This window comes from Bos mutus, chromosome 2, assembly GCF_027580195.1.
Source record: "Bos mutus isolate GX-2022 chromosome 2, NWIPB_WYAK_1.1, whole genome shotgun sequence".
Taxonomy (NCBI): Eukaryota; Metazoa; Chordata; class Mammalia; order Artiodactyla; family Bovidae; genus Bos; species Bos mutus.
The window spans coordinates 3612500-3682392 of record NC_091618.1 but is presented as its reverse complement, the minus strand read 5'-3'; the positions used below and the strand labels follow the sequence as shown (position 1 = coordinate 3682392).

Below are 69893 nucleotides of genomic sequence, written 5' to 3'. Positions count from 1 at the left end.
GCCTAGAGTCCAAGGTTTCCTAAGGTCAAGGAAAGCCATCTTAGAGAACATATGAGCACAGCCCCTGAGCCAAAAGAATTAATTTTTCTTTTTCCCTTTATGCTTGCCTGTGAAACATTTCCCGATTATTTTTCCATGTTGTTCTTAAGCAAGTAGTTCCTCTTGCTTTACTGCCTAGACTTTTTCAATAAAGGGTTGAACCGCTCGCTTCAGAAATAAAATGTTCAGAGGACTCCCCCATATGGGAATCCACTTTAAGAAGAAAGTCTGTGCCACTGACTCAGGTCCAGAAACCCATGTCCATTTCTTGCAAGAGGTCCTGTCCAACTGGCTCTCACCTTCCCTTCCAGTTCTCAGGGGTTCTGATTTGAAAGCACTTAATGAGGGTGCTAATTAGAACCTGATCAGGTTGCTAATGAAGTCGTTGACAGCCCAGATCAACTAAGAAAGGAAAAAGCATCCCAGGCCTTTTCTTTGCAACCTCTTCAGGAGATGACACTCTCTTTTTAATTGCTTTCAAACAGGCTTTGCTGAACCAATCAGCTGCTGTCATCGCTGCTTGGCTCCTGGTCACACTGCCTGTGCCAGCTAGAGACTGCACTGCAGAGGGGGGAAGCGTGTGGACTTGGGGAAGCAAGGCTTCCCTTTCCCCCGTGCCTGAAACTATAAACCTTCTACTTCCAAGGGGTTTGCTCTGCCTACTGATCCCCGCCCCTGACCACTGACCTTCTGAGATAAACGCTGAATCGCCATATAACCAGCACATCCCACATAGTGTGTGTGTGTGTTTGTGTGTGTGTGTGTGTGTGTGTGCAGCATGAGGACTGAAACCGAACTGGTTTAAATAATACTTCTACTTTATTCCCCCCACACCCTGCTAACCTGGATGCCGGACTCCGGACACAGAACTCTTGCATCTGGATGATGATTTTTATGGTGGAAATAACAATAGTGGGTGAATTCTGACATAGTGGGCATGACTCAGGAGAAAATGAAGTTGGTTTCTAGGCTGCAGTCATCTCACACAAGGTGTGAGGAATCCTGTGAAGCCAGGTCTGCAAATAGGCCAGAGGGGCCTGATGATGGGATGGGAGACAGACCACAGCTCAGGCAGAGGGGACTGGAGAGGGGATGGGACTGACACTGAAGAAAAGGGGAGATAGACAAAGGGTTTAAAGAAAAAAATTTTTAAGTATATTTGTTTATTTATTTTTGGCTGTGCTGGGTTTTTGTTGCCATGTGGGCTTTCTCTAGTTCCTACGAGTAGGGGCTCCTCTCTAGTTGCGGTGCACAGGCTTCTGTTTGCGACAGCTTCTCTTGTTGCAGAGCGCAGGCTCCAGGGCGCGTGGGCTTCAGTAGCTGTGGCGCACAGACTCAGTTGCCCCTCGGCATGTGGGATCTTCCCAGACCAGGGATAGAACCCGTGTCCCCTGCACTGGCAGGTGGATTCTTAACCGCTGGTCCACCAGGGACGCCCCAGTGAAATACTTTTTAAAAATATATATTGAGCATCTACTGTGCCAGGTGCCGTGCTGATCACAAGCTGTAGAGCATGGAATGAAACACGACTCTTTGGAAGACAGACCATAAAGAAATGATTGTAAGTAAAGTGTGAAGTACTGCAAAAGGTAGATTCTGAGCGCCCTGTACGGACACTGCAGAGTTGGCTGCAGAAGGAGCTTTAGGCTGAGATGCAAAGGTCATGTAAGGGCTGGAGGGGCAGAGGGGCCAGAGCAGAGTTCCCGTTGCCCAACAGCACACGAAAAGTGGGAGGGAGAGAGAACAGGACCTAAGAAAAGTGCCATATGTTGGAGCAGAGACAGGAATGGCAGGATTTCATGAGTTGAGGCTGGAGCAAAGCCCAATTATCTGTAGCCCTTTAAGTCACACGATGGATTTGCGACTGGAAGGAAGGCATTAAAAGGTTTTAAGCAGGGGATTCTTAGGATCGGATTGTATTCTTGAAATCTCCCAGCAGCTGTGTGGGGGAACTGAACAGAATGAGTCCAGATGGGAAGCGGGCCAATGATCTGGGCTTCTACAGTGGTCCAAATGAAAGTCAGTGGTGGCTTGCACCACGATGCTGATGGTGGGAATGGGGAAGGGGCGGGGTGTACTTGAGAGATCTATATAGAAAATGGGATGAGCAAGAATTGCTGGTTAATTGGGTGTTGGGGGTGAGAAAGGAGTTGTCAAGAGTGGTTCCCAAAGGTATGCTTTAGTGGTGGGTTCAAAGTGGGGCCATTTCCTGAGATTAAGAGTGGTGGGGAGACGGTAGAACCAGGTCTGGGGCTGGGACAGTGGTAACTCACGTCTTGGCCGTATTTAATCTGAGGCATAGGATGGTGACCTTGGGAAGGCCAGTGGGATTGGTAGGTCTGGAACCAGGATGAGTGGAGGGTCCTTAGCTAACAGTAGACTGAAATCTGTGGCGCTCCATAAAACTTCCTTGTGGGGAGGCAAGCCTCTCTTCCCAAAAGAAGTACAAACCTGAAGCCAGGGCCTGAAGAATTCCACCATTTAACAGTCTCTCAAAAAAGGAGGAAATGAGGGACTGCCCTGGTGGTCCCCTTGCAATGCAGGGGATGCAGATTCCTTCCCTGGTTGGGGGAAAGAGCCCACATGCCACGGAGCAGAGAAGCTTGTGAGCCACACTCTGGAGTCCACGAGCCACAACTGCAAGTGCGTGTACCACAGCAAAAGATTGTGCACGATAAAGTGAAGATCCTGCGTGTGCAACTGAGACCACGATGCAGTGAAGATCCTGCGTGTGCAACTGAGCCCTGACAGCCAAATAAATCGATATATATTTTTTAATCCTTTAAAAGGAAAGGAGGAATCTTGGGAATTCACCAAGACAGCTAAGAAGAAGCTGCCAGAGACAGGAGGAGAGACACACCCTGGGGTGATGGGTTTCATGTTCGAGGCTTTCTGCAAGGAGATCACTGTGGACCAATAACCACGCAGACCTGAGCGCACTGGTTTCCAAAAACGTTTAAGCAGCAGAGCCCCTGAAAGTGAGATCTTTCCAGGTGACCCCCTTTCCAGCAGGGCTTGAGACGCTGCTCGCTCAGCCTTCCTCTTGTCAACGCCACCTCTGAACCCCAAGGCTCTGAGGAAGGACATTGGAACCACCCTGGCCTAGAGGACACCCACTTGGTCCCCTGAGTCGAGGGCATCTCCCAGCAGAATCTTTGGACTCTCCCGAGGCTGTGCACCACGCTACCCCATGAACCAGCCAACAGCCCAGCTCCTTTGCGCCATGAGCTTACAGAATCTGACCTCTGCATTACTCCAGGTTAGAAAGGATCCGGGAGCCAATTACCAGACACCTCCCCTTATCCCCCCAGTGATAACTGCCTCATAATCCTTGGAAACCCAGCTTAGATGTCATTAACTTCATGACCCTCCCTAGGCCCCCAGTTCTGAACTGATGCTGCCTCCCCGGGCTGCTTTTTACTGAGTCCAGTTCACAGACTACTTGGATTAGCTGTTTACACTCTCCTGCCAGACTGCGTTTCTCGAGGGCTGGGATTCTTTACACATTAAAGCAGGACAGTGCCTGACACAGTGTGCATGTGGAGCACATGTCTGCCCAGCTCACTTCAGTTCAGTCGCTTAGTCGTGTCCAACTCTTTGCAACCCCATGGACTGCAGAGTGCCAGGCCCCCTGTCCATCACCAACTCCTGGAGCTTGCTCAAACTCACGTCCATGGAGTCGGTGATGCCGTCCAACCATCTCATCCTCTGTCGTCCCCTTCTCCTCCCACCTTCAATCTTTCCCAGCATCAGGGTCTCTTCCAATGAGTCAGTTCTTCACATCAGGTGGCCAAAGTATTAGAGTTTCAGCTTCAACATCAGTCCTTCCGATGAATATTCAGGACTGATCTCCTTTAGGATGGACTGGTTGGATCTCCTTGCAGTCCAAGGGACTCTCAAGAGTCTTCTCCAACACCACAGTTCAAAAGCATCAATTCTTCAGCGCTCAGCTTTCTGTCTAGATGTTTGCCTGATTGGATGAAATTACATTGAATCTGAACTTGGAAGGGCGCTGGGACTTCCCTGGTAGTCCAGTGGTTTAGAGTCCACCTTCCAGGGCAGGGGACGTGGGTGCGGGTTCAATCCCGGGTTGAGGAACTGAGATCCCACATGCTTCAGGGCCAATAAGCCTGAGCTGCGACTACCAAGCCTGTGCGCTCGCGAGCCCATGTTCTGCAACGAGAGAAGCCTGTGTGCCACAACAAGGACCCAGCTCGGCAAAGACAAAACTTGGAAGGGCCCAGGCTAGTCTACAGTCCTTCCTTCTTATATAAAAGGGTAAGGATAAGCTCCAGCTCGCTGCTGGCAGAGCTCGTTCTAGAATCCAGAATCCTGATTTCGAGTCCAGTATTCCTAGGCTCCTTTCTTCGGTGCTCAAGGGTCGACAGCACTGAATAAATAGGAAAATGTTGGAGGAAAAACTCCTTAGTTTGCAAGTCACAGGAGTCTCTAACTTATTTAAGTGGTGCCATCTCAGTTCCACCCACCAGGCCCACAGCGTAAACCGACTTTCTCTGGAGTCATTTTTCCTAAGACGAGTGTGACTGTCTCTCCTACTTGTCTTCACCACCTGTCATGGTTCTGGCTCCTCTACAGATTTCCTGTTTTTTTGAGTGCCTACCTTCAAAAGAAGGGCCACTTCTCACATTTTCTAGTGGAAATGTTTTGTTCGTTTGTTTTTAATCTCCTCTTGCAGGATTTGGCCCAAATATAAAGGCCCTGGCGCTTTCTCTGTGTGGACAAGGGCTAGGAAATTCCTTGGGGGAAAAAGTAAAATTGGACTCTTTTCCTTGGAAACAGAGTAACTGTGCTTTTTTGGAAGACCAGTTGAACGGGGCTCTCAAGAGGCATACTGCTAAGTCACTTCAGTCGTGTCCGACTCTGTGCGACCCCATAGACGGCAGCCCACCAGGCTCCTCCGCCCTTGGGATTTGCCAGGCAAGAACACTGGAGTGGGGTGCCACTGCCTTCTCCGCTCAAGAGGCATCCTTGAGTATAAAAGCTACAAGCAGTTGTTTCTCACTGTTCTTGGTGGAAGTGACCCCCCTTCCACCACAATTTAGAAGGAACTGGCTAAAGGGTCTGAGAACCTGGTGTTCACTTCTCTCTCCCATTTATTTCTTTTTCTTAAAGATTTTTTTTGTTGTGGACCATTTTTAAAGTCTTTATTGAATTTGTTGCAATATTGCCTCTGTTTTATGTTTTGCTTTTTGGCTGCTCCACAGCATGTGGGATTAAACCCTTACCCCCTGCACTGGGAGATGAGGTCTTAACTGCAGGATCACCAGGAAGTCCCTGTTCCCATTAATCATTTACCTGGGTCAGCTGTTTCCCCTTAGAGCACCCCTCCTGATACTCTGCCACCTCCCAGCTTTGGGCTAAGAGTTATTGTCAACCTACTGGTTTTCTTGAGGAAGTAAAAGCAATGGAAAAGAAGAATGAAAGCTCAGGACTTGATCCCATGTTCCAGCCCTGGTGTGCAATCTGTCCCTTCATCTCTGTGGGCCTCAGTTTCCTCATCTGCAAAATGGGACTGATAGCCCCTCCCCAGGAGGGTAGTTGTGAGGACTGATGAAAATGTCTATAAAGCCCCCAGCCAAGTGCTTGGCCCATGGAGTCACCTAAGGAACATTACTTGTTAATAAACCACATTTTTTTTTTCCAGGTAAAATCATTAGTTTGACTTGCCTTGATCTTGCTTGCTTGTCCGAACCAGCTATGATTGATCCATGTACTCACCATTTTCACGGAAGTGAGTGCAATAAAGGATTTGCTGCTCTAATTACTGTTGTCACTAACAGCACCATTGTGATGCTTATTGATGGAAAGTTTCTGTTAAAGATAGATTCTTGCATGATAAGTAGTTACACGTAACCGAAGGCATATGAAGAATGTAGCCCAGATAGCTTTCTGTATTTTCCCTGTTTTGTGCTAGAAAAATATGAATTAATCTGTCAAAATAAAAGGATAAAGTGTTTAACCAGTGAAGGCTACTTGGACTACTTGAGTCTCGCTTCTGCAGCTTTTCAGGGTATCCTTGGCAACTGGTTAGGCACGAGCTGAGCTTCCCGGAGGAAGCTCTCGGATGGAGGACACACAAAGGTCACACTTGCAAAGCTCTTCGTGTCTGTCAGCTGGCGTCTGTGGGCAATGTGTGCTTTTTAGCGAGCCCGTTGAATTACAAGCAAGACGTGGGTGGCCAGATTCTTTCCCTTCAATAGAAATATAGTTTTCTACACTAATGTCTGATTTTCATTTAATAGCTCTCTGGTTAAGAGGTACCATATAACAATATCTTAACCCTGGCTTAAAAGCAACCTGAAGGGCTACTCTTTTCTTTGTATCTTTACACTGGAACCCATTGCTTTTCTATTCATAGGCCCTTCCTGAAAGCCTTGAGTGGGCCATTTGTAGCATCAAATCCAATAACTGGATTCTCTTGACTCTTTTCACAGCATTGAGTATTTGCTGGAAACTGTTTTAGTACAAACTAGTCATAAGGAAATGGCAACCCACTCCAGTGTTCTTGCCTGGAGAATCCCAGGGACGGGGGAGCCTGGTGGGCTGCCGTCTCTGGGGTCGCACAGAGTCGGACACGACTGAGCGACTTCACTTTCACTTTTCACTTTCATGCATTGGAGAAGGCAATGGCAACCCACTCCAGTGTTCTTGCCTGGAGAATCCCAGGGACGAAGGAGCCTGGTGGGCTGCCGTCTGTGGGGTCGCACAGAGTCGGACACAACTGAAGCGACTTTGCAGCAGCAGCAGCAGCTGTCATACCTAAGAGCATATCCCAAGGAAATAATTAGGAACACCCAAAAAGCTGAAGAAATTCATACCAGCTTCACTCATAGCAGGAAAACACTGGACACACCTGAGACATCCAGCAGTGGTGATGTGGTTGAGGGGATTAGAACCCACCATGAGAAAGAGTTGCCTTTATGGGAGGGTTTTAACAGATGGCATGGGGAAATGTTTATGAATTAATGTTAATGTAGGACATAAAATTGTTTTTTGAGCCTAATCTTTACGTAAATCTGGGAAGATAGATGAAGACCAAAAGGAAATGATCCTAGAGGATAATTGTACCAAGGTTGTTCCTTGGAAGAGGGACTTTAAGAGACTTTTATTTTATTCTTTATATTTTCTATTTTTCACAGCACACATTAATAACTGTGATTTAGGTAAAAGTGTCATTTAACAGAAGTAAAGGCAAAATCTCATAGGTCCAAGGAGGTGATTGTGGTAGAACTTTTAGATTATAAAATAGTAGGAAGTGGCAGCTGCTGGATATTAATGTTTAGCGCTGCTGCTGCTGCCGCCGCTGCTGCTAAGTAGCTTCAGTCGTGTCTTGCTCTGTGTGACCCCGTAGATGGTAACCCACCAGGCTGCCCCATCCCTGGGATTCTCCAGGCAGGAACACTGGAGTGGGTCCCATTTCTTTCCCCAATGCATGAAAGTGAAAAGTGAAAGTGAAGTCATTCAGTTGTGTCCGACCCTTAGCGACCCCATGGACTGCAGCCTACCAGGCTCCTCCGTCCATGGGATTTTCCAGGCAAGAGTACTGGAGTGGGGTGCCATCTCCTTCTCCAGTTTAGCACTGAGATAACATTTAATGGGATACCTTTAAGGTGTATTGTAGCGCCTGAGTTCATTTTCATACCATCCCTGTGTGGCAAGCAGTAAGAATTGTAATGATTTTGTGGATGAAAAAAAAAAAAATCCAGGCACAGAATGAACATTGCATTTTGCTTCTACTGATGTTTTTAAGCTGTGAAACTCAGGCCCACATGAGGACGTGTTGCCACCCGTCCTCATTCATTCACACCAGACATTTAGGATTGGCAGGAACCGTAGAAACAGCGTGTCGTCCACTGCCTCGCCAGGAGGAAAGTGAGGGGAACACGAGTCAGCCTCGCATTTGGAAAGATCATTTCCACGCCTACTTGTTTAGTACAGAGGGTCTTCCAAATGAGCTTTTACTTTAACATATATGATGAAATTATTCTTGCTGAGAACCTTCAAAAGAAAAAAGGAGGGGATGCTGAATGATTACAGAGTAGTGGGAGATGGGGCAGGCAGGAGGGCTATTGGCAGCCAGAGAAAGTGGGCCGGACTCCCGGTCTCCCCACCTGCTCGGTGTCCTGGGCTCTCCTCATCCCCATGTAACAGTCAGACTACTCGAGCTCCTCCCTAGTGGCCCTCCAGTCTCCCGCTACTGGTGTCTCCAGCACACCAGCCCATCTAAGGTAACTCATATTTGGGATTCAGGGTATACTCTCCCTGGAATGATAAGAGAATTCTAAGCTTTTCTCCCTCCCAGTTTTCTGATGTAGTTTTAAAAGGTGGTCATGGTCCAGATTCAGAAGAAGCATATATACATATTCCCTGACAGTTACCATCTCTGATGGTTTTTTTTTTTTTTTTAATCAGTGCTTAACTGAAGATAAACTTTTTTTGGAAACTTTTTTTGTAGCATCCGTGAGTTTGTGAGAACTCCCCAAAAGGCAAATGTTCATATGAAGATGCAACATTCTGCGCTTAATAGGTACCTAGGTTCAAATGAATGTTTTCTCTTTGGTTAGTTGACCCTCAGTTTCTTCAAAGTGCAAAAAGAAGGTAATCAGAATAACGTAATAGGGCTAGGTTCCTCAGGATATGGTGTGCTATGCTGCAATAACAAGTAAATCTGGAAATATCAGTAGTTCAGAACAGCGAAATTGACTTTTTGCTCTATTAACATCTGATGTGCATTTCCTGGGCCCTCCTCGATCCGATGACTCTGGGATGCAGGTACCTTCCATCCAGCGTCGCCATCACCTAACATGTCGCTTCTAGGGTCATTGAGCCAGGGAAGTGAGAGTTAAAAGATCGGGCACTGTCTCTTAACTGTTGCATCTGGAAATGACACGTCACTTCCTATCATATTTCATTGACTCAAACTAGTCATATAACTTTGCCTAACTGCAAGGGGATTGGATGTTTAGGAAAATACATAGGTCGCTGTGTCTGCAGCAAATGTCTCTGCCACCTTACTAACATTAACTGAGCCCTTCCTATGTGCCAGGCACTTTCATAACTACTTTACATGCTGATTCCATTTAGCCCTAAACCTTAGGAAGCAGTTACTAATGTCTCCATTGTACAGATGCTACACTGAGCCACAGAGGGTTTAGGCCACTTGCTGTAGGCTCACAGCCAGTAAGAGACAGAGCCAGGATTCTGACTCCAGGACCCGGTACTTCACCTCTATGCCTGTCGCCTCCCTAGTATTAATAACATCTCTCCTTAGGGGTTTTCTGAAAAACGATAGGCAATGTAAATAAAACAGCTGGTATGCAACGTCTGGCATGCAGCAGCTACTCACAAATGACAGCATTTTTTTCTCTTATCATTGTTTTTGTTGGCTACCTCAGATCCTTTCTGAGTCAAGGCAGAGTATAAATAGATGGCTGTGTGATAGAGCTTTATTAAAAGGTACCCCTTTTGTCCTGGCATCTGAGGTTGCATGGAATGCTTTAATATAACCTTGCAGAGAAGTATCAAGTAATTACCATCGTGTGGAAGTATTTTAGCAAGCCGTGCCCATTCTTACCCTGTAATGGCATGAAAGCAAAGTCTACATTTTAATTACTGGCCTGCCATGTCTCATTACTGGTATCTGCAAGGCTGCTCTGAGCAGAATGTAAGGACACAACAGTAGCTTATTTTCTATTTGTTTTAATTAAACATTAGCACTGATCCTGACTTGTTCTTTCGGTAGTTAAAGCAAAAATACCGTGCTGTAAAGTGATTTCTGAATCTCTTTGTAGAGCCAGAAATATATTTGGTGTTGAAGTGACTCCCCTGCCTCTTCCCTACCAGAAGTTAATTGAAATCACTTCTTCCCTTTCTTGGGGAGCCTCAGAGAGCCTAAGGGATGGGCCAGTGATCAAGCAGCAAAGGAATTGTTTCGGATTCTCCAGATTTGCAGCGACCGGTGAAGGATATCACTGAGTCTGTAGAAGGACTAGGGTGATCAGTGGTACAAGTAAAAGAGTGTGCTCTGGTGAGATTCCTCCTTGCCAAGTGGGAGATGGAAGGCAGACTCTGGGTACTTCAGAACTATTTCTAGTTCTCTCCTCCCACTGGGAGTTGGGGGAAGCCTCTTTTTTTATTCCTTACCTCTCTCAGAAGCCCAGTTTCTGCCATAGATTGCTGCCCATTGTCTCTGAAAAAAGGAGATGCCTTCCTAGGAATTTCTCATTAAACTGTGGATGGTGAGGCGCTCGGCTCAGCGATGGGCCAGGATAGAACACACTACCTCAGCATCATCACACACAGATAAATAATAACTCAGGATCGACCCCTGGGTTGGGAAGATCCTCTGGAGAAGGAATTGGCAACTCATTCCAGGATGCTTGCTTGGGAAATCCCATGGACAGAGGAGCCTGGCGGGCAGCAGTCCATGGTGGTCCCAAAAGAATCAGACATGATTTAGTAACTCAACAACAACAACAAAAAGAATTAGAAGTTCAAAACACTACATAGAGATACCCGGGGGAGTGCAGAGGAAGGGGTAGCTAACTCAGCGGATCTGTCTACAAGATCGCTGAACCATATATGTGGACGCTTCAGAGTCCTTTTCTACTGATCAGAACCCGCAGGTGATACGGTTTCTGAGGACTAAAAAGACTATGATAGGTAATGTAATTCCCAGTATCATTTCAGCTTTAAGTGATTATCATTCTGAAGGATCTTTGGGTTAGGTACTGAGACTTTCGGCATTTTGGAAATAATGTCAGCCAGATATTGGATAAATTTTGGCAAGTTTTTAAAAGTAAGTATTCTGCAAAATAGCATGTATTCTGTGATTATAACTATACAAAAATAGACATATACATATCCAGCATCCAGAAGGGAATATGCATGGAAGGGAGTTACTTTAGAGGTGAGACGATGACTTTATTTTTTAGGAAATATTTCAATATTGCATTGCCTTCAGTTTAAAGAGAGAACAAATAATTATTCTGCTATAGCCAAAACATTATATTAAAAAAATATCAATGGGAAAAGCATCTCAGTGAGGCTGAGAAAGGGAATCTTTAAAAATAACTCAGAAACAGTCACACTTGATGGAAATTCTGACCTGTGGACAGAGAACTTGAAAAGGATTTTAAAGCAGAAACGCATTTTTTAGGGATATACAGGAAGATTTTTAGAAGTCAAAAGATCCTGGTCTAATTAGGGAACTGCTACTGGTATTTCTCAACCATCAGAGCAAAACTAAGAACATTCTAAGTGAGAAAGAAAAAGTCCCCCCAAACACAAAAATGCCACAAACCAAAGCATCTTTGGATTTGTTCCTTATACTCTAATATTTGCTCACACATACACACAAAATTTAACATAACTTCAGATACATTTACATAGCTTTTTTCCCACAAAAGCTGTTCGTATTTTTACTTATATTGTACAATACTGTATTGTTTAATGTATTCAGAGAAGGATTCACTGACTATACTTAAAAACATGGTTATTCTGGTACACTTGTTGACTTGAACTATCTGACCTTCTTTTTAAAAAAACCAAAACACCATTGAGATTGTCGCAGAAAGGGAAAATATGTCAGTCTTGTCGTGTTTGGCTTGAACAGACATGAGGAAAGGTGCCAGTCCCAGGTCACCTGGACGCCCTCCACTCGGGAACTCCGTGGCAGGGATTCTGCAGCAGAGAGCACTTGACCTTAAGGTTCTTCCTAAAGCTTCTGAGCCTTTGTTTTGTGTGGCTGACATTCCAGAAAGCTTAGCTGCAAACGGAGCTCCAGCACAGAGCCTGCACCATAATCTTCCGGGGACTTGTCCTGGTGAAAACCCGGTCCATGTAGCAACACAGGTGGTGCTGTGGGTTTCCGAGGGCAGGAGCTGTCTTTAGGAGCCTGCCTGGCCTGTGCAACCTGAGCCTGAGCGTCATTCTTTAAACCACGTTGCCTTTTTGACGTGTAAGCTCATGACCGTTTCCTGTTCTCCCTGATTCAACCTGCCAAGCCAGATCGCACCATCTCCCTCTGGTCTTGGAAGAGCGAACCCTGTCCCCACCCCGCCCTCGCCATCGCTGTGCTGGGCCAAGTGGAACCGCTGAACAAACACCCGCCAGATTGCCGCAGGCCCCGGCCAGCTGCAGTTGGAGACACATCGCCATCTAGTGGAGAAACAAAAGAAATCCGTCCCCCGCTTTTAAAAAAAAAGCAGGGCATCCTTGAAGTAGACCAAAGAAATCAATTGCCCTCATTTGATACCAAAGGAGCTTGAGAATCAGAGAAGGAAATGGGCTTCCCAAATGTCACACAGCCGGCTAGTGGCAGCATCGACCCTACAGAATCTCATCACCGGAGCCTTGGTTCAGCATTCTTTGCACTCCAGTACTCTTGCCTGGAAAATCCCATGGGCGGAGGAGCCTGGTAGGCTGCAGTCCATGGGGTTGAAAAGAGTCGGACACAACTGAGCGACTTCACTTTCACTTTTCACTTTCATGCATTGGAGAAGGAAATGGCAACCCGCTCCGGTATTCTTGCCTGGAGAATCCCAGGGACGGGGGAGCCTGGTAGGCTGCCGTCTATGGGGTCGCACAGAGTCGGACACGACTGAAGTGACTTAGCAGCAGCAGCAGCAGCAGGAAAGAAACCGGAAGATAAAAGAGTTTCTAGTTTCGGTCGAGCATTTCAGACCTCTTCCAGGGTGCAGGTGAACACACGTAGGGGCCAACGTCTGATGAGCAGGCTTGGTTGTTTACTGTCCTAGAGAATGCCTTGGCTGGGCTCCTAGAACAAATGCAGTCTCCCCCGCCCCTTCTGCCGCCCACAGACCTGCCAAGAATTCAGCACAAGATCAGACCACATCCATGGCACTAGATTATGGAGCAGAAGATGCCACAGGTCACCTGTGCCCAGAGGGAAGAGACTGGAAATAGCCTGTGGGTTGGCGGGCCTTCCCCAGAGGCTCAGTGGTAAAGAATCCGCCTGCAATGCAGGAGCCACAGGAGATGCAGGTTCAATCCTTGGTCAGGAAGTTCCACTGGAGGAGGGCATGGCAGCCCACTCCAGTATTCTTGTCTGCAGAATCGTATGGACAGAGGAGCCTGGCGGGCTACAGTCCATGGGGTTGCAAAGAGCTGGACACGACTGAGTAACCTAGCAAGCACGCATGTGGGCTGCCAGTCGCCTTTCCACTGCATTTTTAGAGCTAAGGAAAAATGTGCACCTTCTTTCCAGGTCCCCCAGATCCCAGAAGAGAAGTGGGAGTGGGAATGGGGTGCAGCACCCCCATTTCTTGCACTCCAGAGACTGCTGTGCGGAGCTGCAGTGTGTAGGCTTCACAGCCGGTCTACCGCGAAAAGGCAACCAGATTGGGTAGACGGCGGAGGGGGAGATGCATGTACATTATTCAGTGTCAGCTTGCGGGGTGGAAGGAAAGGTGAAAGCCACTGCCTAGCTTCGTTCCCTCGAAATAAAATCCTAAATGCTGACTTGAAACATATGGCTGTGCTCTGAGGTAAATCTCAAGTCTAGTTCCTCGTGGATACCCAAAACAGCTAACGAATTTCTTGGTTGCATTCTCTTCCTCGGAGCCTGGGCCTCCCCTTGAGTCCTGGGTCATCGCTTCAGCAGGAAGGATGAGCCCATCTTGTCTGAAATTCTAGGGCGCTGGCAGAGCCTTCAGCTTGTCAATGTGACTGTGAAGGCCATGCTGTTAACCTTTGTGCTCACTCTTTTCATTTAATTTCTCTAAAGCTGATTAGGGTAAGAGGAACCTTTTTCATTTGTTTTTCTAACCCAGGGAATCTGACTCAGGGACTTTTGTGGACCGGAATGTCCTGAACTGGCCAAGATTTGATAAGACCTTCGGGGCCCAGGGCCCTGGGTGAGTCACTGTGTGGCCTCACACGGCCTGGCTTACCCAGGCGAGAACACCTAAGTTCCCTGGATGACGGAACAGCCTCTGAGGCCAAGCGCCGAAGCCTGTCCTGCAGCCCGTGAACAGCAAGTCCAGCCCCCAGCGAGGTCCTGCCTTCACCTGCTTCTATCTCCGCCCAGCCTCACTGTCCTGCTGCCCCAAAGTCACCGTCCTCTGAGGTGTGTGGTCACACCTGGGCTGTGTGGCAGTGTCCAGGAGTGAATGCTTCCCTGGTGGTTCAGCTGGTAAAGAATCCGCCTGCAATGCGGGAGACCTGGATTCAATCCCTGGGTTGGGAAGATGCCCTGGAGAAGGGAAAGGCTACCCACTCCAGTATTCTGGCCTGGAGAATTCCATGGACTGTATAGTCCATGGGGCAACAAAGAGTCGGACACAACTTTCACTTTCACCCCTGGGAAAGGGGCTACAAAGAGTACTTATGATGGAGCTCTTTCCTATGGGGACACTGTTTAATTGGGTGTGCTTCTAAGCAGGGATCTGGCACTGCACGAATCACCAAGATATCCAGCTGCAAGGCATAAAAGCCAGTATGTCCCCAAGCCTCTGTAGTCGTCCATCAGAGGACAACCTCTGACAAGTCCTCCGCTCTGGATGCTGGCAGGGCCCCCAGCTCATTACTCGGTGTTCCTGAACTGAGTTGTCCCTCCCAGCACACAGGCCGGGGCCCCTTTATCTCCTCTCCGGGCTTTGATCTCCATCCTTCAGTCGTTTCACACCGTCCGGCTCTCCTTTTCTCACCAAATGCCCTTAACCGAAAAACCTCCAAGCTCAGTTCATAGTCTCCTCTGCCCTCCTTCCCCGCCAGCCCCCACAGTGACACCATTGTCGCTGTGACAAACAGCCCCCTAGGCCACCCTAACAGCCCCCCTCCCCATGTTATTGATCCTGGACCATGATTAGCATGTAAAGAAGCCCCCTATATAATGCACTTCCAGGTCTAAAACAGCCTGAATATACCTCCTCAATCCAGTCAGCTTTAAGAGAAAAGTATAGCTAAATGGGGCATTCATTTACTCTGAAAATATTTATTGATTTCTTTCTATGAGCCAGACACTTTCCAAGGCACTCAGATATAGCTGTGAATAAAGCAGATACAAACCCACAGACAGCTCGAGAAGGGAAGGCATAAAGGCATCTGTCTAATGACTGGAAAGACCATTCATCGGCCTGGGAGCCGGGAAGTCTGAGGAGCCGGTCCAGATGCTTCCACCTACTGGTTAAGTCACTTCTCCGCCTCTGATCCTGGCTCCTCACCGGAGTCCTTCCCAGTGACCCTCTAGGGGCGCTTTGATCTGTGGCCCTCCTTCCATGGTATGTCTTTGGCTTCCCAGTCGAGAGAGCGACCTCTCCTGACTCTCCTTAAGCAGGGGGCATCGTTCCTGCCAAGCTCCCCATTCTGCCCTCATAGCCCTTTCCTGCTTCGACTCTGTTCTGCTCTTCAGAAAGAAAGAAAGGAGAGCGCCCCTCCATCGGGTTACCCCGCCTGCCTTCCCGTCTCATCCCCGCTGCAGCCTCCCTTCTGCATTTCCCTGGGGTCATACATAGCTTTGAGCAACAGTCAAGTGAGCCCTTCTTCAAAGAGGGCTGTTGCAGGAGGATGCCCCTTTGGGGTCATGGCAGTGCCTTTGGGGGCTACCTGGGACTCCCTGGACTCCCTCAGGATAGCCAGTGGACAGACCCCAGAGCGGGATTCTGTATGGTTGCTGCAACAGAACCACTGCAAACCAATTAACAGGCTGGAAACCAGAGAACGGCCGGTGGCCGAAGAACAGGCTCCCCGTGGTAAACAATTACTGGTGTGGGCAGGGGCGGCGATGTAGGTCAGCTCCCAGCCGGGAAGTCGTTTTCCAAGAGCAAAATGCCAGTCCCTTCTGGAAGCAGAATCTAGGTAAAGGGTTGCTTTCTATCTTTGGGCAGATGACCACCTGGTTGCCCTGCAACTGCCCTTGGTTTTGGAGACAGCTGGCATTGACGTCTACCTCCCTGCCAAGAGGAAGTGGCTCAGAAGCCTTCTAACCTTGACCTTCTGGTAGATGGTCATGAAACGGGGGGGTAGGCGGCTCCATCCTGCTCCATGCACCGGGTCCAGGCGGGGGTGCCTGGATCATACTCCCACCTCCTGAGGACACGGGATGTTTTCTGGCACGAGTGTGGGAGATGCTTTCTCACTCGTTTCTGAGTGCTCACCCTTGTAAAGATTTGCCAGTTTCAGATGAATATTTGAGGAACTCAGAAATTAAGATCAACATCCAAGCTCTAAGGACTCTCCTGGCAGGGATTTGGTCAAGCAGGACGGGAGACTCTGGGATTCAGGTTCACTCGGGGTGAAAGTGAGTCCCGTGAGCTCTTTGGCTCAGGTGACCGGCAACCTCTATGACCTTTAACCTCCTCACATGGCATGGGCACAGGCTTTTACAGGATACAACACGCTACCATACTTATTCTCTCCCTTTGGTTCCAGAGAACAGTTCTGGAAAGTGGGCCGGGCAGGTGGTAACATCTTCACTTTGCTGAGAAGCAAATGGCTCAAAAAGGCTCCAGGCAAATGGCATTATTTTGTTCTTTTTTTATGGCTGAGTAATACTCCAGTGTATATTTGTACTGCATCTTTATCCATTCCTCTGCTGATGGACATTTAGGTTGCTTCCATGTCCTGGCTATTGTAAGTAGTGCTGCAATGAACATTGGGGTGAATATATGCTTTCAAATTATGACTTTCTCCAGATATACGCCCAAGAGTGGGATTTCTGGGTCATATGGTATTTCTACTGTTAGTTTTTAAGGAACCTCCACACTATTCTCCGTCAGTTCATTTCAGTCGCTCAGTCGTGTCCAGCTCTTTGCGACCCCATGGACTGCAGCACAGCAGGCCTCGCTGTCCATCACCAATTTCTGGAGTTTACTCAAACTCATGTCCAGTGAGTCAGTGATGCCATCCAACCATCTCATCCTCTGCCGTCCCCTTCTCCTCCCACCTTCAATCTTTCCCAGCATCAGGGTCTTTTTCAACGAGTCAGCTCTTCAGATGAAGAGGTGAAAGTACTGGAGTTTCAGCTTTAGCATCATTCCTTCCAATGAACACCCAGGACTGATCTCCTTTAGGATGGACTGGCTGGATCTCCTTGCAGTCCAAGGGACTGTCAAGAGTCTTCTCCAACACCACAGTTCAAAAGCATCAATTCTTTGGTGCTCAGCTTTCTTCACAGTCCAACTCTCACATTCATACATGACCACAAAAGCCTTGACTAGACAGACCTTTGTTGGCGAAGTAATATCTCTGCTTTTTAATAAGCTGTCTAGGTCGGTCATAACTTTTATTCCAAAGAACAACTGTCTTTTAATTTCATGGCTGCAGTCACCATGTGCAGTGATTTTGGAGCCCCCCAAAAATCTGTATGCAGGTCAAAAAGCAACAGTTAGAACTCTTCTCCATAGTGGCTGTCCTAATTTACACTCCCACCAGCAGTGAAGGAGGGTTCTTTTCCCCACACCCTTTCCAGAATTTAGTTTGTAGATTTTTTTATGATGGCCATTTGCAGCAACATGGATGAATCTGAGATTGTCATACTGAGTGAAGTAAGCCAGACACAGGAAGACAAATATCATGTATCACTTACGTGTGTGTGTGCTTGGTCACTCAGTCGTATCAGACTGTTTGTGATCCCATGGACTGCAACCCGCCAGGCTCTCTGTCCATAGGGATTCTCCTGGCAAGAATCCTGGAGTGGGTTGCCATGCCCTCCTCCAGGGGATCTTCCCAACCCAGGATGGAAGCCAGGCATCCTGCATTGCAGGCAGTTTCTTCACCATCTGAGCCACCAGGGAAGCCCAAGAATACTGGATGGGTAGCTTATTCCTTCTCCAGGGGAACTTCCTGACCCAGGAATTGAACTGGGGTCTCTTGCTTTGCAGGTAGATTCTTTACCAACTGCACTACCTGGGAAGCCCTATATTGCTTATATGTGGAATCTAAAAAAAGGGGATACAAATGAACTTATTTACAAAACAGAAGTAGAGTCACAGCTGTAGAAAACAACCTTATGGTTACCAGGGAACAAGGGAGAGGAAGGAATAAATTGGGATTGGCATATACACAGGACTACATATAAAACAGAGAACTAATAAGAGCCTGCTGTGTAGCTCAGGGAACTCTACTCAGTACTCTCTACTGGCCCATATGGGAAAAGAATCTGTTCCTTAAAAAGTGAACATACGTACATGTGTAACTGATTCAGCTTGCTGCACCCTTGGAACTAACACCACATTGTAAATCAATGATCTGCTGTCGATGTTGTTCTGTCACTCAGGCATGGACTGCAGCCTACCAGGCTCCTCTGTCCATGGAATGGTCCAGGCAAGAATACTGGAGTGGGTGGCTGTTTCCTTCTCCAGAGGATCTTCCTGGATCAGGAATCGAACTTGTGTCTCCTGCATTGGCAGGCAGATTCTTTACCACTGAGCCACCAGAGAAGCCCCCTTTTTTTAAAAAAAAAAAGGCTCTATGTGACAGTCAAACCCAGAGGTGTGGGGTCTCCTGCTGAGGCTGGAGTCTTTGCATCACCCCATAGCGTGTGGGGTATCTCCTGATAGCCCAGGTCAGTTCAGCAGTGGGACTCACGAAAGCGTATGTCTGCGGTCTCTTCCCACCTTATTCGGGGAAATTCTTTAGGTTTATTAGTAACTCAGGGGGGCCGTCCCGGCACATTCCTCGATAGGCCAGGGCCACAGAACCCTGATGGGCATTTTTCCAGGCAGTTCCCGACTCTGCTTCAATAAGACCAGAGCGAAACTGGATCTCCTGAGCATCCCAGGTTTCCCAGGGAAGCGATGGTTGCCATTTGCTAGGAGCTTCGGAGGCTCTGCTCCCTGGTCCCCACTCTGCTGCAGTGACGCCCTGAGGCTGTTTTCCTCTCTGCCACGCTCTGGCTTCTGACTTACGAGGAAGTGTTGCCCAAATCCCAAGACCTTCCCCTTCTCCCCTTCTCAGGCGTGGCTCAAGACAGCTCTCTGGCAAATAGCCCTAGTGAGGCTCGGACTTTCTGCTGGCCTTTTCATAGAAGAACAAAGAACTGTCATCTTCAATTTAGCAACACAAATCTCCACCCCTGAAAAGCACCTGTCAACAGCTAATCCTGCAGCCTTCCTTCAAATGGTGCAGGAGGAAATTTGCCAATATGGTTGTCTGGAATCCTGATCCTGGTTCACTTTGCCAGCTGAGCTGTCTTCCTGAGAGAATCACACTGGAATCCTGCTTGGACTCATCTCTGAGCAGCTGGACCAGCTGTAGCTCACACACTGCTCCACGCAGTAAACTCTCCGATGAGACCGTTCACCCCCTAGCCCCTCTCTAGGGCCTTGTTACAGAGGGGTGAGATTGTTAGGGGCAAAGAAATTCAATGTGTGCCTGTAGGAATCTAATGTCTTTTTAAAACCATGAATTGAGAAGTGTCACTAATGAGCACACTGGAAAAGCCACAGACCACCTCATTAAAGCTCAGAGCCGCGGCCCAGGTCGGGCAGAAATCCTCAGGGAAAGGCTACCCCATCCATTAATGAAGAACTTAAAAGGAAAAGTGTGATAGGTTTTCAGCAGACATTTTGATAGACAGAAAGCATTCACCAGGGGCCTTAAAAATAACCCCAATTTCCGGTGGGATGTGGAGAGGACGAGAGAGGTGAGAAGGATGGAAGAGGCTTCTGATGATGTACCCCGGGCATCGGAGAGCTGCTAGTTTGGGATTTCTGGATTCAGATGATTCCAAACTGTTTCCCGTTTCTCGGCAAGGACCCTCCTGTCATGCTGGCGTTCGCTGACTCTTCTGGAGCCACCCCTCTGGAGTCGTCGTGAGGTTGAAAGAGAGACTCTGCACAAAGCTGGCACCCGAGAGTCTGGCACGCTGCCAGTGACTAGGCTGTTTGTTGCCTGGGAGATTCATGACATCCTCATTTAGGGAGGCGATGTGTCCCTTTCTGTGAATTAGGGAAGGAGCGGAGGGGCCAGGGAAGGGGGCTGCCCATGGCTCCCGCAGAAGGTCCCAGCTGCCTCAGCCTGGTGTGTCGGGGGCCAGGCCGACTGCAGTGACGGTGTGGACAAAGCCCAGCCCGCCGGCAGGTGGGCTGCCCACGGGGTCTGTTTCACGGCAGCCCGGCCCTCCTCCGAGAACCCCGGGGGTCCGGGTTGCGCTCAGGAAGCATTGCTGGCCACCAGCATGGCTAATAGAACAGAGCCCCCGCTATCCTCTGTAAGGGGCCTCGTCAACTGCCGAGTGCCGGGAGCGAGCCTACTCTATGCGGCAACAGCCTTAGCTCAGGCCCTCTAAGCGGGCCTCCCCATCTCACCCTCCTCCACCCTTCACACAGCCACCAAGAGGCCTGTCTAGAATCAGCTTCTGATTTGAGTCATGATACACTCTTCTTTGATGCGAAGAGCTGACTCATTTGAAAAGACCCTGATGCTGGGAAAGATCGAGGGCAGGAGGAGAAGGGGACGACAGAGGATGAGATGGTTGGATGGCATCACCAACGCGATGGACATGAGTTTGAGTGAACTCCGGGAGTTGGTGATGGACAGGGAGGCCTGGCGTGCTGCGGTTCATGGGATCGCAGAGAGTCGGACACGACTGAACGACTGAATTGAACTGAACTGAACACTCCTCTTTGGGGCTTCCTTGGCGGCTCAGCAGTAAAGAATCCGGCTGCAATGCAGAAGACGAGTTTAGATCCCTGAGTCAGGGAGGCCCCCTGGAGGAGAGCACAGCAACCTCCTCTAGAATTCTCGCTTGCAGAATCCCACGGACAGAGGAGCCTGGCGGGCTGCGGTCCATGGGGTCACACAGAGTCAGACACGACTGAAGCGACTAAGCAGGCACACACGCACGCTCCTCTTTGAAAATCTCTGCAGGCTCCCCTTTGACCTCCAAGGGTCAAGTGCACAGTCCTTAGCATGGCTGTCAGGGCCCCTTGACAATCACCCCACATAACACCCCCCCAGAAAGACACAGCCCTGGTCCTCTGCACTCATCATTCACGCAGGGCAGGCCCTTCCTGGCTCCAAAGTCATCCCGCTGCCTGGCAGGCTGTCCCCTACCCACCCTTCTCTGCCTGGAACCTCCTGTTTCATCACTTAAAACTCAGCTACAAGGTGAGCCCCATCTACGTGGCCTCCTCTGACGTTCTCAAGCAGAAGTTCGCGCGCTCCTTGGCCACCAGGAGCCTCCTGCCTGGTGAAGGCCAAGATGTTTCCTGTTATTCAAGGGCCAGCCCCTGCCCCCCAACCCCCAATTTCTGTGCGGGGCTTGGGTATCTCTGAATGGTGCAGCCTGGCCTTGAGAAACGTCACACACTTTCCATTTCAGCCTCCTTAGGAGACTTAGGGTAAACATTTACTCCAGAAATTGTCCTAGGCGTGGGAATTGTGTAACGGAAGATTAGAGGATATTAAATGCCATTAAAAGGTCTCCTCGTTTCTGAGATAACGACGCAGAGAATCACTGGGACCTAGAACCGCAATGTGCTCTGAGCTGTGGTGGCTTCCTGGGTGGTTAAAGAGTGGTTGAAGAACCTGCCTGCCAATGCAGGAAACATAAGAGACGTGGGTTCGATCCCTGGGTTGGGAAGATCCCCGGAGGAGGAAATGGCAACCCACTCCTGTAGTCTTGCCTGGGAAATCCTGTAAACAGAGGGTCTTGGCAGGCTACAGTCCATGGGGTCACACAGAGTTGGCATGACTGAGCACACACACACACACACACACACACACACACCCCACACACTGAACTCTGGCAGGAGTTCTCAACTGGAGGCGGGAGTGGAGGCATCCTGGGCTTTGCTGACACAGACTGGATGCTGAATCCGATCCTCCCCCGCTTTACCTGCTATGACCTGCCCTAGTCACTGAATATCAGTCACCCGAGTGCTGGGCAGTCACACTTCCTTTCTGAATCTCCACTTCCCCATCTGTGAAACGGAGCAGATGATGCTGGCCTCAGAGAAATTCCCTGAAGATCAAATGAGAATCTGCCTAAGAGGTTCTTGTGTTGTGCTTAGTCACTCAGTCGTGTTGGGGTCTCTTGAGACCCCAACTGTAGCCTGCCAGGCTTCTCTGTTCATGGGGATCCTTCAGGCAAGAATACTGGAGTGGGTTGCCATTCCCGGCTCCAGGGGATCTTCCTGACCCAGGGATTGAACCCAGGTCTCCCGAATTGCAGGCAGATTCCCATCTGAGCCACCAGAGAAGCCCAAGAATACTGGAGGGGTAGCCTATCCCTTCTCCAGGGGATCTTCCGGACCCAGGAATCCAACCGGGGTCTCCTGCATTGCAGGCAGATTCTTTACCAGCTGAGCTACCAGGGTTCTTAGCACACACTGAAAACAAGTGAGCCCCACTCTCCTGCCGCTTCCTCGCGTCAGCTAGAAATTCTCCCTGGGTCCCACAGGTGCCCATGGGAGGAGTCCTCAGCTGTGGCACAGAGACTCTGAGGCCCGAGGGTGGGACGCCCTGGGGCAAAACGCAGCCCCTTCTCCTCTTCTTTCTACAGCTTAGGGAGAAGCTCAGACGCTGCATGGCAGGGGGTTCTGTAGCTCTCACTCACGTCTGTGACCGGGGGTTAGGGGCGGAGGTGGCCCTGGTGTGCCCGCTGACTTCATCGTGGGGTGCACACCGGTCTGGGATGGGATGAGGCGCTCTTCCAGGAAGTACACCAGGTGGCGCTGTGGAGTAACCAGAGGGCCGAGAAGGGCCGCGCAAGCCCAAACAGGCCGAGATTCTGGGGAGGGCGGGCGGGGGAGGGGAGGCGGACAGAGAGCCCTTGGAGGCCCACCTGCCATCGGGCACAGGCGCCCCGCTCAGGAACACCCCTCCGACTCATCTGAGCACCAGCCAGAGCACCTCTATCTATGTTCCTTGCAGGGTTGTTGACAAGATGGTTGACAGTGTGCCACGTTCAATTCTAGGTGCTTTGTGTGAATGTGTGTGTTCGTCGTTCAGTCGTGGTCTGACTCTGCGACCCCATGGACTGTAGCCCGCCAGCCTCCTCTGCCCATGGGATTCTCCAGGCAGGAATACTGGAGTGGGTGGCCATGCCCTCCCCCAGGGGATCTTCCCGACCCAGGGATCCAGTCCAGGTCTCCTGCATTACCGGCGGACTCTTTACCATCTGCACCACCAGGGCAGCTTCATGTGTGTTACCTGGTACTTCTCACAACCCTGGAGCTAGGCACACAAACCACCCCAACGAGGAACACTGCAGCTGAAGCGCAGAGAGGTGAGACGTTGCCCCAGGAGGCCTGGCCACAGGTGGGAGGCAGAGAGTGGAGCCCAGGTGGCCTGGCCTCCTTACACAAAGAGCTGACTTTGCTCTGACAGCTTAGATACCTTTCAAGTTACCTCCAGTGGCTTGAGGGTAAAGCAGCAGCCCTGGCCTGGAGAAGATACCTCAGGAGGCTGATGATTCCACTTCCTCGTGGATGACTGACCTTTAGGTTGCCATTTTCAAGAAGCCCAAACCCAGTGTGCCTGGCATGTGCTCTTGGCCTGTGGGGCTTGTGTTCACTTCTTCCCAAAATGTTTACCAGCCAGGCAGTGGGTGCCAGGGGTACAGACAGGCAAGTTCCCAGTCCTTGTGAACTTTATACTGGGGTTGGAAAAACAGCTAACAAGCAAATCCATAAATAAGAAAATTTCAGAAAGTAAAAGGAAAAAAAAAAGAAAAGAAAAGCAGGTTGGGATCTTCCTGGTGGCCCAGATGGTAAAGAATCTGCCTGCAATGCAGGAGACCCAAGTTCAATCATTTTGCCAACAAAGGTCTGTATAGTCAAAGCTATGGTTTTTCCACTAGTCATGTACAGATATGAGAGTTGGACCATAAGGAAGGCTGAGTGCCAAAGAATTGATGCTTTCAGGTTGTGGTGCTGGAGGAGACTTTTGAGAATCCCTTGGACACCAAAGAGATCAAACCTGTCAATCTTAAAGGAAATCAACCCTGAATATTCATTGGAAGGACTGATGCTGAAGCTGAAGCTCCAACACTTTGGCCACCTGATGCGAATAGCTGACTCCTTGGAGAGACTGTGATGCTGGGAAAAATTGAGGGCAGGAGGAGAAGGGGACGACAGAGGATGAGGTGGTTGGATGGCAATGGACATGAAAGTGTGTTAGTTGCTCAGTTGTGTCGAACTCTTTGTGACCCCATGGACTGTAGCCCGCCAGGCTCCTCTGTCCATGGGATTTCCCAGGCAAGAATACTGGAGTGGGTTGCCATTTCCTGCACCAGGGGATCTCCTCAACCCAGGGATCGAACCCAGGTCTCCTGCACTGCAGGCGAATTCTTTACTCTGGGACATGAATTTGAGCACACTCCAGGAGTTGGTGATGGACAGGGAAGCCTGGAGTGCTGCAGTCCATGCGGTCGCAAAGAGTCAGACACAACCGAGCGACTGAACAACAGCAACAACAACACAGCAGGTTAGTGGGATAGAGATTGAACAGTGGCGGAGGAGGGGGAGGGGAAACAGAGTGATCAGGTCAGTGCAGTAAGATCGCTCTGCGTGCAGTCTGCACCGCACATTTCCAAGTTCTGTGATCTCCTTCTGGAGAAGGAAAGGTCATCCGACTTGGACAGCACCCTTGTATAACCACCTCTCCTCTCATAACATCAGTTTAGGCACAGGTTAAACAAGGGAAGGCTTGTTTTCCAAGTGCCAGGGGTTCTGGAGCTCGGGCAGGCCGTCTGTGCACCTCAATTGCTCACCTGGCCCCAGGTGTAAATGGCACAGAAACGCAGCCCCATTTGGGTTGGGGAGTTGGCCGGGTCAGAGGGCTCTGTGGTAGTTGTTGAAGTTGAACCTCAGTTTTGAGCGTTTTGCAGGAAGGAGCCTGTTCATGCTTACAGCTTGGCAGGAGTTCTCACTCTCAGCCAAATTTCCAGCTATGAGCAATAAAGATCCAGCCCCTGTGGGCTGCAGAACCAAAGAACTGAAGGACTATTGAGAGACTGCCCAGCCTCTGCCTTCAGACAGGAAGGGGTAAACCCTCCTGGTCCCAAGGCACTATTTCTCTTCTTGAATGTATCTAAGGGCAGAGGTCATAGAGGGACCCCAGATGCAATCACCCCCTGGCCCCAGTGTCCTTAGGGTTACACTCCATCTCTGGTTACAGTGTTTTCATTCAGAAATGTGCTCTCCAAAAGGAACCTGAGCAAAGGTCATTAAAGTATTGGATTCCTTATCTGATATCCAGCGGCTATCTCGCCTGCAGACTGAGCTTCTGTTCTTGTGAAAATGGGAAGCATTTTGAGAACAGGAACCTCCCTGTCTTCACCGCTAAAAATGTATTATCTTGATTAAGGTAGTGAAGGACGTGCTCTGAAATACGTGGATGCGGACCAGAGCAGATGGACGGAATTAATCTGTGTTTGCCAGCTCTAGCCAGCGCACCGCAGGGACTTTGCAGGCCATGCCAAGCTCCTTGGGAATGGCACAATGGAGATGTGTCACTGGGAACAGGCTGAAGGGCTTGGGTGACCCAAATGACCCGAGCCAGTTCTGTGCCTTTGATGCTGAATACGTGTTTTGTTTTGCTTCGAAGGCAGGATCTTTTAAGGCGGTTTCATTTCCGAGATGTTGACAGCTACCATGGGCAGCTCCATTGCTAAGCACACAGAGGAACACAGGATGAATGAGTGGTGGGCCAGTTTTCTTTTTAACATACTTTTTTGTATCGGGGTATAGCCGATTAACAATGTTGTGATGGTTTCAGCTGAATAGCAAGAGGGCTGAGCCATACATATCCATGTATCCACTCTTCCCCAAACTCCCATCCAGGCTGCCACATAACAGAGTTGCCTGTGCTATAGAGTAGGACCTTGTTGGTTATCCGTTTTAAATACAGCAGTGTGTACACGTCCACCAGTCATGGGCCAGTTTCGAAGTCAGAGAGCCCAGCTGTGCACTGGTTCTGGAACATTGCTCCTCCCTTGGCTGGTTCTCTCCTTACCGGGCCCTCGGAGCCTCCAGAAGCTTCCCCCACCCTCCATCTGTGAATCCATTGTATCCTTCAGTGCATTCACTAACGCCCACAAGTGCTTACCGAGGGCCTACTGTGTTCCAGGCGCTGCTTAGATGCCCATGCTAATCCAGGGATACGACAGTCTTTTGTGCATTGATTGGCTTCCTCAGTGCAGGGCTGGGGGGTTGGGTGGGCGGCTTCCTCAGGACTGTGAGCACATCTTCATTCCTGCGTCCCCTGTCCCTGGAACGAAGCCGCTGCTCCGTAAACATCTGTGGAGCAAATGAGGAGAGAAATGGCAACAGTAAGAGGGGAGGTCCTAAAACAGAAATGAGCATTTATCTCTATTTTTGCGGGTGTCAGAACATTCTTAATAAACGCTGCTTCATCTGAGTCTTCACCACAGCCCCTCGAGATGCACTTGTCTTCAGGAGCAGCGGGAAGGCGGAGGCTCGGGAGGACCGTGAGCGTCTCAGCAGGAGGGGACTTTAGGTGTCAGATCCTGTGCTCTTTCTACCCCTCACGGGAGTGCTGGGGGGAGGGGAATATGGAGAGATCGCTCCCCACGGAGAACTGCAGAGAAGGCTGGGCCCAAGGCTGCAGGGGCAGGGAGGAGGAAGCCCCCTGCCAAGGTTCGGCAGCTAGTCACTGAGTCCTTGGTCTGCCCTGCGGAGATGGCGCTGAAGAGAATCAGAGACCACAGGTTTGGGAGGCACCTTGGAATGACCCAGCCAAGCAGCTCGCAGCCTGGGAACCCTTACCATTCCCTGGGGCTGCTTCTAAAAGTGTCCTTCCCAGGCTCCATCCCCAGAAGATCTGGGGTGAATCTCTGTAAAACCCTTCCAGAGCCTTTGGGATGCTGGGACCCCCTTTAAGAGCCCAGTCTTCAGTTGTTTGCCTACTGGACACAGCCGTTGAGCTCAAAGCTGCTTGGGAGGCGACGTGGCCGTGCCGAGTCAAAGGCTGGTTGGGGGTGGTCTGAACCGTGCCCAGAGCTCGCAGCCTCACCCCTGTCTCCCAGCTGCACGCCCCCCGCCCTTGGACACACTGGTCCCCTCTCCTCTGCCTGGACACCCAGGGGCAGGTTGCCTCTGAGTCTGTATGTTGATTCGGTCTCTCTTGAGTACCAAGTTCACCTCTGAACTTCCTGGAGGCGGAACTGAGGAATCTAGATGGGTTGGTGCCGGATCCGTGGCTGGTGGGGCATTGGCGGGGGAGGATGCTGGCCCATCGTGCCCAGTCAGGACCGCATCCGGGAGCATTTCCAGCTAGTTCCCGGACTGTCCCCTCCACGGCCCCCCTCCAGACGGACGGCATTGGGGGCAAATGGGAGCTGGTTTCCTGCGCTCCCACACTGGCCTTTGCTGCCTCCACCCTCTTTCTAAAACCCCAAATTAAAGGAGTTAGAAGACTATGGCGGGGTGGTCACTCATGGCTTTGACCAGGCTCCTGGGCAGCTGAACAGGGAGACCTCCTTCCAAGACTACTCGTCGCAGATCAATAGGCATGTTTTCTGCCACTCTGGTGCCTAGGTGGTTTCAGACGACAGTCAAAGGAGACAAATGACAGGTATGACACTTACCACACGTGGTTTTTAAAAATCTACATGCCTCTTCCCACTAGGCTGAAAATCTTCTAAGAGCAAAGACCCACCTGATCCACCTTTGCGCTCCGTGTCTGCTGCATCTACATGTCCAGTCTGTTGGCTCAATGAGAAGACACTCATTCAACCAAGATTTGAGTCATAAAAACCCAACACGAAGGTAGTTTAGGTCGCGACTCTCTCTCCATGTAGAGAAAACTACAATGTTTCTGTCACCAAAAATGCACGTATCAACAAATATGAATATTAAGAATAAATTCTCTCTCAGACCTCCGCCATCAGTCCCCAGTTTCCTTGGCTGGAAGGAAGTACTGGAATAGTGGAACAGTGTCCCAGACTATGACAACAAATTAACTGCACCTTGAATTTTAATTTTAATATTAAAAATATTTTGAAAGACATGTAAAAGGTGTTAAGACTAATGAAAGACATGAAACATATGTTTAAAAAACTTTTAGGTTCTATTTTCAACAAAAGTAAATTTGAAAAAACAGCAACTTCCAAACAAAAGAAGCCGCAGTGAAACTGTTAGGTCCTTGTTATATAACCCTTCAAAAAGCAAAGCAGAAAAATGAAGGTTTTTTTTGTGTATATATAACTGCACCAACCTATCCTATTCATATCAGAGTGGCAGAAGTCTATCAGGGCTTCCCTGACAGCTCAGTTGGTAAAGAATCTGCCTGTAATGCCGGAGACCCCAGTTCGATTCCTGGGTCGGGAAGATCTGCTGGAGAAGGGAAAGGCTACCCACTCCAGTATTCTTGCACTTTCCTGGTGGCTCAGCTGGTAAAGAATCAGCAGGTAAAGAATCCGCCTGCAATGCTGGAGACCCGGGTTTGATTCCTGGGTTGGGAAGATCCCCTGGAGAAGGGAATAGCTACCCACTCCAGTATTCTGGCCTGGAGAATTCCATGGGCTGTGTAGTCCATGGGGTCTCAAAGAGTCAGACACAACTGAGCAACTTTCACTTTCACATCCTATTCCTGCAAATCTGTCCTAAATAAATAATTCAAAAGCTGCAAAAAGCTACACAAAAGAAGATTCCAGCCTTGACTTCTGAATCAAAACCAAAAAAATCTGGCAAAGTGCAAATGTTTCCCCAAAAGGAAATACTTAATAATTTACAGTAGATCAACACATTGAAATCTTATTCAATCTTATAATAATTATGAAGACTATAGAAATCTGGAAAAGGAATATAGTTCTGCTGGTTTTACTGGGTTTACAAATGTTAAAAATATGCCTGTGTGCCTATTGGCAAGAACATAATGTGCAAAATAATGTAATCTTTGAGAATCAGATAACATATACCAAAATATTAACAATGGTTATCTCTGACTGAAAGGATTATGGGTGATTTTCAGTTTTTCCCTTCAATCTTCTCTGTATTTTTCAAGTTTCCCATGTGCTTTGTTTTGGAGGGAGAGTATAATGGATTCTGGAGCCATTTCACTTTTCAGCCTGGAAAAGTCATTTATGATGATGATACACACCGAGGGTTAGCATTTACTTTACTACTATCTCTACAATAAAATCAAGTATCACTTCTTTAAAAAGTAAAGGGATTAGATACCCAGAAGCTGATTGCTTCTCACGACATCTGTGGCTACCTCTCTGGTCTCCAACGCGAGCCTGGATTGTGGATGTAACAGCTTCCACTTGATTCCCCGTCTTTCGCTCTCGTCTGGTCTCAGCACAGCAGCCGGAGCGCTGATCTGAGTGTACACGTCAGGTCGACCCTCTCACGGCGCCCTGCAGGGGCTCCCGTTGTACCTGCAGGTACAGCACCTTAAAGGTCCCACGGGCTCTGTCTCCCCACCCCTATCTCTGAAAGCTCTACCCACCCTTCCCTCTGGCCACACCCACTGCCCTTCCCTCCAGCAGGCTAGAAATGTTCCCTCCTTGGGACCTGGGCATCCCCTCTGCCCGGAGCAGGCTCCCGGTCCCTGGAGTCCTCACCCCCCACCCCCCTGCTCCCAGGAGCATGGTTGATTCATTTCAAGTTTTCTGCTGCTCAGGCGTTGCTTTCTCTATGAGGTCTGCCTGGACCAACCACCTCCCTGTGTAAGATCGCATCCTCTACAACCTCCGTGCTCTCCAGATCCCCCTCACCCTGCTCTGCTTTTCCATTCTCCATCACCTGTATCCTTATCTATCATACTACTCGATGTATTATTTATTATATATATTGTTTCTTTTCTGTCTCAGGCATTAGAATGCAACCTCCCTCAAGGAAGGAAACTTGGGTTTGCTCTGTTTCCCTCATAGATTTAATACATGCCTGTCTTATCAGATCAGATCAGATCAGTCGCTCAGTCGTGTCCGACTCTTTGCGACCCCATGAATCGCAGCACGCCAGGCCTCCCTGTCCATCACTAACTCCCGCAGTTCACTGAGACTCACATCCATTGAATCAGTGATGCCATCCAGCCATCTCATCCTCTGTCGTCCCCTTCTCCTCTTGCCCCCAATCCCTCCCAGCATCAGAGCCTTTTCCAATGAGTCAACTCTTCGCATGAGGTGGCCAAAGTACTGCAGTTTCAGCTTTAGCATCATTCCTTCCAAAGAAATCCCAGGGCTGTTCTACTTCAGAATGGACTGGTTGGATCTCCTTGCAGTCCAAGGGACTCTCAAGAGTCTTCTCCAACGCCACAGTTCAAAAGCATCAATTCTTTGGCACTCAGCCTTCCTCACAGTCCAACTCTCACATCCATACATGACCACAGGAAAAACCATAGCCTTGACTAGACGAACCTTTGTAGGTGCCTATAAATATATTTTGAACTACAGCTAATTTAAATGAGTTCCTGTTAGGAACTTCATTAAGAAGGAAAAAAGCAGACTTTCCTAGTGGGACAGCATGTAAGAGTCCGCCTGCCAATGCAGGGGACGCAAGTTTTACACCTGGTCCAGGAAGATTCCACATGCCACAGAGCAGCTAAGCCCCTGGGCTACAACTACCCAAGCCTGCGTGCCTGGGGCCTGTGCTGGCAACAAGAGAAGCCGCTGCAGTGAGGAGCCTGCGCACTGCAGGGGAAGAGTGGCCCCCGCTCGCTGCAACTGGAGAAGGGCCACGCGGTGACAAAGACCCAGGGCAACCGGAAATAAACAATTAAAAAAAAAAAGACGGACAAAATCGAGCTGAGGTCCAGGCCTGAGTTGGAGAGGCTAACAAAGTTCTACAGGGTCTGGATCCAGAGTCTTCGGGACATGGCCCATGGAAGCCGAGTCTGAGTTGACCCTGTGGTATCCCTGGGCTGGAGAAAAACCCTGACCAGAAGCCAACGTGCATAGGAAGGAAATGCATGAAGTTTTTCGGATAAAGTGTATAGAGAACTCAAAGCTATTAATTGTGTTAATTAAGAGATGCAACTAAAATGTTTGCTTCACTTAATGTACAGTTTAACTCAATTACCATCTAACTCTAGGGGTGTGATTACCAGCCAAGGTTAGTCTATAAGAAATCCTTGTTTCAGTAAAATAATACATTGTTTATCTAAACCTCTTCCGTGCCTCCCTCCCCTGCCTCTGTTCATTCCATTCATCCAAATTCAACATCCAATTTGGGGTGCATTTCCTCTCAAGAGGGCAGATAAAACCACTGTCTTTGGTGCAGTTAACAAAGCTCCTTGTTTCATAATTTCCATGCCCACCTGTTCTTCTGTTCTTTGCAATGAGGAGATCTGTGCTGTAGGGCCTTGGGCCAGCTGATAGCTGCCCCTCTCTGACATCCACCCTCTAGCAGAGAGGTGGAACCGTGTATCTGCTCTGGCTGGTGGGTACCACCAACAGACATCCTGGGTCTGCTCTGGCCCCAGCCCACTGTTAACAGGCATGCCCAGCCAGTTGCAGGCAGACCATTAAAAAAATGAGCATCATGGCATCTGGTCCCATCATGTCATGGAACTAGATGGGGAAACAATGGAAACAGTGACAGACTTTGCTTTCTTGGGCTCCAAAATCACTGCAGATGGTGACTGCAGCCATGAAATTAAAAGACACTTGCTCCTTGAAAGAAAAGCTATGACCAACCTAGACAGCATATTAAAAAGCAGAGACATTACTTTGCCAACACTAGTCAAAGCTATGGTTTTTCCAGTAATCATGTATGGATGTGAGACTTGGACCATAAAGAAGGCTGAGTACTGAGGAATTGATGCTTTTGAACCGTGGTGTTGGAGAAGACTCTTGAGAGTTCCTTGGACTGCAAGGAGATCCAACCAGTCCATCCTAAAGGAGATCAGTCCTGAATGTTCATTGGAAGGACTGATACTGAAATTCCAATACTTTGGCCACCTGATGCGAAGAGCCAACTTATTAGAAATGACCCTGATGTTGGGAAAGACTGAGGGCAGGAGGAGATGGGGGTGACAGAGGATGAGATGGTTAGATGGCAACACTGACTCAATGGACATGAGTTTGAGCAAGCTCTGGGAGTTGGTGAAGGACAGGAAACCCTGGTGTGCTGAAGTCCATGGGGTTGCAAAGAATCGGACACAACTGAGCGACTGAACAATAACAAAGTCCACTCAGGTAAATCACAACTTGTCAAACTATCTTGTCCTTTAAGAAAATGGATTATGTATCCAGAATCCATCTATGACTACCACCCTGGCCCAAGCTACCACCATCTTGTCCCTGATTACTAACAACGCCCAGGAGTTGGTCTCTCACCTTCCACCCCGACCCCTACAGTCTGCTCAGCTCCACAGGACCGTGGGACTGAGGCTCGCTTCACTGAACCTATCGGAAGCTGTCATATCAGCTGTTCACCTTCTTGAGATGAGATCTAAGTGTGTCCAAAAATACTTCCAGAGACCCGGGCTTGTGCATCAGCCGATCAGGGTGGTTGCTGTTTCCTTAAGCGTTTGAAGACAGGGGCACACAGAGGGGTGTCAGCCAGGGCTGCTGGAAACTGCCCTCATCAGGAAAGGAAAACGTCGAGTTGCCAGTGTGGACACAAAATAAAACACCCAGCTTCACGTTTGTAATGCGAGTGACTGTCCTGTGTGCTGATGAGTGAGTCACCGAGTCTGCTCCTCTTGGACAGCTAACTCCTCCGCAGCGGCCCCCCGCCCTCTCTGCTTCTCTGGTGGAGTTTGGTCGGTTCCGGTTTCAGGGCGAGGGTAAACATGCTCAAAGTCTTAACTTTATCGTGGGGTGTTGTCTTGATGGGACTGAGAAAACAGATATGCCTGTTGTTATTCTCAGAATGATTTCCAAACTAACGCTGAAGCAAAGTGATCTAGTTTTCTTTGCAATTCTGTTTAAGAGTCCTAAAAGTAGATGCACCGACTACATAAAAGGCTCATCTTAAGTATACCCTGAACCACAAAAGGGAATGTGGTTCCATAAAAGGGAACCGTGCACCCTTTTATCTCAACTTATGATGAAACCTTAGTTAAAAAATGTGTAAAGAGAAACTTTTTTTGCATCTTGGGGCAAGGTGGCTTTCTTTGCCATCAGACAAATGGTTGTAGGGTGTGAACAAAAGCAAAGTCTCGTGTGTGGGAGGCCTTGCTTTTGTCATTCCTGGTAGTGAGAGTGATCTAGTCTCGGAAGTTTTGCACTGGAATCAAGCCTTGTTGTATTTTCTTTTTATGGGGTGCTCAGGGGTGGCTGCTGGTCCATGGTCACGCTTACCTCGCCTCTTCAGCAAGACTGCCCTGGATTTGCGGCTGGGGGCTGGGTCCCTGGGTACTTTCAGGGCAGGGACTGTTGTGTCAGAACCACCTGCCATCTGTTGGCGAAAACTTTTTGGATTCTACGGGCTGAGTCACTTCTTTCTCCTGCTGTTCCTTCTGCTGCCAGGATGAATTTACCTACTGGACTTTATCAGGGGATGCGCTGGAGTGGCTTGGCATGCAATACTTTATCCTGTGCAAACTTCAGGTCCCTGATGAGCGATCATCCCAGGGCCAGTGCTAGAAGAGGTGGGGAGGAGGCTCCCCTGAGTTTCAACAAGACAGAGAGAAGACCAGACGCCATCCAGCCTGGCCCTTACTCCAGGGCCCTCCCAGATACCACAACAGCTGTCGCCTTCACCTGCCTGGAGTCCACTGTCTAAGGTGGTTCCACATTTTCTTGCCAATGCTGTCATGCTAGGGTGCCATCGTTGGCCAGCAAGCACGGCACAGGGCGAGCCTTGGGTGATTGTTGGTTAAATGAGTCACTCAGGTCTACCGCAGAAGGGGCCAACTTCAGACCTACCAGGGCCACCAAGAGTTGGGTCCTGGGCTCAGCTCAGCCCATGGGGCCAGGGCATCTGATGGGCAGTACCACCTACAGAGCCAAGAACTCTAAAATTCTGATACAGTCTGTTCTTGACAACCTCAAGAGGAGAGTGAGTACTGGAATGATCTGGGGGAGAAATTCAGAAGTCTCTTTCCATACAAACAAGCTTAATGCTTTGATAGGCTTCCCTGCTGGCGTAGTTGGTAAAGAATCTGCCTGCAATGCAAGAGACCCCCTGCAATGCAGGAGATCAGATTTGATCCCTGGGTTGGGAAGAGCCCCTGTGGAGAAGGAAATGGCAACCAACTCCATTATTCTTGCCTGGGAAATCCCATGGACAGAGGTGCTGCGGGCTACGGTTCATGGGGTTGCAAAGAGTTGGACACGACTTAGTGACTAAACCACCACAGTGCTCTGCTATGAGCTGAGATCAGCAGCTTTGGGAAGGGGAGACATCTGGAGTGCCTGGGAAAGAAGACGTGGAACTCATAGCAGAGCCAAGTGCTTTGCCAAGGAGAAAACTGCAGACCGGGTCCATGCAGCTGTCTGTCCACGAGCCAAGTGTGGTGGCTGAAGTCTTGGGCTGAACTAAGAAGACGCACTTCTCTGCCAACTCATTTTCATGTACATTGACTTTTATTGTTAGCACTGTCCTGTCTTGTCCCCTCTCACACACACACACAAAAAGCCTATTAAGGAGTTTCAAATCTAGCTTTATTAACAGATCCCCCAAAATACTAAAATATTTCTATGCTTTATGCTTTCCAATTTTTTCCCACCACCCCAAAATTCTAAGCTAGTAGCAGCAGCAAATCCCCAAGTGCACAACATTCTAACTCCTTCAAGCATGCTCCATTTCACTGCAGTTTTCTAAAGATTTCCTGCCTGGAGAAATTACCAAGTCCCAGGTGGGTGGGATTTTATTCTTACCACAGAGTAGGTGTGATCTCGTGGGAGGCTCTTCCTCTAGCCTCCGAAATCAGAGGCAGAGTTCTGTGCTCCAGTCCTGGGTGGGAGGCGAAACTCCTGGACTGTGAGTACCAGGCATGAGTTACCTGGCCCCTGGCCCCTCTGCATGGTCAGTGGCCAGCGGATGTGGCCAGTGGCGGGGGCCTGACCAAGGCACTGCCCGCCCTGGCTGACCTTTGCAATCAGAGGAGTGGCTAACCAAAATGGCATTAAGAAATGTTGCAAAACATTCCAAAATAGCCTATTCTAGAATGATCTGGGTGGTGTGGGATGCAGTTTGGGACAAGGCAAGCCTTATTCAGAGAAATGATGCTGGTGTTAATCTCCAGGGCTGCGTTATCGCTTTGCTGGAAGTAACATTTCCAACTGCAGGCCTTATCTATGCATAAGATGCACCTGGTTTTGGTTTGTTTTGCTTTTTTGGCAGCACGTGGGATCTCAGTCCCCTGACCAGGGATTGAACCCACGCTCCCTGCATTGGAAGCCTGGAGTCTTATCTGCTGGACCACCAGAGAAGTCCCGACATGCACTTGCTGCTGTGCTTCTGGAAGTCCTGCCTTCTCTGTGTACCTAGCAAGTGGGGGTGCTTATCAGTACTCAGGGCTTCCTGACAGCAGGGCTCTGGGAGGACAAGTGTTCCCCGCTCTGAATGGTGATTTGGCCATAAAGGGGATCCAGATGCGACATGGGAGCCTTGCTGAGCTCACCACACGAGGAAGCTTTGGCAGATTTCCACGTCAGCACTTCAGAGCTGGAAAAACAAGGCTCGGGGGCCTGCCACACAGCTGCAGGCGTCATGCTGATCGACCAGACACTTACTTGGGCACGTGGTCTCAGCACAGGTGCGGCAAAGCGACGCCAAACCCAGGCGCCCTCTCCCTCCAGGGGATTCTAATTCGGAGAATGTGGCACCTGTGTTATCTCCAGGGCGTTTCTGTGCTTGAAGTTGGGAGACCCTGAAACTGGGGGATAAAACAGAATATCCACACCCAGATCAGCCAAGGGGCCTTTCCTACAAACTTGTGCAGACTTGTGGGTTTTTGTGTCGTTTAAAAACAAACAATACCACCACTGACAAATGCCAAGGATGTCAGATGCTGCTGGCTTTTCTCAGTTTTGGGGAAATTTTGTGCACAGAGAGCAGCTACCCAAAATTGTAAACCTGGTCAGACTCTGTTAAAAATATTAAGTGGCTCCTGGCTACTCGCTGCTTATGGAAGGGATTTATTTTCCAGCTCTTGGGCTCTCTCGGAAATGTTGATGTGCTGGGGGATCTGTATTAGCAAAAGACCTATTCTTTCCCCTGAAACCACCTCATACGAACGGTAATCCCCGAGAACTCAAGCCACCCAAGCCTGGCAGAGGGGCTGCTCCCCAAACAAGGTCAACTGCCTGTTTCTTAAAGATGCCTGCAAGAAACGCAAATGCCAGTGCAGTACTTCCTCAACCCTGGTTATTTAACAGGCCAGAATCCTCTCTGGGAAGTGTTTAATCCTGCATCAAATACAGAAAGGCGAACCACTGGCTTCAAGCGAATGCAAGTTCATTGTAAAGGCAACCAGGTGCTCCAGGAAGGACCTGAGCAGCAAAGGAGGCCTGGGCACAGCTCTTCAGGGAACAGCCTTGGTCACTTGCCAGTTCACTCCAGCGATGGAGAGAACTGAACAACAGGAAGAGAATCTTCTTAACGCATTTGGTGCGTGTGTAGATTTCATGGCTCCGAAGAAGATGCTTGGAGGGCGGGCATCCCAGGAGCTGCAGGTGCACCAGGTCCATATGGCACTTGGAAGCAAGCTGCTGGGGAGGCTATGGCACCCATGCACGCGCCTCGCTGAGACACCCAGGACCCCGGTTCGATGGCTGTGGACTCAGGACCAACCTTCCCCCTCTTCCTGGGAGATGCCCAGCACCGACTTGTTGGGGATTCCACAGTCCTGCAGAGACTTGCTGAGGTCAGAGAAACGTCTCCTGGGCACGCCCATCGTTTCAATGCTGCAGTGTCGGTAGGCAGCCTTGTTCTCGTGTTCGGCCACGGCCACGACGGTCTGCAAGGCATCAGCTGGCCGGAAGTGGCGGACGAACCTTCGGCCTGAGGGTGAGCGGATGGCGAGCAGCAGTCTTGGCTCTTGATCTGATGGCTCTTCCAGGTCTCCGGCCCTGGAGGAGGTCTGTCTCTCGGTCCGCACGAGGACTCTCCTCTCTGGGGAACAGGTTTGAGCCTGGGGATCTTTTTCACCCATCTTCATGGTGCAGGCCTCCTCCTGGGAAAGAACCTGGGCGCTGCTGAGCTGCAGGGAGCCGGCCTTCTTAGCGACAGTCTCCAGGGCGCCCTCCTCCAGGGTCCTCCTGTTGATGGAAGGGAGGACTGGGTATTTATTGAGGGAAGAGGATGCCCCAAAGGGCGCCTGCTGCAGCAGCTCCGGGATCTCGCCGGGGGCTCCCTGATCTGGGGATCCGGGGGTGCAGGCTCCGGGTTTCTGGCTGCTCGGCGACTCGCAGGGAATTGCTGGAGGTAGAGAAGCTGGGGCACGGCCAGAACACCCCTCCGTGCCCAGGCGCTTGTGCAGTCTTGGCCGAGTACGTCCCTTGGCGGACTTGGGCCTCGTGACATGCATGTTTAGTGAGTCTGGCTGCCAAGGGAAGCTGTCGGTCGCCGTGCTGCCAACAGGGCTACATTCAGGGGGGGCTATATTCACAGGGGCTTCGGTGGCCATGGCTTCTCAACAGCCCTAAGGAAGCAGGAGAAAAGAGAAGGCCATGGGTTAAATGTTCTGGGACTCTGGACCTGAGCCGTCCCACTCCCCAGGGGCCAGAATAATGACCAGCCACAGTGGGGGCAGGGGGAGGGGTGGTACAGAGCAGCTTCTCTCTAGAAGCTGCAATTCATTCATTCATTCATTCACTCCAGGCATTGGAAGGTATCAGCGAACCCAAGTCCCTGCAACTCAAAATATTATAGTGAGAAGAGACTGGTGTTAAACCCACAGCAAATAGATCTTTTGAAAGAGCAACAACTGCTATGACAAAAATAAAAGTACTGCACCAGAGAGAGCCTGGGCTTCCCTGGTAGCTCAGTGGTGAAGAAACCGCTCGGGATGCAGGAGACTGCCTACGACGCAGGAGCGCTTAGCTGCTCAGTCATGTCTGACTCTCCCAACCCCATGGACTGTAGCTGGCCAGGCTCCTCTGTCCATGGGATTCTCCAGGCAAGAATACTGGAGTGGGTTGCCATGCCCTCCTCCAGGGGATCTTTCCAACCCAGGGATAGAACCCAGGTCTCCCACATTGCAGGTGGATTCTTGACTAGAAGTCTGAGCCACCAGGGGTTCCCTTTGTTCCAAAGAGGGCAAGGAATCCTGTTCGGTTGCCCAGCCAGGAAACCACGCTCAGCTTCACTTAAGACTTGAAAGCTAGACCCACAAGCGGTGTGCACTCCTTACAGAGGAGGGGCCCAGTCCTCACTGGGGAAGAGCCCCTCTCTGCCACCCCGGTTTTCCCTCCATCCTTTCCTCCCTCTTTTCCCATCTCCTCAGAGCTTCTTTTCATTCAACCTTGTGTGGCTCGGTGCACGTCACTTCATGCAATGACCCTCTGCTGCCCCCAGTCACCAGGCTAGGGGAGGAGAGGAGACCCCATTGCTGGTCCACTCACTGGCCAGAACTCAGGGAGGATTCGGCTTCCAGACCGGGGTCGGCAGTCCCTTTCCATAAATGGCTGGAGAGTAAATATTTTTGGCTCTGTGGGCCACAGTCTGTCGCAGCTACTCATCTCTGCCTGTGTAGTGTGAAAGCCACCATCGACAGTGTGGAAATGAACGGGTGTGGCTTTGCTCCAAGAGAACTGCCTTTATGGACACTGGCATTTGAATTTCGTATCGTTTTCATGTGGCACGGAAGAATCTTCTCTTTTTCTCAACCATTAAACACGGTTGTTAGCTCGTGCTTAGCTGCTCAGTCGTGTCCGACTCTGTGCAACCCCACGGACTGCAGGCTCGTCGTGCTCCTCTGTCCATGGGGATTCTCCAGGTGAGAGTACTGGAGTGGGCTGCCATGCCCTCCTCCAGGGGATCTTCTCGACCCAGAATAAACTCAGGTCTCCCGTGTTGCAAGCAGATTTTTTACTGTCTGAGCCACCAGGGAAGCCCTGTTAGCTCATGAGCCACACAAAGTGTGGGGACTCTCTCTGGTGGTCCAGTGATTACGAATCCACCTTGCAACGCAGGGGACGTGGGTTTCATCCCTGCTTGGGGAACTAAGATTCCACATGCCATGGAGCAACTAAGCCTGCATGCTGCAACCAGAGTCTGTGCACCGCATCAAAGATCCCACGTGATGCAACCGAGACCAGACACAGCTAGATAAGTAAACAAACAAACAAAACAGAAAGGAAGAGTGAAGCCCCAAGGCCATCAAGCCAGCCTGAGAAACAGAACCCAGGTCCGTAATACCCAGTTCTCAAGGACCAAGCTTGGCCTCTCCCCCACCACCGATCACGTTCTGTTTCTTTGGTAGCTGTTGACATTTCTGGTACATTGCTTTCTTCATCTATAGGAGTAGCTGCGTGACCTTGAAAACATTATGTAACTAGCTCTAAACCTTAGTCTCTTTGTCTGCAACAGGAGGACAGTAATATGAGGCAGAGTAGGTAAGGCCGTAAAAACCAGACTTGTAAAGGCTTCGGCTTTCCTGCTTTTGGTTTCCTGTTTGTTTAGTGCTTTCAATTATTTAAGGTCCCAAAGTCTTACCAGCTGCCTCAGAGTTCTTCTCCAGGGGGTCCTGCGGTGGGTCCCCTCCCAGTCACCTCTCACTAGCTGGGTGACTCACGGGACGCATGTCTACCCCCTCACTGCTCAGAAATGCCAGAAGGTGGACTCCAACGAGCTACTGCATATGCAACTGTCTCCAAAAAAGTGTTCTCATGTGTCCCTTCTTCTCCCACATTTTATTTATTTATTTGTGGCCACACCACAAGGTGTGTGGGATCCTAGTTCTCTGAGCACAGATCGAACCTGGGCCCTAAGCAGTGAAAGCACATGTCCTAACCGCTGGGCCACCAGGGAGTCCTCCCAGTCCCACACTTTAATCATATACTTACTTCTCACTGACTTACTCCAAGCTGCCTTCATCACACAACCCTGAGTGATTCAACTCAAGCCTCTTAGTTCTGCACCCCAGTATTCCCATTCTGTGCATATTACTATCACTGCCTAATTTGAGGGTGTCTGGCCTTCCTCGCTACTAAAACCACAGCTAAAACAAACACGCAACATTCCTATGTATTCCTGAAGTCCTACTCAGCTCAAAGTCTGCTCTGTCTTAACTGCAAGGCCCTTGTGTGTACTCCACTCTGCTCACAGCCTGAGCCTTTCCACACTCCCAAGTTCCCACTTCGTCTTTCACACTCAATCTGGCTGCTGGGGAGTTTGGGAGCCTTCTCGGCATTAAAAAAAAAAAAAAATGCCTGCCCAACTCCTTGTTAATTTAATCTATTTTCTGATCAACTGTGAAGAATGTGGGGTTATTTCCCCTTCAATTTTAAAGCCTTTCACTTGTAATTAAGCAGCTCTGCAGCTGAACTCAGGGCGGCACGGGAAGGTCAGAACTGCCCAACTGTTCTGCCAAAGAGAAGCTCAACTGGGAAGCCGACTCCCCCTCTCTGCCCACCCTCCCCCACTCAAGGAAGGGCTATTAATTCGCCACAGCTTCTACAGAATTATCACAGACTTGGCTTCTAACTCCCACACATGCCTGGGGAAGGTTTAACTGTCAGTAAGTTTGGTAACTTAGAAACCTCTTCCTTAACAACTTTGATGGGGAAAGTCATGTGTTCTCGCAGGCTCTCTGCTGGATTATTTTTAACAGTAAAACTTGACTGTGTGCATGCACTTTCTATACCTTTTGGTGCTATATAATTATCCATGTTCAGGGGGTGTCATAGTCAAGACACCCTGGTCATAAGATAACATGACTTTGAGCTATCTCAGAGGGAAAAAAATCCTCAATTATGACTAATTCCTCTAAGCCCACTCATGGTTATTTAGAGATTAACACCTCCTTCAGGTAAAAGCGTTCCATCGAACCTGCTTTCATAACCCTCTGCCTCCTCGCGAGTGCAGGGACCATCTGCTACGTGGAGGGAACACCAGCTCTCCCCAGCTTCCCCGCAGGGAGAGGGGAGGTGGGGGAGACAGGTGTCTGGGGACCTGGGCCAGCGGTGCCTTTAGAGTCTCACCTTGGGTCTCACACTCTACCTGGGAGGCTTCTGCCACAGCCGTCGTCAACCCTGCTCAGCTCAGCTCACCACCTCTGGGCCTGGCACACTTTCAACCACAAAGTGATTTTTGACAGGATCTAGGCGTAGGCTTCCGTCAAGCTGCCAGCTGAATAGGCAAGTGGCCTGTTTACTTAAAACATAATAGCTGTACCCAGAGGCCTGCTAGGAGTCAGAAAACAAACATTGATAACTGTTCCCAAGGAACCGCCAAAGGACAGGTGCCCATTTCTTAGGATTAATTACCAAATCAGCTGGAAAGAAGGAGAATTTGTACTGGAGAAGCTAAAGTCATATTCCTGCTTCCCAAAGGTTCCGACCTCCCCCTAGCAGGTCAAACCACCCTATATCACTCACAACCCAAATCTAAGCCTACGATAAATGCAATAAAATAATAAGCACCCACATACCATCTGCTGGTATATACCAAGAATACATACATTTGTTTTGAATTGGTCTTCTAAAAATGTTTATCAGTTAATACTCTCCCCTGCCAATTCCCACCCCTCCTTGTGAAGATTTCAGGATGAAAACACTCAGAAGAATCAGGAGAGGACAGTTGGCCTGAAAATGAGAACACTTTGGTATCATTCCCAGTTCTGCCCGGGACTAATGATTAGAATACACTGTCCTGTGCAGAGAGCCACGTTCAAAAGCGGGGAGTGGAGAAACCGGACCACAGGGCCACCAAGTGATCAAAGGTTTGGAAAAGGAATTGGGGATGATTCCAACAGCAGTGAGGAGCAGGGATCAGGGGTTGGTGGAGCGGAAGAGCTCAACTCTTTCCCAAGTACAGGCAGCTCCAGAAGGAAGCTAGCTTGGGCAGCAGGAGCAATGTGGGAGGAGGGGCAAGAAAGAGCCTCTAGAAAGTGCCAGTTGACTTGGGTGAAAGAGCACTGGTCTGGGGGAGGCTCAGAGCGGGTTCCGGCCTCTGCCCGTGTCACAGGACGTCCGCCTGTCCCTCAGTCTGCGTCCGGTCTGTACTGCCCAGCCAGGAGGACATGGCCCAACGGTTTCCAAGGCCCCTCGGCTTCAGCAGAGCCCGGGAACCGTCCCATTCTGGCAACGGTGAGCTCTGGCCAGCTGGGCTGGCTTTGCCCCTGGGGAGTAGCCCCTTCCCTCCTGGAACCCCAGCCTGTCTCCCGGGGTTCGCCCCTGGGCCCTGCTCTGGGGAGGCCTTCCCCGGGGTCGGGGGATGGACGAGCCCTCCGGGGCTCGAGTCTGGCCCCTCCAGGCCCCCGGGGAGGCAGAAGACAGCCCCTGGGGCCCGCCCAGCGGCCCAGCCGGCCGCGCTCACCTCCCCGCGCGGCTCCATCTGCTGTAGGCGGCAGGGCCCAGCCCGCGGGTAAACAGCCTGGGTCTCCCGGGCAACCACGCGGGTGGGCGGCCACGTGCTTCCGGTCTGACCGGCCAGAGGGGGTGGGGAGGGGCTGGGTGCGGTAGCGGTGAGGGGTTGGGACCCGTGCCTGGCCTCCCCTGTCTCCTCTCCTCACGTGGCTTGCCGGGCTGCTCATCTCCTAGGGGGAGAGGGCACCAGGGGAGAGGAGCCCTGGCCTGGGGCTGGGAGCGGCCTCCTGCCTGCCTCAAACCCTTTTTGTGAGAAGTGGCTCAGGCCTTGACCCACCTCAGTGTCCCGGGTTTTCAGATGAAGCTGCTGAACTGGCTGATTCTTGGGAACCCGCAATCCCAGCCGCTGTTGTAAGGGCATCTGTTTGGGTCTGGTACCCCTTGTCCGCCTGATGTATGTGCCTTATCTCAGTGCCGCCCTGCCAACACCTGCCTCTTGACCTCCTTTCCCCATCAGCCTGCCACTCCCAGGCCACATCCAAAACCCTCCTGTAACTACATCTGCAGCCGGCTGACCCTCCTGACCACTCCTTCAGCTTTGGTTAACTCCAGCCACTTCTACCACGCTTGTCTTCCAAGACCTCCCAGAGGCCTGTTGATGGCCTTTTCTGCTTTCTCCCCATCACCCTGCGTCTTCCCTACCCTGTCGAATCCCAGCTCCGTTGCTTCAGCTGTTCCCTCGCCAGAGTCCGTGCCCCGTCCTGTGGTCTTTCCATCACTCCCACCAGATGAAATCCCAGCCAGTCCACCCACACCAAGGTCCTGAAGAAATCCTGACAGGCGGTGATGTCATGGACATATGCAGTCTCCAACCTCAACTGGACCCTCAGCCTTAACACAGAAATCCTTCCAGCTCGGTTTTGACTCCTTTCTTCCCACTGGCTGTTTCAAACCTTGCCCTCCTGGAATCTCTCACCTCTCCCCATTCCTCCGCCTGCTCAGAAGGTAACCTTTCTCCCTCTTCAGAGAGAAAATAGAAGCCGTCAGATGGAAGCTTCCTCAGCTCTCTGCCCTCAGAGCCGCAGACTCGCCTACTTCTGTCTCCTTGCTTTTCTCTCTCCCTCTGGTTCCAGTGAGAGGGGACCCGTCCTCTGATTCTAAGACCAACGGCTGCTCCAGGGCTGCCCTGAAGCCTGCCCCCTGTCCGCGGGTCCCCACCGGTCCGCAGCTTCACCACACTCCAGTCCTTCGCTTCTGCTGTATCCTTTGCCTGGAACGTTCTTCGCCACTCTCCACAACCCTTCATCCCCTTCCTTTGCCTCATGCCCACCTAGCCTTCAAATCCCAACTTAATAGATGAAAGTGTTCTTCCAAGATGGAACTAAGGGAGCCTCAGAAGGCATCCTCCCTGGACTCTTTAGTCTGCCAGGCCCTGTTCTAGACTCTTGAAATTCCAAAGGAATGACTAGCGACTGTATCATCCGAGGACTTGGTAGCTCAGACAGTAAAGAATCTGTTCGCAATGCAGGTGACCTGGGTTCGATCCCAGAGTTGGGAAGATCCCCTGGAGGAGGGCGTGGCAACCCACTCCAGTATTCTTGCCTGGGGAATTCCATGGACAGAGGAATGTGGTGGGTTACAAGCCACAGGGGCACAAGGAGTCGGATACAACTGAGCAACTAACACTTTCACACAGATTATTAGAAGATATTATTAGGAGACATTCAAGAGCCGTATATCATCAGAAGAAGGAGTTCAGATTCACTGTGCAGTCTGATGGCGATACATTTGCTGCTGTGGCTAGCTCGGATATGTGGACCCAGGACTCTAATGGAGCACGGCCCCGACCCTCCAGCAAGGTGTTCACACTTGGCTGAGAAGACAAGTCGCACAGCCATAAGGAGTTACAAATCAGATCCTTCTCAGCACAGTCTGAGTCAAGGCTGGAAGAGCAGCGCAGGCCGGACGTGATTATGAGCCAAGTGACTGGCAGGGACCGGAAGTTCTCTGGGAGCCTGGGGAAGGTGGGGGGTTGTTTCAGTAGAGGTGTCTCGTCCCATCTCAGAAAAGAAGCACCTGATCTGTGGGAGCAGCTGGAGAGGGGCCTGGGCTGGGTAGGCTTCCTGCGCGGGTCACCCCTTCACCCGCCCTGCACACGCAGGGAGGCATCTAAGGACCCACGAGGGTGCAGAAGGTGGAGGTTTCTGGAGCCGATGGTTCTGCAGCTCTGTGCTGCTGGCTTGCTTCTTGTAAATGATTCTGTCAGAAAATATCTAAGCCAGGCTCTTCAGCCCTTCAACGCCCACCCCAAAAAAGATGAAAGTGGATTCTTCATCAGCTATTTTAATATCACCTAAGGATTATGCAATCCTTTGGAAAATCAAATTGGCTTCTCACCCTGTTTGTGTGTGTGTGAGTGAGTGTGTTTGTGGGTGTGGATGTGTCCCCGTGTGGGCGCACAGGGAAACCGTGCTTATGCCCGGGGTCTGTTTCATCTTTAGCGGCCTGTGCCTTTTGCTCGCAGGGGCCGTGGAATGCACAGCTCTGGTGGGGGAGGCTGCAGGGAAGGGAAGCAGGGGAGGCCGGCCAACCAGTTGCTGTGTCTGCCTGCTTTTTAAAGAGAAGGCTGACTCTGTGCTTTTGTCTCACCTCCTTCTTTGAAGAGGATGTCTTTAAAGGATGAACCCTGCAATGCCGGGTCTCTGGCACACATAACAAAGTGGATTCTCAGTAAACATGGCCACGGATCACTGCCCGGTGGGTTTGCATGTGGACTCACCTCCTTTCCAGCCCTGGGTCTCTCTGCTCCCCAGCCCTCTTCCTGGGCTCCAGCCAGCTTGTTCCCCAAATGCACCCTCAGCTTTTTCATCTTCAGGGTCTTCATGCTTGCCTGCCCTGACACTGGTCCCTTCCTTGAAGTTAATCCAAATTCACTGACCCTTCGAGACTCTTCTTAAAAATCACCACTTTCTTAAAGCCTTTCCTGACCATACCTGCCCCCCCCACGCCATCCTGTGCTTTCTCTAATCCCTTTCAGTCCAGTGGAACATGCCAAAGATGGCACCGTGGACTTTACTAGGTCAGCTCCTCTGATCTTCATCACTCTCCTCCTTACCAATGTAGTTGCAAAAAACAATTGAGCCTCAGAGCCCCCCAAGTTAACGATTGGCAGAGCAGTGTTAGAACCCCAGTTTGGCTGATTCTGAAGCCCATTGTGTACCCTGCAGCCTCATCTCCCCCCCTGGCATTCCCACCTGGCACTTGCCCTGTACCCGCCTCTTGTGCTGGAAGAGAGGTGGCAGGCGTGACCTCTGGGATCAAGGCTTGAGTCTGAATTCCAGCCACCAGCTAGGTGGCTAGCTGGCCACCTTGGGTAAATGCTTTAACTTCTCTGGACCTCAGTTTCACATCCTAGAGTGGAGATGATAAGAATAGGATTGCTGTGAGGCTGAAATGAGATAATGCGTGTAAAGGTCTTAGCACAGTGCACAGTGTATGGCAAGCAGTAAATGCTCGGTGAGGGTTAAGTCCATTGCCCTGTGGTTCTCGTCTCACAGGGCACCTCCCCTTCAGTCGGTTATGAGCTCCCTGTGGGCAGGAAGTTGCCTGTGTCTGTGTCCCCTGCTTTGTGGTAGGCGTGTAGCAAATGGGAATTAGAGTAACGGCAGTGGTCATGTTGATTGCACAAGCTGACTTTTCTATGAGAGATCCTGCAAGTTGCCCATTGGTACCCCCACTGAGGGTATGTGGCTTGAAGTGGAAATAGCCTCTCCCAGGGCTGGGCTGAAGGCAGGAGCTTCGGTTCCTTAGCAGCTTGTTCCCAGAGACCAATTGGCCTTTTCATTTGTTTGTTTTTCAAGTAGAGACTTGTGGATTTTGGTGTCTGTGCCCCCGTGTCCCACTCTGTCTGTCCTCAATCTCATTAGACATGTCTGTTGAGATCACAGATAGCCTTGAAGCAGAAGGTCCACTGGGTGGGTCTTCTGGTAAAGAGGCCAAGAGACTGGCACAGTCAGTCGTGCCTCCCGATGAATCAGCTTCCTGAGGGCACTGCAAGAGAAGTTTCTAGAGAATGAAATTTGCCCCTTGAAGCACTGCTGCTGTTTTTTTTTTTAATATTATTTCTGCCATATGGTTGGAAAATATCCAAAAATATATCGCCTGCTTCTCAGTGTCCTTCAGCAAAGCATACCAGACATGGTAACTCACCTTGGCTACTGTTGACCAAGTGCTTTTACCATCGGGAGCTTGCTGAGTCTTGCCGGCAGTCCGTGGGGGGCCAGATTATTGTCTCCGCCCCACAGATGAAGACGCCGAGGCTCGGGGAGCTTCAGTGGCTCTGCCAAGAAGTGGCCGACTCTGCACAATGCAATGTCTTCCTGGGGCTTGGAAGACATTAACTACACCCCAGGTGAGACACTGTTGACGTGACTGCAGCCATCTGCCCCGCGCTCACAGCCCCAGGTTCACGGGCTCGGTCAGTTATCCTTTTAATCACTCCTCTCTCTCCCTTGCCTCCTGCTAAGAGCAGCCACTGCTTGTCATGCCTGTCCTACTTCTGAGTCTGAGAAAAAGAGGCTGATTCTCTTGCTTGAATTTTGTCTGCCGTAAGAGCCTTGTGCCGTGTGCTTGGATGCTCAGGGTTGTCAGTTTTGTTTTCTCAGCTGTGTTTTGGATACTTAGAGGGCTTGGCTCAGTGACCCACGGGTGAGCAAGAGAACTGCTAAGGGGGTTCTAGGTGCTGAGATTGGAGTCAGACACACCTGGGGACTTCCCTGATGGTCAGATGCAGGGGCCATGGGGTCGATCCCTGGCTGGGGAACTAAGAGCCCATGAGCCTCGTGATGTGGCAAACAAAACCAAAACAAAGTAGACTCAGACACACCTGGATTAAGCCCTGGCTCTGTCAGTTTGCAGGGCAACACACCTAACCTCTGCCAGTCTCTATCCCATTGTCCGTGAACTGCAGTTGATCATGTGTGCCAGGCTTGGCCTCATTCTGGTCCTCCATGGTTGTAGCTTTGCTTTTATTTATGAGACTTGAAGCATGGTAGGACTCGGACCATTCATTCATTCGATCCAGTATTGATTACTGCACATCTCTCCACGTCTAGTTTTCTTTATCAGAAAAACAAAGAGAATGACAGTACTTATCTAGCTGAGGACTAGATACGAGTACTTAATGTTTAAATACATGTGAAGTGCTCAGAATTGTGCCACGTAGAAAGTCAACGTGATACACGTGAGCCGTATTTTTTAGTGCTAGTCAGTGCCCGGCACAGGGCTAGCTGGACTCCAGGTGAACAGCATAATGGTGACCCTTACGGACCTTGCAGTCTCCTTCCTCCTTCTGTTCTCCATGGGGAGAAAAAACCGAGCAATGTTTTATCACTGCCCACGGAAGATGAATTGATGGGTTTGAGAGAGTCGCTCTTAGGGACCCGCCTACTCCCTCCGTCTCCCCCTTCATCAAGTCTCTGTGCCTCTGATCCTGTGCCCTTGGCTTTGGTTCAAATCCCCCGTAAATGATTAGTCAAAGGGAGAGGACCACGTCTGTCTTGCCTAAGTTGTAGCTGTGGAGGTCAGTGTCTGTGGAAAAGCTCTGTAGCCTCCAGAAGGCCTCACGGACAAGAGGTCTAGGCAGGGGCGCCAAGCGAGGGGGAAGGAACACGGATTTGGAGTTGGGACCATGGGCTTGTCCTGCACGCCGCCCCCACCCCCAACTTGGTAAGCCGCATGGATCTGTTTCAGGTCATGTCTCCTCTCTGAGTTGGTTTCTCAACTCTCAAGTGAAGAAATGATAGGTCCTACCTGGAACGGTTGCAGTGAGGAGTAAACAGATGCAGAAAACAAATTTGAGGTCATTCACTTCAGTTCAGTTCAGTCGCTCAGTCGTGTCCGACTCTTTGCGACCCCATGAATCACAGCTCGCCAGGCCTCCCTGTCCATCACCAACTCCCGGAGTTCACTCAGACTCACGTCCATCGAGTCAGTGATGCCATCCAGCCATCTCATCCTCTGTTGTCCCCTTCTCCTCCTGACCCCAATCCCTCCCAGCATCAGAGTCTTTTCCAATGAGTCAACTCTTCACATGAGGTGGCCAAAGTACTGGAGTTTCAGCTTCAGCATCATTCCTTCCAAAGAAATCCCAGGGCTGATCTCCTTCAGAATGGACTGGTTGGATCTCCTTGCAGTCCAAGGGACTCTCAAGAGTCTTCTCCAACACCACAGTTCAAAAGCATCAATTCTTCGGCGCTCAGCCTTCTTCACAGTCCAACTCTCACATCCATACACGACCACAGGAAAAACCATAGCCTTGACTAGATGAACCTTTGTTGGCAAAGTAATGTCTCTGCTTTTGAAAATGCTATCTAGGTTGGTCATAACTTTCCTTCCAAGGAGTAAGCGTCTTTTAATTTCATGGCTTCAGTCACCACCTGTAGTGATTTTGGAGCCCAGAAAAATAAAGTCTGACACTATTTCCACTGTTTCCCCGTCTATTTCCCATGAAGTGATGGGACCAGATGCCATGATCTTTGTTTTCTGAATGTTGAGCTTTAAGCCAACTTTTTCACTCTCCTCTTTCACTTTCATCAAGAGGCTTTTTAGTTCCTCTTCACTTTCTGCCATAAGGTGTCATCTGCATATCTGAGGTTATTGATACTTCTCCCGGCAATCTTGATTCCAGCTTGTGTTTCTTCCAGTCCAGCGTTTCTCATGATGTACTCTGCATATAAGTTAAATAAACAGGGTGACAATATACAGCCTTGACGAACTCCTTTTCCTATTTGGAACCAGTCTGTTGTTCCATGTCCAGTTCTAACTGTTGCTTCCTGACCTGCATACAAATTTCTCAAGAGGCAGATCAGGTGGTCTGGTATTCTCATCTCTTTCAGAATTTTCCACAGTTTATTGTAATCCACACAGTCAAAGTCTTTGGCATAGTCAATAAAGCGTAAATAGATGTTTTTCTGGAACTCTCTTGCTTTTTCCATGATCCAGCGGATGTTGGCAATTTGATCTCTGGTTCCTCTGCCTTTTCTAAAACCAGCTTGAACATCAGGAAGTTCACGGTTCACATATTGCTAAAGCCTGGCTTGGAGAATTTTGAGCCTTACTTTACTAGCGTGTGAGATGAGTGCAATTGTGCAGTAGTTTGAGCGTTCTTTGGCATTGCCTTTCTTTGGGATCAGAATGAAAACTGACCTTTTCCAGTCCTGTGGCCACTGCTGAGTTTTCCAAATTTGCTGGCATATTGAGTGCAGCACTTTCACAGCATCATCTTTCAGGATTTGGAATAGCTCAACTGGAACATTCAAGGCCCCCCTAAATGCCTCCTTCCTTTTGGAGTTGAGTCCAGGGCTCCTTTCTCTGAGGTCAAAGGCATTTATTTACTCAGCCACTAGAGGGCACACACATCACTCTCCTAGACTGGCCTCCCTGGACCCAGGCTCAGGTGGAGGGGTGCAGCCCCGGGAGGCTCCCTGGAGACAACACCTGTGCAAAAGTGGATGCCACAGAGTTGGGGAGCAGGAGAAGCTGACACCTGGAGGCAGCTGCTGAGGCCACAGGTGGTCCCCCAGGGCGCTCAGGGCCTGGGCTGTCCTTTGGAGATGTCCGGAAGGAGACAATAGGGCCGCCCTTTATTTATTTTTTTATTCAAGTATAGTTGACATACAGTATCATGTTAATTTCAGGAGTATACCGTAGTGGCTGATGAAACACGCTGTGCAATGGTGACCATGATAAGTCTGTTAACCATCTGTCACCACACAAAATTATCACAGTAGTATTAACTATAGTCCTTATGCTGTGTATTACATCCCCGTGACATTTGATAACTGGAAATCCATGTCTCTTAATGCCCTCACCTCTTCGCCCAACCCTCCACCTCCCTTCCCTGTGGAAACCACCTGTTTGTTCTCTGTATCTGTGACTCTGTTTCTGTTTTATTTGCTCATTTGTTTTGTTTTTCAGATACCACATTTGGTGGAATCATATGGTATTTGTCTTCGTCTGTATGACATTTCCCTTGGCCTAATGTCCTCTAGGCCCATCCATGTTGTTGCAAATGGCAAACAATTTAGTTGATTCTGGAGAAGGAAATGGCACCCCACTCCAGTATTCTCTCTTGGAAAACCCTATGGACAGAGGAGCCTGGAGGGCCTCAGTCCATAGGGTTGCAAAGAGTTGGACATGACTTAGCAACTGAACAACAATATTTCATTACATATACATGTTAAGGAATGCTTAGGTTGCTTCATATCTTGGCTATAGTGAATAATGCTGCACTGATTATAAAGCTCATATGTGTTTCTGTTTTCTTTGGATAACTATGCAGAAGTGGAATAGTTGGATTGTATGGTAGTGATGCAAGGAGACCCAACCAGTCTATCCTAGAGGAAATCAGTCCTGAATATTGATTAGAAGGACTGATGCTGAAGCTGTAACTCCAGCACTTTGGCCACCTGATGTGAAGAACTGACTCATTGGAAAAGACCCTGATGGTGGGAAAGATTGAAGGCGGGAGGAAAAGGGGACGACAGAGGATGAGATGGTTGGATGGCATCAGCGACTCAATGGACATGAGTTTGAGTAAACTCCGGGAGTCCGTGATGGACAGGGAAGCTTGGCGTGCTGCAGTCCATAGGTTCACAAAGAGTCAGACACGACTGAGACTGAATCTCATTTGAGATTCAGATTGAGATTGATTGAGATTGAGAAATGACTGAACTGACCTGAACTGATGGTAGTTCTGTTTTTAAAATTCTGAGAAACCTCCGCACGGCTTGGCTACACCGATTTACGTTCCCACAAGCAGTGCCCAAGAATCCCCTTTTCTCCACATCCTGGGGACTTGGCCCTTTAAATCATCTCCTCCAGGGGCTACTCCTCCCGTCATGGTCGGGCAGGGTCACAACCTTGGAGCAGACAGAGGCAATTCCCAGTGAGTGAGTGAGAGCGTCAGGAGCAGCTGATATCCCATCCCTAAAGAGGGGGCCTGCCAGAGACTGTGCCAAGCATTCCGGAAGCAATGGAGAGCCAAGCAGACTCTCTTCCCGTGGGGTGCTTTTGATCCAGATATGGTCTGTATTTACCTATTTGGTCTCCAACCAGCTTGGAGGCCCTCCTGGGGCCACAATCTTGTCTCCTTAGAACAAGGCATGTGTGTGCTAAGTTGCTTCAGTCGTGTCCGACTCTTTGAGACCCCATGGACTGTAGCCCTCCAGGCTCCTCTGTCCATGGGGCTCTCCAGGCAAGAATACTGGAGTGGGTTGCCATTTCCTCCTCCAGGGGATCTTCCTGACCCCGGGATCAAAACCAGGCCTCCTACATTGTGGCTCTTTACCGCTGAGCCACCAGGGAATAGTTGATGCTTATTAAGAGCCTGTACTATCTCATTACCAGAAATGTACCCAGGTCCCTTTCTTCTTCTCACCAAAGTGTCATCACTCGCTCTTTTGAAACATATGAGTCGCTTCATCATGGGCTAAACCATCACACAGTTATTTTTTTTTCACACTCAAAAGAAACGAAGTCAGCCTGTAAGATGGAACCTAATTTAAAAACATCCCTTGCAGCATCTGAGATGAAGGCTGGCTGGGACCAGGCCCGGTCAGGGCCCAGCCTCTCAACATCTACCCGAATCTTGCCAGTAAGGGCAAAAGTAACAAATTCTCCCAGGATGCTCAAGCAGGACGCTTGTTTGAAATTTTCTTGGGAAACTTTGCCACAGGACTCTATGTGAGGACATGGGACCTTGAGCCCACATTCTTCTCTGCCATCCTGGGAGAAGTGTGCCAGCTATGGCTACCATTACTGTTGCTAATGACCTTCCCAGGCGGCTCAGAGGTGAAGAATCTGCCTGCCAATGCACGAGATGCAGGTTCGATCCCGAGGTCTGGGAGACCCCCCCTGGGAGCGGGGATGGCAACCCACTCTGGTATTCTAACCAGGAAAATCCCGTGGACAGAGGAGACTGGCAGGCTACAGTCCATGCAGTTGCTAAGAGTCACGCATGACTGAGCAGGTACGCATGCACCGTTGCTAATGGTAACAAGAGGGTGTGGTCACCTGGAACAGCATTTTATGGTGCCAATCTGTTTCACTTGCCTTATTTAGTTGATCTCCACAAGTCTGTGCAGTAGGGGGCTGTGTGAGCAGGAGGAAGTTGTCCAAACTCACTGGGCCTCAGTTTCTCCATCTCGAAACTGATAATGGAGTCTCTCAGGTTATTGCGAGGATTAAATGATGGAACACACGTGAAGCCCTTAAGGAAGATAGCACCTGGCATCTACTAATTTCTTTTTATTTCTTCTTTACAAAGAATTTACTGTATTAGGAATAATAGATGTGACAGTGATCTGCTGAGTGTTTTCTCGTTTTCATTGAACTGTAATTCATTACAGTGCTGCCTCAGTTCCAGGTGACAGCAGAGTGACTCGTGTATGTGTTGGTCGCTCAGGCATGTACGGCTCTGTGCGACCCCGTGGACTGCAGCCCTCCAGGCTCCTCTGTCCATGGGATTCTCCAGGCAAGAATCCTGGAGTGGATAGCCATTCCCTTCTCTGGGGCATCTTCCCGACCCAGGGATCGAACCTGGGTCTCCTGCACTGCAGGCAGACGCTTTACCCTCTGAGCCGCCAGGGAAGCCCCGTCTAGTTATGCATATATCTATTCGTTTCCAGCTTCTTCCCCCACGTAGGTCATTAGAGTGCTGAGTAGAGCGCCCTGTGCCGTGTAGAAGGTCCTTGTTGGTTGTCTGTTTTATTTACAATAGTGTGCGTCTGTTAATCCCAAACTCCTGATTCATCCGTCCACCCCGCACTTCCCTCTTTGGCAGTCATTACTGTGTTTCCTATGACTGTGAGGCTATTTCTGTTTTGCAAATAAGTTCATTTGTATACTTTTTTAAGATTCCAACTAATTTCTTCATAAATGTTTGAAATGACTGATAGGCAATTTTAGTCTCTTTAGGAGAGGAAACTGGGATTCAGAGGGGCTACGTTTATTGGATAAGTTTCCTGGTCATCAAGGAAGGAAAACCCAGGAGGACTGCCGTGTAAATGGGGCCAGACTTTCCCACACTGGATTTCCATCACGAGCCGTATGGCGTTGCCTGTCAACTTGGCACCTCAGGAAATATTGACTCTTCAAAAGAAAACTGAAAAAGGATGAAGGCTTAGTGTTGCCAAAGAAAGAAATTAAAAAAAAAAAAAAACAAACTTGGACTTTTCAAACAACTGAACCATTCTTATCTTTATACTTAGGTCTAAATACCCAAAGGGGTATCGTATTCAGACGTGATTAGGTTTGGAAAGGTCTGTCTGCTCGGAGCCCCCACTGAGGGTCTTTGAGGACCCGCACCGGACTTGTGGGTTTCACCACCACGTGGCACCCTGCATTTTGGTCATTTTCTCCCCAAATAGGACTTCATCGGGCAGAACCCTCGGCAACAGAGGAAGGTGTGGTCGTGGCGCCTCGGGCTGCCTGAGCTCCTCGGGAATGAAGGTCTTCGGGGTTCTCGTGGTCTTTGCCTCCTGCCGTAAGTAGTCACAGCGGGCGAGCTCCCAGGTGTCACCCCCTGTCTATCTGTGTCTGTGTCTGGGGCGACCCCTTCTCAGGTGGCATCAGGTGAGTGGAGTCAAGCGTCGCCCAAAGGGGAATCTGGAGTGAAGTGGGCCCCCACCGAAGTCCTCCTGCTTCTGCGTCTCCTGCAAAAAGCATTCAGCCCAGTGCTGGGATCTCACAGAACATTTAGAAAATCAAAGGTTTTGCTAAGAAAGAGGGCATCTGAGCACTGTTGTACCACACACATACCTTTCAGGAGTCTTTGGATGCTAGTTGCCTTTATGTACTTGTTTTTAAATTAACTTTTATTGGCGTAGAGTTGATTTACAGTGCTGTGTTAGTTTCCCTGCAGAGCACAGTTACACGTGTGTACACATGTCCCCTCTTGTATAGATTCTTTTCCCATACGGGTCATTACTGAGTATTGAGTAGAGTGCCGTATGGTAGGTTCTTATTAGTTATGTGTTTTATATGCAGTCGTATGTATGTGTTAGTCCCAGTCTCCCAATTTACCCCTCTCCTCTTGCCTCCTTGGTAACCCTAGTTTGTTTTCTGCATCTTAAGTTGCCTTCATTTAAAGTCCTATGGACTCCAGAACAAAAGCGTGGATATACATCTAGCTAGTTTCAGTTCAGTTCAGTCACTCAGTCGTGTCCAACTCTTTGCGACCCCGTGAATCGCAGCACGCCAGGCCTCCCTGTCCATCACCAACTCCTGGAGTTCACTCAAACTCATGTCCATTGAGTTGGTGATGCCGTCCAGCCATCTCATCCTCTGTTGTCCCCTTCTCCTCCTGCCCCCAAATCCCTCCCAGCATCAGAGTCTTTTCCAATGAGTCAACTCTTCACATGAGGTGGCCAAAGTACTGGAGTTTCAGCTTTAGCATCATTCCTTCCAAAGAACACCCAGGGCTGATCTTTAGAATGGACTGGTTGGATCTCCTTGCAGTCCGAGGGACTCTCAAGAGTCTTCTCCAACACCATAGGAATGATTAATTTTCCTCAGAAAGGCATTCTTATGGAATAATGGGTAATTATAAGTCATTGCTTTCAGGAGATCGGATTACAGATCTCTGCAAAGTGAAAGAGAACTTACTGGGAAGCAGTGTTGGGTTTGCTGGAAAACCCTCTGACTTGTTGCTTTGATTAGATGAGTGGAGATTTGCCCAAATCCATTTCTCTATCCGTTTCAGCTGTGAAACAATCACTTTTGGGTTCCCAAGTCAAAATGTCAAAAACGGGGTCCCTGGTTCACTTAGTCAGTGGTGGAAGTCAGTTTTCAAGATCATGATGTTAGAGGCAGGGGGTCTGTGTGCAGGCAGGACCACTGCTGCACACCGCCCCCTGCCCCCCGCTGCGTGTACCCCAAGAGCGGAGTCTCAGTATGGTCCTACCCTCTCTCCAGGTACTGCTCCGGCAGCAGAGACCGCCCCCGGGCTTGGGCCCCCTCCGAAGTGTGTGGGACCACAAGGCATCCAAAGTCACAGGAAGAGATGGGAGGGCTCCTGGGAAAATCTCCCTAAACCTCCCATTTTGGGTTTTCTTCTTCATGTTTTTATTTTATTTTTATTGTAAAACTAAGATTCACTTGTAATTAAAATGTAAAGTACATTAGGGTGGAGTAACAAGATAAAATCCCTTCTTATCTTTCACAGACCCTTATACGTTTCGATGTGAACAGTCTTCAGAGTTTGATAAACATCCTTTCAGGCCCTGGGCTTCCCGGGTGGTGCAGTGGTAAAGAGTCCACCTGCCAGTGAAGGAAACGAAAGAGGCAAAGCTTTGATCCCTGAGTCTGGAAAATCCCCTGGAGTGGGAGACGTGGGTTTGATCTCTGGGTCAGGAAGATCCCCTGGAGGAGGAAATGGCAACCCACTCCAGTATTCGTACCTGGAGATCCCATGGACAGAGGAGCCTGGCGGGCTACAGTCCATGGGGTCACAAAGAGTCAGACACGACTGAGAGACTGACATACACTCAGGCCTTTGCATACATATGTTGCCAACATTTCAATAGAAAAGTAATACAGGCTTGTTGTTAAAAAAATATATATATATATATATATATATATCAATCAGGCAGCATAAAAGTAGTTAAGATAAATGTTGCCTGTTTTTTCCTCCACCTACTTCCGAGTCCCACTGCCTAGTGATATTGCTATTAAAAGTAGCGTGTTTTCAAGACATCATTTAGTTATTATCTCCCTGTCAGTAGGCATGTGGGTAGTCTCCAATTTTTTGATATCACAAATAATGCTGCAGCAAACATTCCTCTCTGTCTCTCTCTCTCTCTCTCTCTATATATATGTATATATACTCCTCATTTTCTTAAGCACTTTGTAGAAGTAAAAATTACTGAGTTTGTGTGTGTGTGTGTGTGTTTATGCTCATTCACGTCCGACTCTTTGTGATCCCATGGACTGTGGGCCACCAGGCTCTTCTGCCCGTGGAATTTTCCAGGCAAGAATACTGCAGTGGGTTGCCATTTCCTCCTCCAGGGGATCTTCTCTACCCGGGGATCAAACCTGCATCTCTCGCATCTCCTGCACTGGCAGGGGGTTCTTTACCACTGGGCCACCTGTATTTGCTGGCATTTCTGGCTTTGAACCTTTCTTGTTAATGATTAACATCATTCTGCACGGGATGGTGGTCTTTCACTGTGGGAAGAAGACTGTAGTTGACAGCATTGTCCTGAACATCCTGGAAACTGGCTTCTCCTCCTGGGTTAGCAAGAAACTAGCTGTGTGATGTGGCCGACTGACCCTCTCTCGTCCCCATTAAAGGGGCTGGTGTCCAGTTTAGGGGGCTCTGGCTAGGGGATGTGAAAGCAATCTTTCTCATCACGTCTTCCCTTCTTCCTTATTTGCTTCTTGTCAGTGATGGCCCCCACGCACAGCAGCTTCTGGCAGTTTCAAAGGATGGTCAAGCACATCACAGGGCGGAGCGCCTTCTTCTCGTATTACGGATATGGCTGCTACTGCGGGCTTGGGGGCAAGGGGACCCCCGTGGATAACACTGACAGGTGGGTGCAGAGGCTCTGAGGCTTTCTGTCATTTGATTCGCATCGAAATCCTTTCTTGAAGACAGAGAGGATGTTCAGACTTGCAAATTGCAAGGAGCAAACTGATTCGGGTGAGCCTGAGCAGAAGGACAAAACTGAATGGGAGTGGGAGGGAGGTCTCGAGGAGCCCAGGGCTGGGGCTGGCTTCCTGTGGTCTGGGGCCTGCAGGAGGTTCACTGCTCTGCTGTCACCATCTTGAAATGCTGGACGGTGTTTGAATAAGGGACCCTCTCGTTTTCATGTTGCACCAGGCTTTGCAGATCGTATGGTCAGCCCTGCCCAGAGCTCTAGAAAAATGTGGGCAACCCAGAGCTCTCAGTCTTCAGGGCAAATGCCGTCTTTTCTTGGGCCCTCACGTTTTAGGATTATCAGTGCAGTAGGACTGACCCGCTGTCTCCCATCCTGATTCCATTCTGCAGGAAGGAGAGAGAATCTGAGTGGCCCAGTTTGGAGAAGTTGTCCATCTGGGTGAGGACATGTGGCACAGACCCGGCTGCCAGGCCTACTTCTCAGGATGGGGAGGGGGTGTGAGTTCCCATAAAAGGTGGAGGTTGGTGTTATCTGGGGAGGGAACAGGGAAGTAGAAAACAGGACGGTCTGTGCATCTTTTTATTTAAAGAAATGAGAAGCAAAATGTTCCTGGCCATGTTCACCGTAATGTGGATGAATATAGCCCCACAGTAGGGCTTGAATATCACCCCTGGAGCTCGAGTGCTCTGGGCTGGGCTCATGAGACCACAGATTGTTCTAGCCAGGAAGACCCCAGAGCCCTGGAGGGAGTCCAACACTGACGAAATGCCTGGCACGCGCTGAGCCCTGGGACTGGTGGTCTGCACGCAGGGCCTGGTTGACTCCTCCTAGCGCATGGTCGAGGCCAGACCACCATCTCCATTTTACAGGGGACAGTGGTGAGGGGCCCACTGAACAAAGCCACAGAGCTGGAAGACCTTCAGCCCCTTGAGTGGTGGAGTCAGGATTTGCACCAGAGTTTTCTTGTTTCAACGTCCAGGCCCCTTAATGCTCTGTGCGTCCCCTTCCAAGTCCTAAGGCTGATGAGCATTCCAACACCGTTAGCCAAAGATGACAACCAGGAGCCCACGCGTAGATGCACATGGTGACGGAGGAACACTGAGCGTCCAGCCCAGCGGATCGGCCAGTCCCCGTCTCTGCGTTCCTGCCGCCCTGGCTTGGCTGGGGAGGCGGGCGGGGGCCATCCCCAGCTGTTCTCTCTCCTCCAGTGTCACCCCCGCCCCATCTACCCCATTGCCGCCGCACCGGCTCTCAGCCTCAAGTGTGCAGAGACCGAAGGATTACATCTGATGTGCTGACCTTTGTCTGCTCAGAGCCTCTCCCAGGGCTGGGCACGTAGTTGGTGCTCAGTCACTAATTGAAGGCAAAAGGAGAAAAGAACGGCAGAGGGTAAGATGGGTGGAAGGCATCACCGACTCGATGGACGTGAGCTTGGGCAAACTCCGGGAGTTGGTGATGGACAGGGAAGTCTGGCGTGCTGCAGTCCACGGGGTCGAAAAGAGTCGGACACGACGTAGGGACTGAATAGCGACGGCAAGTCATTAAATGAATGAATACATCACGGGAGCCTAGATTTGGGAGAAATTCACCTCTGAACATCGTTTCCTCCCGCACAGAATGGGGACAAGGACTGCGCCTCCTAGGGTCACTATGAGGAGCTCATGAGCCAGCAGTAGGTAGAGAAGGGCTCTTTCTATGACTTTTAACACCATCAGGAAGTCACCTCCCTGCCTTCCGTACATTGTCATCTGGGAAGGAGGTGGATGAGTCCTTTCCCGCCTTCTCCCAGGGCCGTCCTCAGGAAAGCCGCCGTCTCCCTCTGTCTGGCCCGCAGGTGCTGCCTGGCCCATGACTGCTGCTACGAGAGGGTGAAGCACCTTGGCTGCCAGCCCGTGTTGAATGGCTACCAGTTCCGTGTGGTCAACGGGACCGTGATCTGTGAGTAGTCCTCTCTGCACAGAATGTCCTTGAATCTGGGCCTTTCTCAAAGTTCAGCCTCGTGGACCCAGAGAACTTTGGGAAAAGGAGATTTTTTTTTTCCCAAGTGCTTTGGGAGGGAGAGTGGCAATTCTGAGCATCTGTGCTTCCTGAGAGTCCAGCCCGGGTCCGCCCGCCCCCCCCCCGTTCCCCCTGCCCCGGGTCCCTGCTCACAGCTGTGCCCCCAGCTCCCTCCCCTGGAGTGCGGGTTTCAGCCCACAGTCCCCGCTGCCCACCCGGGCTCCCTCCTGGGCTCGATAAGTAGTTGTTGACTGAAGATTACACTGAATTTTGCGGCTGCGCTTGGCAGCTGTTGCTATTGAGAAGCTTCTTCCCGATGTCTGTTGTGTGTTAACAAAGCGGCTCGGCTGTCTTTCAGTTGAACAAATATTTGTGAAGGGGGTTGCGTGCCAAGCTCTGGGGTAGGGTAGGGAGCCCACCTGGCATCGAGGCCGTTCAGGGAGGAGGACAAAGGACAGGGTGGGCCAGCGCTGAGTGTCCAGCGTGCGGGGAGGGGCTCCAACCTCTCAGAGTGTGATCCGGGGCAGGTGGGGTTGGGTAGGGCAGGCTGGATCTAAAGCGCAAGCTCACTTGCAGGCAGCAGGCCACAGACTTGTCTCAGACGCTGTTCAGCTCGGCAGAACGGGTGGTCTGAACGCCCCTTTGCGTGTGTGACTCACCTTCCGCTCAGCCCTGTGGAGTCGCGGGAACCACTGTCCTCCCTTGCGTGTTTACTCAGAGCTGTGAGTGTGTCTTGGAGATCACCTGTCCCCTCCCAAGGTGGGGAGAACACCTCCCTTGCCTTCATCTTCCAGCTCCCCCCACCCAGAGCTCAGGCTCCGGACTCACGGAGTCAGGTTGGCTTGATCTGCCCGGTGCCAGTAGCAGGAAGCTGGAAGTGTGTGGGAGGCCCAGCTTCAGCCAAGTCTCCTGTTCCGCTCTCCCCTCTTCGGGCGACTGCCGACGGGGAAGGGACCCCGTTTTTCCCATGTGAGCGTGAGAAGCCTTCCTGACCACCCTCCAGCCTAAAGCAAAGTGTCTCCACTGTGAGGCCCCTACGCCACATCCAGGACACAGGGCGGGATCATGGTCTGGGGGATGGGGGGCGAGGGGGGACTGGAGGAGGATGATCTCAGAGATGGCTTGCTTCCGCAAGTGGTGGCACCGAGTTTCTCGTCCCTCCCGACCCCACATGTTGGGGGTGGGGGTGGGAAACGGGGTGAGCCCGGCTGTCGCTTGGTTGGGGAGGGGCACGCAGAAAAGCTGCCCCGACTCCTCTCCGTCTGGCTGGTGGTCTTGCCTTCACGTGGTTTCTTCTTATCTCTTTTCACCTTGACCTTGACCTCTGTCATGTCAGGTGTCACCTTAGAGTGGTTGAAAAGGCATCCTTTGGAGAGAAGATACGCTCTAAGAGCTCTTTCCCCCATGCCCCGTAAAGCACAGGGACTGAGGAGGGAGGGGAACAGAGCTCTGAAGAGGGAAGCAGGTTTTCAGTAGGTGCCAAGGCTCTTCCTGCGCTGTGGTCCCATGCCCCAGACCAAGCCCTCTGCTCCTGTGGGTGGGCCGTACTCAGAGTGCCTGTGGGCCTGGGTCCTCTGCACCTGGAGCAGCTTCTTTAGCAACCCGCTTCACCTTCCGCCGTGGGGACCGGAGCCACAGCCAGGGACCCCGGGAGATGGAGGAAGGTGACCCGGGAGCAGAGGCCGGAGCCCCAGTAGGTGGCACAGGAAGTGTTGCCTGCTTGGCACATCACTCTGGTGGCGGGAGGTGCAGGCAGGGTCTCGGAGCTGGACTGGAATGTTCGTGGCCTGGGCTGTGCTTTCCACAGATGCTGGCCCCTGCCAAGCAGCGGTGGCCAGTTCTTGAAGCCTGGCCAGGGATCCCGGAGTCCAGCGCCTGTCTAAGAGAGTTAGCGAAGAGGGACGTTTCCCCATCCTCACCAGGGCACTAGCAACCCCTTCTGCAGCTGCGCTATCCAGTGAGTACCAGGCTGAGCCCTGTTGTTCCCAGCCCCACCTTTGTTCAGTCGCTCAGTCGCGTCCATCTTTTTGCGACCCCATGGACTGCAGCATGCCAAGCCTCCCTGTCCTTCACAAACTCCCAGAGTTTACTCAAACTCATGTCCATTGAGTCGGTGATGCCATCCAACCATCTCGTCCTCTGTTGTCCCCTTCTCCTCCCGGCTGCAATCTTTTCCAGTGAGTCAGCTCTTCGCATCAGGTGGTCAGAGTATTGGAGCTTCAGCTTGCCAAGTCCCTATTTCCAGGAACAGGGCTGGGAGCTGGGCGGCCCGGCTCCTAATCCTGGGTCTGTTGCTGGTGTGCTGAGACACCAAGTGAACCCCAAGCACATCTATTCCCTTGCCTAGTATCAACTGAGTACCCCCGGGGTACCCAAGCAGGGCCAGCACTGTGTCAGGGCCAGGGGCACAGAGAGAGGCAGCCCGGGGCCCTGCTGCCAGTGCTCTTGGAGACCAGCCCAGTCAACCCCTCGCTGCAGTGATGGGGAGCCTGAGGCCCAGAGGCGGGGAAGGGCTGACCCAGGCTCCAGGCAGACTCAGTCTCATGTGTCTTGAGACTGTCCAGTGCTCAGGAACACACTGCTGGCCGGAGTCTTCTGGGCCTGTTTCTGCATCTGTAAAGCAGGTGCACTCGCCGTAGCTGAAGTCCATCGGCAGCTGAAGTAGGCTTGGCACTCAGCTCTCTGAGTCCACAGTAAGCCTCTGAGGTGGGCGCTGTCCTCCCCGTTGTCGAGGAGGACCCTGAGGCTCAGAGAGTGAGGTGAGATGACCAAGGCCACACAGCCGGGGAAAGGACCGCTGGGACTCAGACCAGGTCGTCCAACCCCAGCTGGTGCTCCTGCCTCCCACCGCCCTCCCCGCTGGCATGAGGCTGCTGGGAGGGGCTGGACTGGGGGGCTCACACAAATGCAAGTCTTGTTATCTAAAGCACGCATGTCAGAATGTTCGGCTCCGGCCCAGGGGGCAAAGGAAAGCTGAAGGAGCTTGTCGCCCTGCAGTGCCCCAGATCTTCCTGTTCCAGCTCCGTGCACTTCGCTGAAAGGCCCAGAGACAGCAAATGCTTTGAAGTCAGGCAGAGCCGGGCCTGAATCCCAGCTTCACCTTTTCTAGCTGGATTAATTGCATGACCACCCTGGGCCTTAGTCTCCTCCTCTGTAAAGTACTAATCAGTACTTCCGAAGGTCTCTAAGGTCTCTAAGGTCACTGGAGAAGGAAATGGCAACCCACTCCAATAATCTTGCCTGGAAAATCCCATGGATGTAGGAGCCTGGCAGGTGCAGTCCATGGGGTTGCAAAGAGTTGGACACAGCTAAGCGACGCCACCAAGGTCACTAAGGAATCGAGTGAGGTAACCCAACGCAGGGGCCTCCCAGACAGCACCAGTGGGAAGACCTGCCTGCCAGGGCAGGAGATGCAGGAGACTTCCCCTCCCTGGGTCTGGAAGATCCCCTGCAGAAGGGAATGGCAACCTGCTCCAGTATTCCTGCCTGGAAAATTCTATGGGCAGAGGAACCTGGCAGGCTACAGTCCATGGGGTTGCAAAAGACTGAGCACTCCCCAAAACTCCCCAACTCAGAGGTCTGACCCAGAGCGGGTGCGTAATTAATACCTTTCCTTTCAGAAGTTGAGATTTCTTCTTATTTTTTTAACCCTAGTTTCCTTTTCCCCTTTACTTCGTAGGTAAGCACTGGGATTTTCTTTATTACCGTTGAGATTTCTGCATTGGTCTCCCCTTGAACTAATGTCATTAACCCCTTATAGGATGAAAGCTCTCCCCCTGCCCCCACCACAATCCTCAGTTACACTGCAGTTCAAAGAACTGCCCTGCAAGGGTTAATCACCTCCCAAGCCTCCCAGTTCTGAAATCTGGCACCCAAGCCTAGTTCCAGGTTGCCTAGCAACCAGCGGCTGCTCCTGGATGTGGTTGGTGTGAGCAGGGAAGGCAAAGGAGAAAAACAGCCTGGTCTGTCCATGTCTCGAAATGTCAGTGGGAGAGCAGTGCAGAGAAAGGCCTGGAACCCAAGCCCTGGGGCCAACTTGCGGAGTGGTGACGGCTGCCCTCAGGCAATCGGGGAGGCTGTTAGTCCTGTCTTGAGTGGGCTTGCATAAGCACTTGGAATTCGCGAGGGATTTTAAGTGGTGATGCCCCCTCCACCCATGTGTGCCCGCATCTGTTGGGCAGAGAGGGGCCCGGCCGTGGGTGGCAGAGCCAGAGTTCCAGCCGGAGGCCCCTCTGTCACCTCCATCTCGGAGCCTGTGATTCTGCCCTCTGCCCAAGGCAGAGGGCGAACCAGGTAACCACTGGAGTTTTTAGTTTGCAAAGATCTTTCTCCTTTGCTGAGTTTACTGCTCACAACAACACCTCCACTCACTGACGCATCATCCTTTTCCTTTCCTAGAATCTGGCTCAACCTGCCACCATCTCATCTTGCTCAGTTATTTGTTTACTTATGGATCAACTCTCCCCTCAACTGGAGTTTGAGCTCCAGGAGATTGGGGAGCACTTGTTGGGGGTGGGGGTGGGGTGCATGCATGCTCGGTCGTGTCTGACTCTTTTGCGACCCCATGGACTGTAGCCAGCCCTGCCTCCAGGCTCCTCCGTTCCTTGAATTCCCCAGGCAAGAATACTGAAGTGAGTTGCCATTTCCTCCTCCAGGGGATCTTCTAGACCCAGGGATCAAACCCATGTCTCCTGCATTGGGGGAGAGACATGGCTTTACCGCTGAACCCTCTGGGGAGCCCCGGGGAGGGGGTGGGTGCTCACTCTCATAAAGCCACAGAGAATGATGCCCGAAGCCATGCAATTGTGGGGTCCACTCACTCAGACCTGTCCCCCTGCTTCCTGGACAAAGGCCGGGCATATGTTAGAAACTCAATATCTGTTTGATGATGGAATGAGTGCAGAAATTCATGAAATAGTCTGTACATGAACCTGTACCCTCATTTGAAAGCCTAGGGAAGAGATTCAGAGAGGAACAACTTCCCTGAGACGCCAGAGCTTGCAAGCGGCAGATCTGGGTCCAGAACCTGACCCCCTGTTTCTCGGGATGGGGGCTCTGTTCACCGCCCAGCGGCCTGTGTCTAAATCCAGCCAGCAAGGCGGCAGCACACGGTGATGGAGCCCTTACCGCGCGTTTGGCACCGAAGATCTGCAAGAAAGAGACAAACTCCGTGACCGAAAGGAGCTTGTGTGCAGGCAGGGAAACAGTCCATGAAATATTCAGAAAGAAAGATACACTCGGGGAGCGACAGTGCTGTGACACCTCTAAAATAAGGCCACACGCTACAGAATGAGGGCGGCAGTGGGGGGTGGATGGCTCCTTCAGGTGTGGAGGAAGGCCTCTCGAGGGAGGTGGCATCTAGCCGGAGGAGGTGGGGGGGTGCCTGTCCCACGAGAAACGAGTCTGGCAAGGCCTGGCCGTGGGGTGAGGGGCTCCCCTGCTCCTTCAGTTGCAGGGGGAAGCCTTCAAGCAGACAGTGATCAGCTCAAATTTTCCTTTAGAAAGAAGACTCTGGCCCCTGCCCAGAGAAGTTGGGGAGCAAGGGAAGAAAGAGGGGCAGCCACTAGTGGGCTGTTTCCGTCGCACTGGGGAGAAGTGACCGTCGTGTGGCTCGGTAGCTGGGGCGGAGTGTCAGACGCTGGGCGCGCTTGGGAGGGGAACCGACAGAACCTGCTGTCGGGGTCGGTGTGAGGCTTGGAGGCGAGGGAGGCTGACTCTGACATCGTGGGTCTGAGCATCCGTGAGTAACCGTGCGTCTACCAGCTCGTGCGCATAGCGGAGCACAGACTCTGCGGTCACAGCAAGAGCCTAGATGAGCCGTGCTCGGTTTGAGACGCACATCGGACGCTCGGGGGTGGGGGGTGGGGAGGGGGGTCACGTGAACACACGCGTACTGGTGTCTGGAGCTCAAAGGGCTGCAGGGAGAACTGGGGAGTCTCTGCGGGGAGAAGTGAGGAGTGGGTAGTGCTCAGGCGGTATTTAAAGCCCTGGGCTTTAAAACAGGGGCACCCAAGGAGAGAGGTTAGAGACCAGGGCAGAGGTGCAAAGAGGGAGTGGCCTGGCAGGCAGCCTAGGTCAGCCCACTCAGGAGCACAGACCTTCCCATCTCATTGGTGGAAGTGTGTGCTTGTGTGTGTGCTAAGTCGCTTCAGTCATGTCCGACTCTTTGCAACCCATGGGCTGTAGCCCCCCGGGCTCCTCTGTCCATGGGATTCTCCAGGCAAGAATACTGGAGTGGGTTGCCATGCCCTCCATCAGGGCATCTTCCCAACTCAGGGATGGAACCCCTGTCTCTGATGTCTCCTGCATTGGCACACGGGTTCTTTACCACTAGCGCCGCCTAGGAAGCCCAGCTGGAAGTATTTCAGTCTGTTTCATGGAATGAGAAAGCATTATCAGTTCCGTTCTTCATGTCTCAGTTTCTTCATCAACAAACTGAAGGATGCTGGGTCTGGATTTGGGCTTGTTGTTAAAAGATGACTTCACGGCATGGCATTTCTTGGCCCAGGGCTGCCTCTTCTAGACAGTGGCAGGCCTGACCCTACTACGGCTGTGGGATGCCCACAGCAATAGACCGCGGCTCCCTGTCAGTCCCCAAGGCCTGGGGACTGGGCCAGTCATTAGACGTAGAGCTGATCATCAGGAGAGAATTTACGCTTCATGCTTTGGAAAGGACCAGAAGACAAAGCAAGAAAGGGACGTGGTGAGAAAGGAAGAGGGAGGCTTGCTGAAAGGAGATGGAAGAAAGAAGAGATGGGAAAGAAAAGGAGACCAAGAGAGAAACAGAAAGAGAGAAGGGGGAGAAAGAGGAAAGTGTGGGAAACGTGACTCCCTTCTGGTTTCCAGAGAGGCAGCACCCGGGTGATGGACAGCTCGAGGCACCAGACACCTTCCTTTGGGAGGAAAGAGAGGTTGGATGGGCTGGAGCCCTGCACCCAAGTAGCCCCACTGCGTGCAGCAGCCACATGACCTGGCAGCCCCTACCCGGCGGCTGCCTGGGGAGGGAATCCAGCGGGCAGCTGTGCGCGGCACAGGTGAGAGACCTGGACACGGATGGGACGGGGCTCTCGGGGAGCCCCAGGGGAGCTGGGGCCCCGTGGGTGTCGTAGAATTGTCACACATGTGCGAGGGCAGAGGTGATCCAGGCACCAGGAGCAGTGGGAACAGCAGGAACCATTCCTGGTGCATTTTCTGAGGGTGAGTGGAGAGCTACTGAGGCGTGAGGTGGGTGTCAACATGTCTTGAGAAGCCCAGGCTCCATCGAGCTGGAGGAGGACAGCTTCCTGCAGGAATTGTGGACTTCTGAGAGGGAGGAGGAAAGAAAGCAGACTGTAGCCAGCACTGGCCCGGCTTCAGAGGGGCCTTCCTCTTCCAACATGTGCAGCATCGTCATAGTAACAGTGTAATAGCAGCCTCTGTGTTCCAGGCGTATCCAGACCTCTCCATCTGTAACAACAATGAAGGTCCTCATGATGCCTGAAGTAGACGGCATTGTTTATTTTTGATGCTGTTGTTTTTATCACCGTTTTATAAATGATACTGAAACTAACTTGCCCAAGGCCAACACATCAGGGGATCTGGCTGCCTCACTTCCTCACCCCAAACCCTCAAAAGAGAATGGAGTTATCCAGAAGGAGGCTGCCTTAGATGTCCCTTATGCCAGGGGTCCCCCACCTCCAGGATCTAATAATGCCTGGTGATCTGAGGTGGAGCTGATGTAATAGAAATGGAAATAAAGTGCACAATAAGTGTGATGCCCTCGCATCATCTTGACACTATCTCTTCCTCCCCCACCCCCAGTCCGTGGAAAAATTGTCTTCCATAAAACTGGTCTCTGGTGTCAAAGAGATTGGGAATTATAGTCATGTATGGATGTGAGAGTTGGAATATAAAGAAAGCTGAGCACAGAAGAATTGATGCTTTTGAACTGTGGTGTTGGAGAAGACTCTCGAGAGTCCCTTGGACTTCAAGGAGATCCAACAAGTCCCTCCTAAAGGAAATCAGTCCTGAATATTCATTGGAAGGACTGTTGCTGAAGCTGAAACTCCAGTCCTTTGGCCATCTGATAAACTGACTCATTTGAAAAGACCCTGATGCTGGGAAAGACTGAAGGTGGGAGGAGAAGGGGACGACAGAGAATGAGATGGTTGGATGGAATCACCGACGTGATGGACATGAGTTTGAGTAAGCTCTGGGGGTTGATGATGGACAGGGAGGCCTGGCATACTGCAGTCCTTGGGGTCACAGAGAGTCAGACATCATTGAGCGACTGAACTGAACACACACACACACACACACACACACACACACACACACGCACGCACACACAGCACCACAGCTCGGACAACTCTGACTGCTAAATAAAAGATCCCCACCTAGTGGTCATTTGGCCACAGTGCAGACACTCCATCCCAAAGGCCCATTAACGTTTCCTTCATTCACTGAAGGACTGTTAGTTGAGCACATACTGTGGGCCAGCATTTGTTCTGCATCCTGGGGACACTGGGAGGGACGAGACAGAAAAAGCCTCAGTCTCACGTAGCTTACACTTAGTCCAGGAGAGACAGACACAACCAGGTAAACAAATCAGAGGAGTGAGAGATGTGAAAAGTACGGGGTATCAAACAAACGGGGATGCGAGGGAGAGAGGCTGGAGAAGTTTAGCTGGAGTGGTCAGGGAGATCCTCTCTGAAGAGAGGAAATTTGACCAAGACCCAAAGGTGGGATGCCTCCAGCCACTTGAAGATCCTGGAGAGAAGTGTGTCAGACAAAGAAACTAGCAAGTACAAGTGCAGAGGCCCTGGGTCAAGACCAACCAAAGCATGTGACCAACCCAGAGGCCAGTGTTCCCGGAGCAGAGGGAAGGTGAGCGTGAGGGCTGTGAGGGTGGAGAGGCGGGCAGGGGCCCCGTTACGGCAAGCCTGCTTCAGAGTCCGTGGCAAGGATTTGGGATGTCTTGGTTCAAACAGTAGGAAACCACAGCAGGGCTTTCAGCAAGAGAGTGAACCTCATTCATTCCAAGACAGTCCCTATTTATTTCCTTCCATTAGGGCGGGAGAGCTGGTGATGGCAGGGAGGGGGTCATGGCCAAGAAGACGGGGAGAAGAGGGCACAGCGTGAAATATTTTAAACGTAGAGACATCCATGGAACTTTGGGTGGATGGAATGTGGAAGTGAAAGGAAGGCAGGAATCGAGGTTGGCTGCTTGTTTTCTGGCTTGAGTTGGAGGTGGTACTGATTCTTAAGCTGAGAGTGTGGGTGGAGGGCCAGATCAGTGGGTAGGGCAGGGGCACTTACATCAAGAGCTTCCTTTGGGGCATCTTATACTGGAGATGCTAGTGATTTCCACGTGAGATGCCAGGTAAGCTGCTGGAAATAGGAGCTGAGTTCTGAGAAGATGGGTTCTGTGTCCTTGCCCTGGGAGCTGCTTGGGGACGCTGACTCAGTGCTCACCCCTCACGTGCAGCCCACACCTGCCCCATCTCCTGTTTCTTTCCAGGTATCTCTTCAGGGCATGTCCAGCTGTGATGGTGGAAGGGCTTGAAATGCAGGAGAAGGACTCCCAGTTCCTTTTTCCTTTCAATTTTCAACCCTTGACCCCTTGCCGCCAGCTCCCAGTTCTCCCCAACCTTAGAACCAACCCCGGGGGTGGCTGGAAGCCCCCGTGACCCTCTGTCTCCCTGCAGGTGAGTGTGCCCTTGGTCCCGGCGTCAGCTGCCTCTGTGGGCTGCGGGCCTGCGAGTGTGACACTCAGTCTGCCTACTGCTTCAGAGAGAACCTGCCCACCTACGAGAAGAACTTCAAGCAGTTGTCCAGCCGGCCCCACTGTGGCAAGCACAGGCCCCAGTGCTAGCGAGGCCACAGGGCCCCTGGTCAGGCCCGGGTGCTCCTTTGTCACTTGGCATCAGAGGGCTGGAGATCAAAAGTGCAAAAGACAGAATCTGGGCCTTCGATGGAGGGAGACAGACCATAAATATAAATAAACGACATGTTCCAACCACAGTAAATGCTAAGAAGCTACAAAACAAAGTGACAAGGTAGAGAGATGGCCCCTACCCCCACCCCAGGAAGATTCCAAAAGGGGAGAAGGCCCCAGGATCTGCCTTAAGCACTCCCTTCATCCCCACCCCAAGATCGGGATGCTGGGCAGACTTGGGTACCAGACCCACATCCCAGATCCAGCTGGAGCCAAGGTCTTGGGCACATGCCAAGGCCCTGAGAGGTGCACCTGGACTCTTTTCTCGTTTGCTGGAGTCCCGCCTTCTGAAAACCCCAAGGTAGGAAAACGTCAGTGCCATTCTCAGCTCTCAGGACACATAGCCTGGGAACATCCATGCCCACGGCTGCCACCGGATGTCACGGCCAGGAAGACGCCGAAGTGATGGAGAGAGAGTTGGGGCGGGCGAGGCAGGGGGATCCAAGGTTGCTGGTCACGTTTAGAAGCCCCTGGTCACAAGACATAAATTCTAATAAATATTAAAGCGAGCCAGTCTGGGTGGACTCTGATCATTCTGACGCCCAGCTTGTAGGGGAGATTGCAAAAATGACCACAGCTGGACATTTTCCCGGGGTCCAGTGGTTAAGACTCTGCCGCCCAGTGCGGGGGATGTGGGTTCGACCCTGGTCAGGGAACTAAGATCTCCAAAGCCACAGGGTAATTAAGCCCATGTGCCGCAACTAAGACCTGAGGGAGCCAAATCATTAAAAAAAATAATGAAGACTCTTTGGTTAAAAACAAAAAAAGCCACCATTGCTCTTACCTCTCTGTATCTTCACCTCTCGGTCTGTTGTTCAGTCGCTCAGTTACGTCCGACTCTTTGCGACCCCATGGGGTGCAGCACGCCAGGCTTCCTTGTCCTAAATGCTCAGCTTTTCCC

General features: G+C 50.9%; 2 protein-coding genes across 9 annotated transcripts; one reads left to right on the top strand and one right to left on the bottom strand.

Annotated features, from left to right (window-relative positions):
* Window positions 1-34524: 34524 nt before the first annotated feature.
* UBXN10 (UBX domain protein 10) lies at window positions 34525-42844 on the bottom strand. 5 transcript variants are annotated; one of them, XM_070382263.1, is made up of 2 exons: window positions 42696-42844; window positions 34525-37530 (listed from the first exon to the last, which is right to left on the bottom strand). In XM_070382263.1, the coding sequence occupies exon 2, from the start codon at window positions 37513-37515 to the stop codon at window positions 36670-36672; it is 846 nt and encodes a 281-aa protein (XP_070238364.1). In that variant the 5' UTR covers window positions 37516-37530; window positions 42696-42844; the 3' UTR covers window positions 34525-36669. The 5 variants fall into 5 exon arrangements, with proteins under 5 accessions (XP_070238364.1, XP_070238357.1, XP_070238346.1 ...); XM_070382256.1 differs by lacking the exon at window positions 42696-42844 and adding an exon at window positions 42369-42471; XM_070382245.1 differs by lacking the exon at window positions 42696-42844 and adding an exon at window positions 41052-41178.
* On the top strand, window positions 41992-69522 carry PLA2G2C (phospholipase A2 group IIC). 4 transcript variants are annotated; one of them, XM_014481280.2, is made up of 5 exons: window positions 41992-42139; window positions 53788-53903; window positions 56805-56949; window positions 58853-58956; window positions 68703-69522. In XM_014481280.2, the coding sequence occupies exons 2-5, from the start codon at window positions 53864-53866 to the stop codon at window positions 68867-68869; spliced, it is 456 nt and encodes a 151-aa protein (XP_014336766.2). In that variant the 5' UTR covers window positions 41992-42139; window positions 53788-53863; the 3' UTR covers window positions 68870-69522. The 4 variants fall into 4 exon arrangements, with proteins under 4 accessions (XP_014336766.2, XP_070238376.1, XP_070238395.1 ...); XM_070382275.1 differs by lacking the exon at window positions 68703-69522 and adding an exon at window positions 59593-60053 and having other exon boundaries at window positions 42011-42139; XM_070382294.1 differs by lacking the exons at window positions 41992-42139; window positions 68703-69522 and adding exons at window positions 46520-46835; window positions 59593-60053.
* The last annotated feature ends 371 nt before the right edge of the window (window positions 69523-69893 follow it).

Excerpts from the sequence above, each read along its gene's own strand:
- UBXN10 (XM_070382263.1), bottom strand. The coding sequence starts at position 37,515 with ATGGCCACCGAAGCCCCTGTGAATATAGCCCCCCCTGAATGTAGCCCT.
- PLA2G2C (XM_070382275.1), top strand. The coding sequence starts at position 53,864 with ATGAAGGTCTTCGGGGTTCTCGTGGTCTTTGCCTCCTGCC. Across the intron at positions 53,904-56,804 it reads CGTGGTCTTTGCCTCCTGCC|TGATGGCCCCCACGCACAGC; the intron begins GTAAGTAGTCAC and ends GCTTCTTGTCAG. Across the intron at positions 56,950-58,852 it reads CCCGTGGATAACACTGACAG|GTGCTGCCTGGCCCATGACT; the intron begins GTGGGTGCAGAG and ends TCTGGCCCGCAG.